This window comes from Numenius arquata, chromosome 2 (genome assembly GCF_964106895.1).
Source record: "Numenius arquata chromosome 2, bNumArq3.hap1.1, whole genome shotgun sequence".
Lineage (NCBI taxonomy): Eukaryota > Metazoa > Chordata > Aves > Charadriiformes > Scolopacidae > Numenius > Numenius arquata.
The window spans coordinates 43400061-43460890 of NC_133577.1; the positions used below are offsets into that span (position 1 = coordinate 43400061).

Here is a 60830-nt window from a genome sequence, read left to right on the forward strand (position 1 = left end):
ACTGTGATTTAGCTTCCTCTGCTATCGCAGATTCCCACAATACAGTCTTGGCAAAGGTACAAGGAATCATAGGACCTTTACTCAAATATGTCTACATGAGTTGTTTTATTCACAAGCAGAAACTTGCCCTGTCCACCCTCTGTTCCGAACCTATGAGAGCTCTGAACATCTGTTAATATTTCTGTCTACCAGCAAAAGACTGCATCAGCCATCCCTTTAAGTTAGCAGCCAACCTCTTTATCTGGTAAGCTGACCAAAGCATTCTCCTAAACAGACTGAATGTTCACAGCACTATGAAGAATGTAAATAGACACCAATCCTACCCAGTAGCTCTTAAAGTATGCCAACCAATTAAAAAAAAAAAAAAAAGAAAAAAAAAATTACGATAATTTCAGATGCCTGTTTTCCAGGACCTTTGAAATAAATTCCTATCACCCCCAAAGCTCATCAGGGTTCTTCCTCCTGAGGCAGGTCTGTTCACATTGAGCATTTCAGAAAGCTCTTAAAGGAGAAGTCAGATTTTCTCAGAAATCTCTTTTTTCTATATTTGGGCTAGGACTTTCATGGCCTGCTCTCACTGAAGGCATCAGAAGTTTTACTCCACCTCAGCACAAGGTGAATTAGGCCACTGGATATATCCCTTCTCCTCTCCCTCTACCCCGGTAAACAATAGGCACAAAGTTTTGTGCAGAAATTCCTTTACACATTGTCTTGCTTTTAAGGCACCTGAGATAAGCACTGTGTATCACATACTCAGAAACTGCAGAGTTTCCACTACCAACAGAATACAGTTTTACATTGAAAGAACAAATTAAAGTGCTGAAGGAAGGGGTTGAAATTGAAATGGCATGTAACAGTAGACATCAAAAAGGGGATCTGGCGTCTATTGGTTGAATCTCTGATTGGCAAAGTCCCCTGATTTTGCCCAGGCTTGTCCAAAAACCTACCTTAATTATCATCATCAATAAAAAGCTAAAGGCATTTTATCTACAAGGTAGTGAATGCCTCCTCTCAAAAGAGGGAGTTCCACGATAAGAGCTAATCTAAAAAACCTGAGGAATGCAAACTATTTTCTCAGTTGTAAAAACAAGAAAGAATTGCACAAACACAAGTTAAAACAACTACTGGAAACCTCACTCTTCTCCTACACATCCAGCTTCTCCTGCACAAAGGCCCTACCCAGTGTCCTTCAGGCAGCTATGCTTTGAATGAGCCTGATCTTCAAAGGACAGAGTCCCAAAAGAGGGCATTACTCTTACGCATCTTCACAAATGCAGGTCTTCCCATTAATCTTATTTTCTGAGTTCAGACAAGCAGTGCAAGGCTACCTTTCAAATAGCTTCAGCCTTTTCAACGGGGAAGTCAGAAAATCAGTCCACATTTTATTTTGTAGATGGCTGCCAGGCAGCCTCCAAGACAGCTCATTCTGGTTGGTCAGACAACCTACAAGTTACAAAAGACTTTGCTTTTTATAATTTGAGTTATTAGTATAGTTTTCTGAAACTTCTACAGAAAACGCTTAACTGTGTTATACCCTACATACACTAACCTGTTAACATGAGGTGTTGATTATCAGATCAGTCACGGTGCCTGCTACTAAATCAATTTTTTTTCTCCCACTTTCTCTTCTGCAACAGATTAAGATTTACAGTCTATAGAAGTGCCAGAATTCCATGGTGTTGGTACACTATTGGTCTGACAATATTTTTTTGACGGACCCTCTAAGTTACAGAAGATCTAGTTACCTCCAGAAACTGGTTCACTAATTTGTCAGTCAGACACACAACTATCATTCTGATACAGAATTCAAAAATATTTGTATTAACTAAAAAAATCACAAAATATTCATTGTCCATTAAAACACATACTCGAAATCATTGATCATGGTAACCAAATCAATTACTAATAGGTACCGATGCTAACTGCCTTTTAAATGAAGCCAAACCGTCATTTCTGTCCTTCTCTATGCCAGCCCAGGCCACAGCAAAGCATGCCTCAATAAATTAAAACATAAAAATTCATTGTTTTAAAGAGTTAAAGTCAACATATACTTTCTGTGAAGACTGAACATACATAAAGAAGAAATCTTTCAGTTCCACCTACATTAATATTTAATTAAAGCCACCATCATTCACAGTACAATACAAAAATTAAATTCCTATAGGGGGTTAAATCATCAGCCTGATATCCTGTTTCTGACAGCGGCTTACCCTATGTCCTCCAGAAGAAAACATACGAAATATCATAGCAGACACTAATAGCACGATCTGTCCTAAGGTAGATTTCTTAATCCCCGTCAGATACTGTTGATTTATGCCCTAGAGCATCACAGTTAACGTCCCTTCGGCTGTAGCTGTGATCGTTCCTCCTGTCCCTGTTGTCCCAAAGCATCATCCCTATGAATAGTTCACTTTTCCATCCTGCTTGGCTTTTGGTTTATATGCTTTCCTTTGGCAGTATTACAATTACTTACCTTTTTTTAAAATGGTGATTTAGCGGTATTATATACATTGTCTTTCAAACTACACCCTATAACTGGTCATTGTATCAAAGGGTAATGGAATTATTACTTACTAATGGTCAAACATTATTTTGCACCTATATATCCTACCTCCTCTAATTGACCTCCATGAAACAAAGCTACACTAATATTTTCAGTTCGGCTTCATATGAATATCTTCCAATCTCTCTTCTTTTATCAAAGATCACAAATTGTTTACTCCAGGTGAATTTGAGCACCAGTTTAATAATGTCCTTTGTGTTACTGACACAGCATTGCACAATGACTGGCATTTTTTTTCTACCCAATGCTAAGCATTAAGGAGGTGTGCAAATTCAAATAAAACATTGGTGAAATCTTCCTCCCTACCTTAATAGATATAGTTAATTTACAATCCAGTAACATGAACGAGTAATTTGATTATTCCCTCTAACGTGCGTATTCTTGAATTTATCAACATCATCTGCTATGCTTCCCTTTTACCCAGCTTTCTTGGATTCCCTTTACAATTTCTCAGTCTTCTTCAGTCTTGCCTAATCCAAATACTTTTGCATCATTAGCAAGTTTTGGCACACCATCATTCATCTAGTTTATTAGATCACCAACATACACGTTCACCACCCTCTTTTCAGAGTTGTTTCTACATCACATGGTAATTTAAGGTTTACATTGTTACTGACAAAAAAAAAAAAAGTATTCTTAGTCATAAGAAAAAGCATACTCTTTGAGAACTGGAAAGGAGAGTTGCAGTTTTCAAAAGACTTGCTCAGTTTTAAGCAAAGCTCGGTTTCTAAACTCTTTACGTGAGCAGAACACAAGACTGTCACAACATCTACAGGACATCTGAGCAGGGCTGTGGGTCAGCGTTCTCTTCTTCCCAGGACATCACCCATCCAACACGTCGCACACCTGACTCCCTGCAGAAAAATCCTTTGGTTAGAAATCCTTCTTAATGTTACCTAAATTTATGCTTAATTAGTGCTAAGTTTATAGTCCCTTAGGTATTTTCAGAAGTTGCTCATGTATAGCTGACTATAATACATACAACTACTTATTTGGACAGCAATGATAGGGGGTAAATATATTTTAAAGCAAATATGCACATTCCTTCTATGCGCTTTGTGCCGTATCACAGTCTTGTGTCCTTAATTCCAGATGGCACTTTGAGCATTGATTTGCTGACCTTGAGGAACACTTTACAGAGCAATCTCAAAGCCTGCTTTACTCTCCTCTGCATCTAAAGCCAAAAAATACCAATCAACAGCATTCAGAAGACAGGAAGGCATTGCATTTGCATACTTACATTACCTTTATTTGACCACAATCTAATCTTGCCAACTCACTAAAACTGGGCCAAATTTCATTATATTCTGCATGGACATTGAAAGTCGAAGACAATGATTAACGAAAACGTTCCTAATCCTTCAAACCTTCACGTAAAGTCATTCTCGAATTCAGTAAGTGTGCTTTAAAAATGTATTCCATTATATGTTAACAAGTAAAAACCAGACTTAGCTAGTGAAATCATTCTCATTAACTCAAAAGAAAAATAGCTCAACTGTGCTATCTTAACGGAATCGGGAAAACCCATACTAAGATTTCTTGCCTACCAAAGCATCAACTGTGAATAAACAGATTAAAATTACCTAAAGGTTTATTTAAACAGAAGAGGTGCAAGCAAAAGAAAAGGATAGTATGTAGTACGCATTTAGCAAGGAAAGCCCAATCTAATTTTCATCTGAAAAATAATAATGTCAATAACAATTTTGATTCCTCATATATTTAAGATAAGCTGTACCTTGATATATTTTTTCTCTTAAAAATTTTCAGCAAGCTCCAATTTCATCTTCTGATTGTTTACCACTACAAAACTAGCCAGGCATTTCAATCATAAGCTCCATTTTGTCAGGCAGTTTTAAAGTAAAAAAAAAAAAACAACCAACCAACCAAACTATCCCCAAAGCCCAGACAGTCAAGCCAAATATTCAAATACTATCAAAATATAAGAAAAAAGAAAATAACCATCCCAAAAATGCACACAACCCAAATATACAGATGTAATGTTACTGCCTCAGAATCACACTATTTCACAAAAGATATGCAGACCAAGTCAACAAAACCCCCATAACCTGATAAAGCACCCGAATGTCAGCTTTTGGACACATGGACATTAAATTCATTGATCCTTTCACACTCCAGAATTCTCCTCACTCCCTCCTACAGCCCAGAGGAAAAGGGAGGACTCACGGACTGCAGTTCCTGCTCCTGGGGCTATTTCCACATTTTTGAGGAACCCTATTTCTCCAGAGCACGTGAGATGTTTCCTCCTAGACCACCTCTTCAGTTCCAAGTGCACCGCAAACCAGAAGGCCTTAAGCAGAAGATGGGCATCCCACAGGACCGGCTACACTCACTTTGGACATGGACTGGATCCAGCACAACCAGAGGAATTTACAAGTCCCCACTGAGTTCTGAGGTCTCCTGCACTTGGTGCAGGAGGATGGGGTTACACAGTGGAACCAAAATCATACTTTTATCACCATCTTGGATGTCAGCTCAGGTCTACCCCAGCTCCTTTAGGATCTAGTCTATAATTTTTATTTTTTAATATATTTCTTAAAACAATCTAATAGGTGGAGGCAGAAGCTTTCATAGAGTCTCTGAATAGAAAACTAGTAGGTTTAAAAAGCGGAACCCAACATTTTCACATAAAATCGGAGAGAATCTTGTGCACAGGCATACTCCTCACAGGAGGAACATCTACAGGGTAATGATTTGTTTTCAAAGATCAGGAGCTGTTCCAGTGGAACTCCACAAAATATAATAGGCCAAGGCATGCTGCACTTCGTGGTGGACTTAGACATAAAAAAGACTTTCATGGCATCTGCTCAGAATAAAAATTAAGGCTTTATTGAAATCTTCTTGTAATTGAGCTGGATACACATGCACAAATATATTGCATACTAAGTATTATAGCCTGGCTCCTGCAAAGACTTGTATACGTGTTTATTATTATGCATATAAAAGAAATTCCGTGGTTTCAAAATAACTCTTCATGAACGTGAATTTAAGCACATGGGTGGGCCTTTGCAAGACTAGGACCCATAGGTTACTGAGCAGCACTGCCTGCTGAAAACTTTACCTTTTGTATACCACCAGCCATTTATAAAAACCCCCTCAGCTGCCTAACCCTTGCAACAGAGAAGGACTTGCTTCCAGCTGAGGAGCTGAAGTTCAAGTACACTTTTCACACTGCATATATCTATGTTAAACTTAAATCCAGATTAAAATGAGCTACTTAAGTAACATTTAATCAAACACAGCCTTACTGAATACGGAGAGAAACAGAATGAAGAGCAGCCCTTTTGGCTGTACTGGTGCCAAACAGAAAAAGGAAGCCATTGAGTTACCATAAGTATGTAGACAACTTTTTTTTTTTTAATATTAAATACTTTCTCCAAGATTGGAGGAGCCATGGGCGGCCAAGACAATTTGTTAAGTGCACAAAAGCAGATACATTTCATAGAAAGCCATTCCATACCTAAGTTACAATAACTGACTCATGGGCTTCTGCTGGACAAGAATGACCAGGAGAAAAGTCAGTCATTAGTACTAACATTGGTTGCTAATTAACCCTCATGAACAACACTGCACCAAAGCTACTTCTGCTACTATTACAGAAACATTTAAAAGACATGTTTAAAACTGAAAGTATAATGTACATACAAAAACTCAATTTGCTCAGCACAGAGATCAATCCTGCAGTCCTCGCTCTGGCCTTGATCTGCACCCCTAGATCCTGTGAGGTTGCATCCAGCCAGTCGTGCTTTCAGGCTTCTCGCACATAAATGAGGTGACGGAATCGATGGCCGCAAACTCTGCCACAGATTTTGGGGACCACCTTTTAGCTGATGGGCTGTACTTCAAACCATAAGTTTACAAAGCTCCCCAACTTTTGTATTGTGACCCATTAGATACACACAAGTGCCCTCTGCCTGTAAGCAACTCTGGCACAGCCTCCTAAAGAAACCAAAAAAAAGTTCAATAAAGTACTGCCAACAACAGAACGGCCTAAAGCTTATTTGCATTACTATAATATCAACACACGCTTTATTTTACACCATGTAACAAGTACTAGATGTCAGCTACAGACCCCCCAGAGGGCAAGAGCAAAAGCTGTATAATCTGTATTTTGTCACTCATATTTGACAGGACATTCTCAGCTGGATAACTGGAGAGCAGTCCCTGCTGGGACTGCCTCCCCTCACATCTCTCCCCCAAAAGACCTGACTACCTTCTCACATAATATGGAGGGCGGCAGGTGGTGACTTGTGATTTGGGGGGAGCCATTTTATACGTATATTTTTCCAAACTCTAAAGAACTTCAGCATGCAACAGTGCTTTCAGAATAACCAAACCCAGTAGTGATTATCTGCACAGAGTTTAAAGCAACAAGAACTGGCTTCTGGTAAAAGTATTTCTTTCAGCTATGGTTTCAGGCTACATGCCAAAAATCCCAGAAAACTTCTTGAGCAGCAACATACTGAATCCGAGCCTTTACCGGTCAGTTTGTTCCCACCTTGTTAAAGTCACAAACAGCCGAAGAGATACTTATAATGGAAACATATGATTATTTTATGCAAATCGGAGATAAAACGTTCTCGATAGGAAAGCTCCAGCACACATTATATCCACATACCACACATACATTATGTAACGCTTGTCCCAAATACACTCCAGTAAAGAGAGCTAGTCTGAGATCTTAAAAATTCATTGACTTCGCCACATCAGAAATGAGAGCAGATGTCATTCTTCCCTGCCTCGCTGCGACCTTTTCTGCACAACTCGGCGCTACATATTTGCCGAAGACAAACGGCCAGTTTAGGCTTGACTGTAACTAACAAAGAAGGTGGTAAACCCCTGGGCGGGGGGGGGGAAGACAAACACAGGCACGCCGCGGTGTAAATACGAGCAGCCCGGCCGAGAGCCCTGCCCGTCCCTAGCTATTTACAAATACCTCTTGATTATACAAATGCCATGTTATCTGGGTGCCTACTAGCAGATTAAATTCACAGGCTGGACGGACTGTCCGAGGCTTGTTTATCGCAGGGTCACTGACCGGCATTTGTAACCCAAACTCAGCTATTTTCGTAATTTACAAACAGCAGCGTATAGCTGCAATTGCACATCGCGGAGCATAACGAGCCTTACGCGAACGCTGCCTATCGCGCACACGGAGTAAAAGGCGTAACTGGGATTGTTTCAAAGTCAGCGCGGGCGGCTGAGAGCCGCGGGGACGCGCCCGAGCACAAACTCCAGCAAACTCGGCGGCGGCTCCTTACCTGCTCGGCGGCCGCCCGGGCAGCGCGGCGGCTCCGGCTTTGTGCGCCCCCGCTGGAGGCGGCTGTCCCGGCCCGGAGGGCGGCGGCTGCCGGCGGGACCCGCAGTCGAGCGGGGAGAGCGACGGGCCGCTTCCCGGGGGCGGTGGGGAGGGGAGACCCGCTCCCGCCGCCCCGGCCCGGCCACCGCGGAGAACTTCGGCGGGGCGGCCGGGAGCTGGAGCCGCCGGTGGCGGTGCGGCGGGGCGGGGGGGGGGGTGGGGGTGGGAAATGGGGGCCGGGGCGCCCTGGGTTCCTGCTGCCGCCCGCGGGGTGCGGGAAGGAGGGAGGCAGAGCGGGAGGGAGGGGACTGGTGTCCCGCGGGGGCGAGCGGGGCCGGCGGGCGGGCGAGCTGGAGGCGGCGGGGCCGGGGCCGGGCTGGGGCGGCGCGGGGAGTCACGGCCCAGGAATGCCAGGAATGTGGGGCGGCCGCTGCGGCCGCGGGGCCTGGAGACGTCGGGGACGCGACTTGGGATTTTCTTTTCTCTTTCTATTTCTTCTTCTTTTTTTCTTTTCTTTTTTTTTTTTTTTTTTTCCAAAACTATTTCTCCCCTCCCCGAGGAAGGAGGAGGGCTGAAACCCACCCCGCGGAGGAGGGAAAAGGAGGGAGGAAGAGGAGGGCACAGGCTCCTGCCAATCCGGGCGGGTGCCGGCTGCGGCTCTCCCGAGGAGGGCAGAGCTGCCAGGCGCGGGGCGCCTTCCCCCACCGCCCCGTCCCGTCCTCTGCCGCCGGGGGGAACCGGCCCCTTCCCCGCCCCTCACGCCACGCGTGTCGGCGTGGGGCTCCGCACGCGTGTCGGCCCGGGCGGGCGGGAGGTGCTGGGGCAGCCCGAGGCGGGGGGGAGCACCCGCAGACGGACGCGGGGTGGGAAGGAGCGGCGCCGCAGCAGGCTTGGCACGCCTGGGCCTTGGGGCTCCGGCGCTCCCCCTTCCAGCCCTGCTCTACCTAGGCAGGCTGCCACCCTGCGTCCCTGTTGCCCCTCTTCTGCCCGGCCATAACCCCCTGTTTATCACCCTCAGTCTTGCATTGCAACATCGTTTCTTCTCCTGCCCTCCCTGTCTTCCTTCCTCCTGCTTTTCCCCTTTCAGCCCTTTTGGGTGTCCCGCTCGCTGTGGGACCCTCGCTTCCAGAAGGGTGGTTATCCCTGCTCCTCCAGCTGCGCAGAGGGCTGCTGCAGGAGGCACGATGGGAAAACATCTATGGTGCCACCGTCAAGCATGTTGCCTTGCTGGAGAGCAAGCAGGAGAAAACCTGGAGTTGGCTTGAAATGAGGCGGTTGGTAACTACCTGAAATGCCCAGGATGTGCCTGGTGCTTGGAAGATGTGGGAAAGCCCTTCTGATGTCTGCAGGAGGAGAGAGAGAAGGGGTAGGAAGCAAAAAGTACTGTCAGAAAGGTTGAGACTACCAAGAGACATTGAATGGATCGCACCAGACCAAGTAGGCTTAAGAATGGTGTGAGTATTAGAAATGATGTGTAGATGCTCTTGCGTGTCACAGCCGATGGACAATTTGCAAAATTATTTTTGTCTTAGCCTACATTTATTTTAAATTACCCACATTCCAAAAAGCGTATACAAATACTTCTGGTGCCAGAGGGCACCTGCAGAGATGTCAAAGGGAGCTATCCCTCTAAAACTGTGACACCAGACCTTAAGGACTCTTACAAACAGGGGAAATTTTGAAAAATAGTGATAAATGAGAACTGATGCTATTTTTCAGTTGCTGTTCTTTTTCGCTACTTGTACACCTTACTGAAGGAGTATGTGAGCAGATTCATTGGAGTCAGGATTACTGAGATTATTAATGGTAAGAGGATCAGGAGCTGAGAGAGGGAGAAATAGTACAGATTCTTGATTTTGATAGATAAGTAATTGTATTTAAATACTGTATGTGGAATCACAGGCCTATGCCTTACCTCTGGCATAATAATATTATAATTACATTTTGCAAGGAAAGTCCTTTTCATCTGAGACTCTCAAAACATTTTACAAACACCACACCTTAATGAAGTAAGTAATTATCCCCATTTTACATATGGCTACACTGAGGCACTAAGAAGTGACACCATTTAAGATTTTAACTTGAATTATACTTGACCACGTGCAGATACAGAGCTTTGAGCAACAATCTGGAAGAAACATCAGGTGTCAGAATGAGATGATAAGATGGATCACAGAGTTGCTGTGCTCTGAATTGATACAGTTCAGCTTTATGCCAGAAAACGTCTTTCACCCACTGAGTGGACAGGTGCATGAGAGGGTAGCATGCACCAAAACTAGGGTTTTACTTGTTTGGTTCCTGTCAGGTTCTCCCCACGCTAGGGCAGGTGTAAGGATGTTGGTTTTAAGACAATAAATATTGACTTTTGCATCTGTGCCTCAAAATGGTGTGCTGGCTACCGTGTGTCAGTCCGGGTCCTGGCGTGCAGCCGGTCACTGTCACTTTCGGACGTCTCTCTGCATTTGAAGTTAATTTATTTAATGACCTTAACTGCAAATGAAACAATGTTGCAAGAAGCATAAACATGCTGAAAGATGGGAAGATTTGGAGGGGAGATTTGATATATTGGTTACCCGCAGGATAGGGTCCCCTGGAAGAAATGAAACCAGCTAAAATAAAATCAGACTACTTGTCAGCAAGAGCTGTTACTAAAAGGTCAGCTCAACAGACTCTGCAAAATGAATTCAAATTTACCCAACCAAGAGAAGATTCTGAAATTGAGAATGGTGAAGACCATTACTTTTTCATGAGATTATTTAATGGAATGATTAATGTCTGCATTAGACTCTCAGAGACTGTAGCAGTAGGTGCTTTGGGAATACCAAGCTTCCCAGAGATTATAGTCAATTACTGCAAAGAGTCTTCCATAAGGAAATCTGTTGTGTTGGTGGTACTACCACTTTCTAGGACCACTGAAACCTGGAATCTTTACATACATATTTGTTCCTCAAGAGCTGCCAGGGATACATGACCCTAGGATTAAAACTGATAGTTCCTATCTGCTACCTGGGGAAAGGTTTCATAAAATACTAAAACTAGATCAGATATTCCTCACGCTGCTTCAAAAATGGGATGTTAAAATGATACAAGTCATTGATTTGGTTCCAAACGCCTGTGCTCATTCAAATTTGACGAGAAAACTTTGATGGTTAATCTGTCAATTGTATGTAGGGTGGATTATGTATTCTCTTTTTATGCTGCTAGGGAATCATGTTACAGCAACTTTTTTTTTTTTTTTTCTGAAAAGATGACAACTCTAAATTATATTTAAAGACTTTATTGACTGGCTGTAATGATTTATGGAATTTACCTCCAAAATATTCCCTCTGCTCTGGTATCAATTAATTTTTATACTGGTTCCTTCTACAATTTCATCAGGATTATTATATTAAGGTGGTCTACAAAAAAGTAGAGTAGATGGGAAATAACTTATTGACATAGGTCTGTACTTCAGTTACCTTAGCTACCGGTCTTCGGTCTGATCTTGGGCATGTTGCAGCACATTCCAGTGTCTTAGTTTTCTTCTCTGAAAATTGAGATAATGATAATGATCTTAAGAATACAGTGCTTTTTGATTTGCGGATGAAAGCACTGTATAGGAGAGAGATATTATTTAATTATTTTTTTTCCAAATTGTGGAATTGACAGGCCTGCATGTGGTCTCAAAACTCTTTTGAAAATAAAGCCCAACACCATTCAGCTTGACCAAATGGTGAACTATCAGCAGAAGAAAACCGATTTTATCTGGGTCAAAATACAGGAGATATTTATTATGTCAGTTTTATCTGCAGCTATGTGCAATGAATTTTGAAATGTCTTAGCACCTTGCTATCAAGACCCATATTAAACATATTTCGAATGTGTTTAAACCAAAGCTAAAGTAATTCTAGAGTCTTATTGTAACATCGAAAAATCTCAGTCCTTGTTGGTTGGTGAAACCATGTCATAACCTGTTTCGTATAAAACTATCTTTAAACTGTGCTTAAGCAACAGCTGGTGGTTTCTACTGTGAACAGTAGATGATGTTTAATTAGCCTTACAGTCATCTACATTACAATCAAATCAAAGAATGCAGTTGCAACACATTCCCAATTTGTATTGTAAATGTGACCCTAACTGTGTTCCTAAAATCTCTGTCATGTGCTACAGCTGGGTACACTGACCTGATTGTAACGTAAGCAGAAACTTAGTGCACTAGCACAAATTCCCATTCCTAAAATCATATTCATTCTTTATAAATTGATACTTTTAATGTTTGAAGTTTACCACAAGCAAAAAAAAAAAAAAGGTTTACTTCTCTAGTATTCTGTGCTGTCATTAATTATTCCATTTAATAGTGCTTCTCAAAATCATCTCTTAGAAAAGGAATTTGGATTACACAACCTTGGAAAACAAACCTGTTGCCACCAAGCATGAGCTAACACGTTATAGTACTCTATGGCTTATCACAAGTAAGCCAGCACCCTGTTTTGTAGACCAGAAAAAGTCTTGGTTGATTATCTGTGCAAATAAACTATGCTGTGTTGAATATTCTAGTTTGCTTAGAGTTGTATTCTGCCTGAGGACTTACTTAATATCTGTGCCTCTTTTCAGCTCTTCAGTAAGAGTTGTAAAATGAAAAACTTTTTAGCATTTTTGAATAAAGTAGTGGACTTCTGATTCCATGGCTGTAAATACCCCGAGTGGGATTTAGACAAGCAATATACCTTTCTATGCAGCTCTCACTGCTGCCCAAAGTAGAATAGTCTAATGACAGAGTTAATAACATTTTTTTCCAGTTTGTATGGATTAACAATTTGGATACGTTTAAATGTAGTATTTAGCATTGTCATTAGGTCTTCAGATTTCTGAAAACAGTGGTCTCCTGAGCAAAAAAAAAATCACTAGCTTTTTACAGAAGTTAATTTTGCTAATTTAGCAGCGTGCTTAGAAGTTGGCATACACCACCAATTTGCAGATATTTTAGCGGCTCCTCACTTCTGATAATCATAATCTTTATGTGTCTCAGCATGGATTTAGGTGTCTGACTGTGGGCACCCAGTTGAAAATATTTGGTTGCCATTTAGAGATAAATGGTTTATTCAGAAAGCAAAGAGCTAGTGTTACAATCTAAAATGTGGGTTTGGGACTGTCACAAACTTGTGTAACTTGAATTGAACCATTAATATTTGCTTATTTCTGTGAAATGGGTGTAAGACCACGCTTGGATATGAGAGTACTGTGAAACTTGAATTTTAAGACTTTCTGAAATTAACAGTGAAGGGCACCGTAAAAGAATAAAACCTCAGCTAGATGTACCTCAGCTTTTTGAAGTCTGTATGTTGTTTCTAACAGAGCCCTGATTCTCATTCTCACTTTTGGTCAAAATTAACTCAGAGCAAATTTACTGTTAGAGTAATTTGGGAATGCTGAGAAGTACATTTAAATATTGATTATTTTCTATGCTGACTATCATTTGCATGATACACTAGATACCCTGGAAAGATTTGAAACACACAGAAACATTTTCCTGGAAAGGATTAATACAAAAATGGTACGAGAAATACCAATAAAACTGTTGGAATTTAGACTTGGAAGAGGTGAGGAGATCAAGAGATAACCAAAGTCATTAAGATGTAGAATGTAGTTGTTTTCTCCTTGCATATTTATTTATTCCATTGGATCATTTCAGTTCATGGTTCATAAACTATGGCTGTTTGAGATGGGTTTCCCACTGCAAGTAGTTGGGTGCCTGAAAACTCACTCTAGAACTTGCCCGTAAAAACGGCAGAAGTAATGTTGAGGTGGTTACGATGTGTGTAAGATAAGGAGGCATAGTTCTGTCTTATCTATTCAACCTGTTAACAGAGAAACACCGGAAGATTTTAGAGACAGCATTAAGATAGGTAGAGGCTAGTAAGTTGTTTGATTAGTTCGCCATGAATGGTGTAGGTGATGTTCTTAATTAGTTCACTGACTGATAAAAGATTTGACCAGTAGATGAACACAGTAAGAAGCAATACCTACATAAAACTTACATATATATATAACTTTATATATAAAAAAATATGTTATATATATAGGCCATAGCTAAAGAGAAATGTGAGCTCAAGGCTTTAATTTAGGTAGCTTATAGGGATGGGATGTTCGAATGAAGATGAGGCATAGCAACGGCAGCCATGCTAAATGATCAAGAACTTAGAAGAATAGAGGTGTCAACACAGAAGCAAAACTTGGACTTTTGAAGGCAATCATGCAGATGACGGCCATATACCACTGTGAGAGTTGGCCTTTGAGGAAAAGAGAAATTAAAAAAAAAAGTTAAAGGTGATAGACGAAGGAAATTACTGAAGGTAATTCAATAAACAGATCTAGAGAGTCCTTACAAGAGACAGGGGTAACTTAACTCCCCAGTGGGCATTTTCTACATGCCCATTTAAAAAAAGTTGGTAGTAAAGATGGAAAGAGGCAGAGATGGCTATGAAAGGTGTATGTCTTGTAGTTCATTTTTTAAGCACTTTTCTATCTCGCTTGAGAAGAATGATACTCAGAGTAGATGTTCCTGTATGCAGGTTAATAATACAATCCTAACAAAAATGGAGGCCAAAGGAGATGCTGGCTATGGACCCTAGAAAGTAAGACAGGAGTGGGCCATAACGGAAATAGGTTCCCATCTTACCAAATGCCCTGTGAAACCTGATTAGTCCTCACCCATAAGATATAACAGTATTTGATAGTATCATGAATTTATTTTTTGGTATTAATATCTGTAGTGTGAAAGATTTGCTTGGTATTGCTATTTCTAGCTGGCAGCAGAACTGTGAAAAGAGGGAATTTACCATTAAGAAGAAAAAGAGTTCCAATATTACTTACAGCTCAGTAACTGGTAATTTGAAGCCCTAGATAATATAGACTTGATGTGTCATATCATAATGTAATTGCTGTAATTATTTATCATTTTCTTCACTGCACATTAGTTCTTTAAGCATTATGCTAATGGCTGTATTGACAGAGTTTAAAAAGAATGTTTTTAGAACAGGAAGGAAAGCTATAAATACCTTTTCACTACTGTAACCATTGCTAATAGCTGCAAACCATTCACAGTTCTTCAAGTCAAGACAGTATGTGTGCACTTAAACAACAAATATTTTTTATATGTTTGCTTTCTTCCTCTACCCTTCCAATATACTAACATGTGTTGAACAATTAACAACTCCTCCTTATTTAAAATTATTTATATTGTTAAATAATTTTACTATTATTTGTGGTAATGAATCACAATAATGCTACACTGCATGCAAAGGTCAGCGAATATTTTCCTGTGATGAAAATTATTCAGAATAATTGCACTTGATATATAAGAGACACTTAAAGCAGAAGCTCTAAGATAGTTTTAACTTTGTGAAACACACAAGTTCTAAAACACAAGAATGCATTTACTGTGGGAAGATTTCTTACTATCATTTATGACAGATAGGTGTTGGGGATGAGAGCATGGGGGCTTAGGGTCTTGCTACATAATATTTTAAATTATCTAAGCTGGTGTCGCTGTTCTCTTCTGCATAGCCCTGTTCCATTTGTTGAGCTGGGTCAGGTATTTATCTGACCCCACAGTTCACCAGTTTGGAGACCCAAGCTGTATACAAGATGATGTTACCAGAAAGGTCTTTGCCCAGTATAATACCCCTTGCCAATTTAACTATCTCTCTCACCTGGCAGTTCAGATCAGAACCGAAGTTGTCATAAGGGAGCAGTGGCAGTGTGCAGGTCGGGGACAGGAGGGAGGGTGGGAATGTGGCAACGTTGCCTCAAGGTGTTTTAAACTGCCACGGAGCCCTGCCCATGGGTTCCTGTCCAGCACCTGCATATAATTCACTGTGTCACCTTAGACAAGCCAGGTAACCTCAGTCACCTTCTCAGTACTAGGAAACCTACCCACTCGTGTTTAGGAGGCTATACTAGACAATGTGATCACCAAACAATAGAGCAGCTATAGGTATTTTATCCATTAATACCTTCACCAGTTGACCCTCGTCAATATGAGCACTTCAGTAGCAGTTTCCCGTAGGTGAGACGTACTATAATACTCACTAAAGAAACACCCCGTTTCCTTTGGGAATAAAGTTATAGTTTGTAATTTGCGATATGCTGTGTTCTCTGATTTTGTTAATGAACTGTAAAAAAAAACCATGCAGGTCACTTCGACCTTTTTAAGAGTGTAAGACTAGACAGATAAGAAATCTAAGGCGTAAGGCTCTCTAGGCATCCTAATGGCACCGTCCTTTATATTTTTTCTGTTCACTGAACAAGGTATGGGTTCCGTGGAGAAACAGTTGTATGAAGGATAGGAAAACTAAGAGTATATAGGCAAACGTATTTCACAACAGTGGCTCACTGGGCTTTTAGTGCAGACTTAACATTGCAACTCCAGCACTAACACCTAAACTGCCATTGTCTCAGTTACCCACCCACATTGGCAGAGATGGAGAATTTGTTTTCCAGAGGCAAGAGGCACCACTTAGTACAGGGTGGGGTTTGGGTGAGGCACAGGGAAATGATCCGGCTTTCTTCTCTTTCACCCCCAACCTGGCAGAGCGTCTGCCCCTCTAGTGCCTCAACAGGGAAGGTAGAACCACGTCAGACACAGAGCGCCTGGCCCACTTCTCTTTTTCTGTGGGTGAATGGGGTTGCTCCAGCTCCTCAGGTGCTCTTCGATGTGTGTGTAAATGTGTGTGTGTGTGTATGTATATATATCTATGAAACAGGCTTTACCTGCCAGATTCTGTGTCTGAAAAGGAAAAATATAGGGGAAAACCTCTGTCTGGTTTCTGCTTCTTGTAGTGTCCAACCAGCATGGGATTTTCACATCAGAAGCTCTTAACCTTTCCTTCCCTTCCGGTTTTGTTTCATCACATGCTCTGACATAAGCTGCAGTAATAGGAATCCAACCTTCACTGGTTTTTGTATTCTACTCAGTGTTCTGGCCCTTCATCAAAAATTATAGTACGCAATGCACGTGAGAAAACATAAATGGTGATTTTTAACATTTGATAAGAACTGAATGGAATTTCAAGGACAGAGAAAAGCCACTTCACAAGGCTGAGGTAGTTTTCTCTGCTCGAAATCATGGGGTGCTCCAAACCAGGGAATTTTGAGAGCCTCTTAGAAAGACCTCAAGAATTCTAGCTAGTAGAGAATAATAAAAATAATTGCAAGTGTTAGGCAAACTGATGGTTGCTATTAACACCCCTTATAACTTGTTATTATTTGTTCAGAGTATTTGACCTTATTCTTGTATCTTATACTTTAATCTTACATTTACTAGAATTTTTGTATCTTATATTTACCTCTGATAACTAATATATATAACACTTAATGAAGCAAAATAAGGTGGATATGGCAAAATAAAAAGAAAGTTTCTGTACTTTTTGTGAGTCTTTTTATCTTGCATGGTAGTTAGTTAATTGCTGTAATAGTCAAGTAAAGGATGCCAAATCTGAAAGAATTAATTTGTAAATCAGTATCAACCAGTACAAATCTGACCATTAGAAACAGGCTTCAGAACGAGTGTTCTCTCATATTTAGGTTTACAACAGCAGTCAGGTTCCTTTTTTTAGCTTCAGCTATCCAGGTATTCATCAGATTGCATCTTAAAAGCTCTGCACAAACCAGCTGATTTTCATTTTTCATGCCTTGTAAGAACTCTGGAGGCTGTCTCTACTAATTTTTCCCCTTCTGAAAAATATGCCACCAATCTTGGAAGTCAAAGCTGTTTCACTGAAGCCTTCCCTGAGGGATTCATCATGATACAGTAGTTTAAATGCTGTAGTGTTCCCTATCCATCAGTGGTCCCTCTATAATAGCATCTGCGGTAACTGAAAACTCTTTCAACTTCTACACTTGATTAAGTAACGTTTGTTACTGTCAAATGAGAAATGCTTACTGACTATAATATATAATGTTTATTTGTTTCTTACACAACATTTGCCCCTTGTCCACCAAGTGAGAGATCCCCTTGAGTTCACACTGGTCCTCAGCTTTCATGAATTATTTGCCAGTACTATGTTAGGGGTTTCCCACTCTTCCACTAGTTCCTGCTCCTCTGCTGTTCTGTGCTCTGCCCTCAGTAACACCTGCACAGTCATCTCTAACAGTGCATGAACTTCATCATGGAATTTTCTAGCTTGTTTTTTTTTTACTTGTCATTTGTTAAGAGGTATTTAATCGGTTCCATCAATTTGATGGCTTGTTGTTTTGTTCTGGGGCTAGTTTAGAAATTTTAAACAATGTACTAGTGAGTTTGTTGCACTATATTTATTTATAATTAGAGCTCTTGCGAGCTGATTGGTGAGCTGTTTAACTTACCAAGGAAGATTTGTTTACCTCAGTTTCCTAAATATGATTAAAAGAACAGTGCTTGGGTAAATATTCTCAGAATAATCACAAGAAACAAGATGTTTAACTAGGTAGAATAATCATCAGATCCGTAATTCCCAGACTCTGATGGAAAACACCGTTTTGTTTCAAACCTGACTGCTCCCTTAGGTCGAGGGGAGGGCACGGCGTGGGGAAGGACCTGAGGAAGCCTTTGGAAACCGATCACAGGCACCCAAGGAAGCTCACAGCAGCTTGAAAACCCTTAAGCCTTTGTTGCCACTTGCATTCAGTGATCAATTTTGGAAAACGCTTAGAAAATGTGTTCTTTTTTCACTTTGTGTTTCTATTTTAGGGTAGAAAATGTGCAATATTGGGCTGAATTGCCTTCCCTTCCACCCTCCCACCTCTCCCCCCCAAAAAAACCCAACCCAACCCCCAGGAACAGTTTGGGCAGAACTGAACAATAAACCACTCCGTGATCCTTCTGTAGATCTTTTGAAGTGAATGGGTTATCATCAGGACGGCACCGGGACACGTTTCCTTTCATTTTTCAAAACTCAACTTCTCTGTAGGATGGGGAAACTGATTTGGGGTAACAGGTCTGAGGCTGCCGTTACATCCCCATCCCACTCCCCCCAACCTGCTGCCCCTCCGGCCGCGCTTTCCTCTCAGCCCTCTCCTCCCCGCCGCCCCGGGCCGTACCGCGGGGCATTCCCGGTGGGCTGGCTCGGCGGGAGGGCGTCGATGGCACAGCGATACCCGCTGCGGCCTTTGGAGCTCCCTCAGGGCCGGCCGCCCCACCCAGCTGTGGGCAATAGCCAGTCACGAGCCACCTCTGGCCCGCCACCTCCAATGGAGTTTGAATGGTTCCGAATCAGCCAATCCTTCGGCCCGGCGACCCGGTTCTGCGCCCTCATTTGCTAAGGTGGCGAGGTCCGCGTGGCGAGCGGCGTCGCGGTGGGGCCAATCAGCCCGCTCGGGCGGTGCCTTGGCTTGGGCGTGCACAAACGGCCGCCGGGGCAGCGGCAGCTTTGAATTGCGGCGGGGAAGTGCGGCGGGAGCCGCCGCCGTCGCTGCTGCCGCTGGTGAGGGACTGCGAGAGCCGGAGCTGAGGGAAGGAGGTGACTGCCGCTGGAACCCGGTCGGCGTTTAACAGTGAGCGGTCTGGCTGTCGGTGGGGGGGCTCGGGGCCGCTGTCCGCCTCCGCACAGCCGGGAGCGGCGAGGGTGTCCCGCGACCCGAGTGGGCCAGCGCGCTGCCGTGCGCCTCGCTGTGAGGCGATGACGCCTTAACGGAGCGGGCAAGCGCTATTATCAGGGCACTGGTACCGGCTTTCCCCTGGAGCGGGGGTGCGTGCGGTGCCCGCGGTGTGTCACCGTCAGGGGCCGGTGTGCTGCCGTCCGGTGGGCGGCAACGCCGGGGAGCGCTCCCCGGGCTGAGGGCCTGGTGAGGTGCAGGACACCTTGAGCCCCCCGTAGCCCTGGGTGGGCGCTGTCCGTCTGTCGTTGACCTCTAATTTTAGCTATTCTGCGGTAATTTCTCTCACAATCAATCTCTGAGCTGTGCTAGTGTTTCTGTAAAGTAAGCCCGTGCTAGATCCTCTAAAGGAGGAGTCATTACAGCAATAAAAAAATAAAATTGTATCACTGTGTCAAACTTGTATTTAAGAACTATGTGTCATCCAGCTGTTTCTGCCAGTAGATACATGAGCTCAGCAGTATTAATTTGAAAAACTTCTGTAAAAAAAGAACTATAGCTGCTACCTAAAACAAAGCTGTGGGTTTTCACAAGGCTTTCAGGTTAAACACCACTGAAGTACAAAGCGCTCATAAGTGCTTATGTAATTCTGCAATGGGGACGTAAAAATAAGATGTGGAGAGAAACTTTCTGAAGTACAACAGTCAAACATCGTTAAGAATATAAACCCTGTTATTGTTAGGAGATTGATTAACATGAGGTTTTAAAATCTCATTTTAATTGGACAGAAGTGTGTCAAAATAGGACCTAATATTAAAAACTGCTGCTTGCTGTTTAGATCAGGAAGCCTGCCACTCAAGATTGTGAAATCCTGTATTGTAATCACTGCTAAGCTTAAACATGGAATTTATTCAAAAGAGCAACTTTTTAACCTCTTTCAAGATTTAATTATAGTTGGTTTTGTGTTTCAGGCATAGTACTATCCATAAGAATCCCATCAATATGAGCTGGGCTGTGGAGGAATGGAAAGAAGGCCTGTCTCCCAGAGTCCTTCAGAAGATTCATGAGCTGGAAAGTCAAGTAGATAAGCTTAAAAAGGAGCATCAGCAAAGACAATTCCAGTTAGAGTATTTGGAGGTAGCTTTGCAAAAACAGAAACAGAAGGTAATGTAGGTCCTGCGGTCATGTCCCTAAAATGCCATTCTTCAAGACAAACGCAATTAAAGATTTATTACCTGGTGGTTGTTAGGGGGTGGGTTAGTATTTTGTTTCTTCCGCTGACTGACCGGAAAGGTAGCACGGAAATATAAATGGCTATATTTTCATCTTACTCCATACTCATCGTATTCTCCATTCTGTTTAGTTCTCATTGACTGTTAATAGAATTCCTGCCTCCTATCTGTATTTGGCGTGATTGTCCATCTCCAGTTGTTTAGGTTTACTTTGAGGCCTGTCTACATCCCTTTATAATTAGGAAAAGAAATTACTTTATTGTTATGCCTCAGATCAGAAGTGACCTGTTTGGTTGAATTTTGTTTTGTAATGTTTGACTACAGCTCAGAGGCAATTTACAAAGGTTGCCTTTTATTCTCTGTAGGCTGCTACAACTTCCTAGCAAAACTTAAGCCTAGTAGTTTTCTTTCGAGTTTTTTCCTGTGTTTCCAGGTACTTATTTCAGCCATCCAGAGGAACTACTGTGCTCCCCAAACTAAAAGAAGGGGTGTGCTTTAAAACTCTTAGAAGCAGCAGCTAATACTCTCTACTTCTCAGTCAAAAGAATAACATTGTGCAAAGATGTAGCCTGACTGTAGCCTACCCCTCAGAAGCTGGAAGGGGGGAGGAGGATGTCTACTGCTAGTCTCTATTTCTAATTTTGAAGCTGTGACTCTTGATAATCATTGTACGTGACATGTTTAGTGAGTCAAGGTATTCTGGTTGCTTAAGTTGGTAGGCTGAAAAGGGAAGCAAGGTGATCAGTGAAGAATGTGGACTAGTGTGGATTCTTAGTTTTAAAGGATTGATGAATTTTTTTTATGAGCTTGTGTCTAATCAGTAAGTAAAAATTGTTAATGTCACTGAGTTGAATTTTAGGTAATGTTGTTTTGTTCACACCCAAGAATGTTTAAACAATGTATATATCTGAGGTTTTCAGTGCTGTCAGGATTTTGAAAGGCTAGGAAGAAAATAATGGTATGTAAACTTTTTATTAAAATACTGTTTGCACAGGAGTGTAGATAGGACTTGAGACATTTTTTTGAAGTGGTCTATATTCCAACTAGGTTGAAAATGAAAAAAATGAAGCTGCAACACTAAAAAGAGAGAACCAGAGCTTGATGGAATTGTGTGATAGTCTTGAGAAAGCAAAGCAGAAAATCTCAAATGATCTTCAAGTAAAAGAATCTCAAGTCAACATTCAGTCAGGGCAACTGAATTCCAGCAAGAAAAACATCAAAAAGCTAGAACAAGAACTGAAAAGGTGAGGACTTGTGGTATGTCTCTAACCTATGTACAATGGTTATTTTCCTCATATTTAATGCATCCTTCATGGTGTTTTAGTTTCTCTTCATCTCAGCATTCATTCAGATTTTGTGACCAAAATCTCAAAACATCGGCCTGTTTTTACATACACACAGGCATATATGGACTTCTACATAAATCTGTGTGTGCCACTTGAAGTAGTTAGTGCCTATAGTTCCAGTTTAATCTGTGGGAATTCTGCAGTGTCATGTGAAAAGGGAGCCATTCCTTCTGTGACTTTAAACAAAACCAAATAAAGCTAGCACAACTGAGTCACTTAGCAAAAGTGAGTTGCAAGGAAAGTACATGGACAATTCAGTCTGTAATATCAAGTCTACAAATAAAATAGGACTGCTGGAATAAGGAGGCGTGAACATCGATTAAAGTGGAAGTTGCCAAAAGCAATGGTGCTGTGACTGAATCACTAAATTCAGTTACTTTGGTAAAGAAGTGCCTAATTCATAATACCTCAACTTGTAAACACTATTATTACTGAGGCAGTATTTGTATACTGTCTGTAGAGGTGGAATGCAATTCATACAATAAAGTATTCTGTAATGTAGGCACACCTAAAATCCTTCGTCTGAGGGTGCAACACAAGTGGAACAGTTGCCCCCAGTGAAGTGAATGTTGTCATCTGTTAAACTTGCTCTCATACTAGAGCCACTATCTGTTCTTGAATAAAAGTATTCCTGAAACTTTGTGCGCATTGATGAGGCTGAGTATTATGCCTATGCAATAAATTGTTGTGCTAGTAATGTAGAATTACTGTCACAGAGAGGGGTGAGTCTGTGATAGCAGCTTTTGTAATGGTTTGGGTGTTGGTGTTTTTTTTTTTTTTAATGTCCCCATGGCCTGAAGTATGTCTGTTTCCTTCAACTTTTAAGATGTGTCCTGAAAGAAGCAAATAAAGAGGAAGCTGCATTGGTCTTCCTGGTTTTTCCCTTGCGCATGTGCATATACACACAAACACCCCCAGCTGGGAAAACTAAAGCTCATTGATGTATTTGACTGCTGTGAGAAGATTAAAAATGTCAACAAAACAATGTATGTCATGTAGAAACACCAGCTTTGTTTGAAGAGTTGCTGAGATCCATCAAAGAGTCGTCCAGGGAAATTCAACAGGGCTGATAGAACCACACTCAGGTTTTCTGTATCTGCTGCCAAACGTCGGGCCAGAGAGAATGCAGGCTAAGGATATGTGTTCCATTTATTTATTTCCAAAATTAAGTCTCCTTCCCATTGTATCACTTTGCATAGCTGTCCACTACAAAAGATCATCAGTTACTACGTGTAGCTTGATCTTGGCAATCGATTTTGGTTTTATATTTGGTTCTGTTTTGTTTTATGCTGATAACTGATTAATTACTGCTCCCTAGCAACTGGTAGTCCACCAGAAGAGGAGTTCTTAGTGTTTTGCTGTAAAAGGGAGGAGGATGTGGAAAGGCAAGTTGTGGAGTGATGGGCTGTAGCTTGGAACCATCTTATCATCCTGTGCTCACTGGGCAGGACAAAAGTTGCTGTATAACCTCCAAACTAATTATCTGGTTTCATTGGATGAGCTTGTGATTCTTCATGCTTACAAAAGTCACTGGAATGGGTAGTCTGCTGTGGTGTTTTGGGTAGCAATGTAAATGGTACACATGAAAAATACACTGTTGGGTGAAGAATGTTCCCTTCCATTTTCATGAGATATGCGTAGGTTTCTCAAAGTGTGCAGTATCGGAACATAGAATAAAAGTAGTATGTTTCCTGACGTAAAGATGCTTACTGAAGAGTGAGAGTTCTGTATTGTTGGTTTACAGTGATTTATGTGCATTTAGCTGGACTACAGATTCATGCAGTGAGATCTTAAGCAGTTCTAACTGATTTTCATCTACTTTTGGTTTTGTTTTTTAGCTTTCACTCCTATATAATTAATTAAATATGTAGATACTCTAAATAAAATATATTCTTCATATTTCTGTGTTATAATAACTAAAAATTTTCAGTGGATGTATCTTGATTTGATCTTTCAACTAAGCTCTTAGAATCATATAACTTATTTGTGTATTTTAGGCTCTTAAAGATAGATCTTTAAAGATAGATCTTTTGAGTTTCCATTACTAATTTCTGCTGCTGCTTGTTTCCTAAACAGATACAAGTGTGAGCTTGAGAGAAGTCAGCAAACATCGATTGCAGGAGACTCATCATTCAGTGGCACTCCACAGAAAAGTTTTACAGCTCCTTTAACAGCAATTCAAAGTCATAATGGTAAATGATTTTTTTTCTTCACCTAACACAGACAGTTAAGTGACAGTTTCATGGAAGGTGGAGAAGTATTTTGAACATTACATTTGTACTGAGTTAACTAGTCCCTATTACAAAGCTTATGAGAGTGTCTGATGAGAGCTTATGAGAGTCTCTAATTTATAGCACCATAGGTTCCAAGTTTAAAAATGATTAGTGCAGATCGAACACTTTTGCAAGTATTTACATCTTTTAAGTACTACATTGATGGACATGGAATAGTAATAGGAATATCCAACAACAGACTGCAGCAATTTTTTTTAATGCCTGTTCCTGGTGTAAGCTCTTCCCTTCATGGAGTGAAGAGCAAATTTCTTTCTTCATGTATCACAGGTACTTTAAGTGAAGTTCAGTCAACAATCATATGTGTTATTTCTTTAGAAAATTATTTTTTATTTAGACTATTATTGTGCATGATAATTTGCACAATTTATCCACTGTATTCATTTAAAAGCATCACTTCTATCTTCAAATTAGTGTCATCAAATAGATCTAAAATATTTGATTGAACAGGAAAAGTGAAAGGAAGTTTCCTTAACTGGAGAACTGTTCTGTAGCCAGAAACCCTTATGCTCTCTATGCTGAAAACCTTTGAGTTCAATATTATGCATGCTGTTTACCTCTTTCTTTGCTGTGAACAAACATTCTGTGACCTTGGCATCTCAGTCTTAGTTTCCAATAGTTAATTTGAGATACTTTCTTGCACTCTTGTTCTTTTTAATTTCTTTATACGTATCTGAAAAGGTGTACAGTAGTGGTAACGTCAAGTGTTCCACTGAGCATGGCACTCCTGAGATGGGGATTAGATTGAAATGATTTAAATAACTGTCTTGAAAATGGTATCGCTGGGGAGTCTTTTTCCTTTGAATGCTGGCCTTAAATTCTTTAAGATCATAGTATCATAAAATATCTCAAGTTGAAAGAGACCCATAAGGATTATTGAGACCAATTCCTAGCTCCTTGCAGGACTACCTAAAACTAAGCTATTTGACTAAGAAGGTTGTCCATACACTCCTTCAAGTCTGACAGGCTTGGTGCCATGACCACTTGCCTGGGGACCCTGTTCCAGTGAAGAACTGTTGACTAATGTCCAGTCTGAACTTCCCCTGATGCAGCTTCATCCCTTTTCCTCGTGTCCTATCACTGGTGACCAAAGAGGAGATCAGCACCTCCTCCTCTGCTGCCCCTCTTGAAAGGAAGTTGTAACCTGTGATGAGCCTTCTCCTCTCAAAGTTGAACAAACCAAGTGACCTCAGCTGCTCCTCAGACCTTACCCTCAAGACCTTTCACCATCTTGATTGCCCTCCTCTGGACACACTCAATAGATTTATGTCCTTTTTACATTTAGGTGCTGAAAACTCAGTACTCAAGGTGGGGCTGCACCAGTGCAGCGTAGAGTGGGACAATGGCCTGCCTCAACTGCTCCCTAGAATGCTACAACACATTCCAGTTCTAGAATTTTCCTGAGAGTTGTAGAATTACAAACAAATTCAAGAAAAGGGAAGCAAGACTTTTGTTTTGGACTAATATGCTCCTCTTACAATTTCAGCAGAAGAATCCTAAATTCCTAAATAAATTTTGTCCAATTCCTACTACATTTGAAAGGAACTAGAGGAAAAGCAAACCTCCAGCTCCTCAAGGAGTTAGTCAATAGGATCCCCTGGGAAACAGTCCTCAGGCACAAGGGGGCAGACCAGAGCTGGCAGATCTTTAAGGGTGCTTTCCATAGAGCACAAGTGCTCTTGATCTTGATGCTCTTCATGAGGTGTAAGAAATCAAGTAAAGGGAAGAGACCAGCATGGCCGAGTCGGGGTCTGCTGGTCAAACTAAAAGGCAAGAAGGAGCTGCACAGGCAGTCCAAGCAGGGTCAGGTATCCTAGGAAGAGTAGAGGGACACTGCCCAGTTATGTAGGGATGAAGTCAGAAAGGCCAAGGCACAGCTGGAGCTGAACCTAGCAAGGGATGCTAAGAATAACAAGAAGGACTTCTACAGGTATATCAGCCAGAAAAGGAAAGTTAAAGAAAGCATACCCTCCTGATGAACAAGAATGGCAAACTGGTAACAGCAAACAAGGAGAAGGCTGAGGTTCTCAACAACTTTTTTGCCTTAGTCTTCACTGCCAACCTCTCTCCTCACACCTCCCAAATTGAAGGACCAGCCAAAACCAGGGGCTATGAGAATGAAGAACTGCCCACTGTAGGAGAAGACCAGGTTTGACACCATCTAAGGAACCTGAAGGTACATAGGTCCATGGGACCTGATGAAATCCATCCATGGGTCCTGAGGGAGCTGGCAGATGAAGTTGCTAGGCCCCCTTTCCATTATATTTGAAAAGTTGTGGCAGTCTGGTGAAGTTTCCACTGACTGGAAAAGGGGAAACATAACCCGATTTTCAAAAAGAGAAAAAAGGAAGACCCGGGGAACTACAGGCTGGTCAGTCTCGCCTCTGTGCCCAGCAAGATTCTCCTCGAATCTCTGCTAAGACATGGAAAATAAGGAGGTGATTGGTGACAGCCAACATGGCTTCACCAAGGGCAAGTCATGCCTGACAAATTTGGTTTGATGTCCAAGTGGAAACCAGTGACGAGTGGCATTCCTCAGGGGTCAATACTGGGACCAGTGCTGTTTAACATCTTTGTCAGAGACATGGATAGTGGGATTGAGTGCACCCTCAGCAAGTTTGCCAGTGACACCAAGCTGTGTGGCACTGTTGACACGCTGGAGGGAAGGGATGCCATCCAGAGGGGACTGGACAGGCATGAGAGGTGGACACGCGCAAACCTCATGAAGTTCAAGCCAAGTGCAAGGTACTGCACCTGGGTCATGGCAATCCCAGGCACAAATACAGGTTGGGCGGAGAATGGATTGAGAACAGCCCTGAGGAGAAGGACTTGGGGGTGTTGGTGGATGAGAAGCTTAACGTGAGCCGGCAATGTGTGCTTGCAGCCCAGAAAGCCAACAGCATCCTGGGCTGCATCAAAAAAAGCATGCCCAGTAGGTTGAGGGAGGTGATTCTGCCCTTCTATTTTGCTCCGGTGAGACCCCACCTGGATTACTGTGTCCAGCTCTGGAGTTCTCAGCACAGGAAGGACATGGACCTGTTGGAACAGGTCCAGCGGAGGGCCACGAAGATGATCAGAGGGCTGGAGCACCTCTCCTATGAAGACAGACTGAGAGAGTTGGGGTTGTTCAGCCTGGAGAAGAAAAGGCTTTGGGGAGACCTTATAGCAGCCTTCTAGTACCTACAGGAGAGATGGGGAGGGACTTTTTATCAGAAAGTGTAGTGATAGGATGAGGGGTAATGGTTTTAAACTGAAAGAGGGGAGATTTAGATTAGACATCAGGAAGAAATTCTTCAGTGTGAGGGTGGTGAGACACTGGAACAGGTTGCCCAGAGAAGCTGTGGATGCCCCATCCATGGAAGTGTTCAAGACCAGGCTGGATGGGGCTTTGAGCAACCTGGTCTAGTGGAGATGTCCCTGCCCATGGCAGGGGGGTTGGAACTCAATGATCTTTAAGGTCCATTCCAACCCAAACCATTCTATGAAAAGATCCAGCATTATTTTCTAGTCGTTTCTTAGTAATATTAATGCTATTGGGTTGCTGGCAGGAAAACTTTTTTTTCGAAAAACTTATATAATCTGTATGTGTATTTATATATAATGTAACACATCTGTTATTTATTTTTTAAACCTGTATATATATGTTTTATATATATATATACACACACATATTTTTTTAGAGAAAGGGTGAGGTTAAAAAAATAAAGTTCTGGCATTGGATCCTTACTTTGAACAGTTGTGTTTTCATTCTTATGTCAAGTTCCAGATATCCAGATATCAATGTACTTTTGAGGGCCTAAATTACCGAACTTATTGTATATACAGTTGTTTCTTCCTTGTGATCTGACACTTCTGATAGCTGTTCATTTGTATCATTCCTGTGATAGCAATAAGCTAGAAAAGATTACCTATGTACTAAGTTAGATTATGAAGTATTCATCATGTCTTTATAGATGCTAAGTTTGAAGAACTAGAAGAAAAATACAAGAAAGAAGTACAAGAAAGAAAAAAGCTAGAATTAGAACTGAGAACCATCCAGGTTAAGGTATGTATCTCTTGAGAATGGTATGTGTGATATCTAGGAAAGTAACTACTGAGTGTACTTGGAAAATGGAGTGGAAAACTGGTGAAATATATTCTACATCACTTAAAGTATAATTTAAAAGGGAAAAAAAAAGGAAAAGAAAACTAATCTGTGTGTATTGCCATTCAGAAGTGATCTTAGAGAATCCAGAAAAGCAGCATAATTAAATAGCACAGGAAAGAAGAACATTAAAAATGACAATACATCCTTTAAAAACTGGAAGTCCTGTGCAAGCAAGGACAGGAAACAACAGGGTCAGTTTCACCAAGTTAAATATGACAGGATAATAAAAGAGCCTTGAAAAGATTGAGAAATAACTTGCCTAGCAAATAAAAACTAGTAAATATTTCAAATGCATAAATAGTAGGAATAGTATTGGGGAATCTTTTGAGGCCAATAGATGACCAAGATCTGAAAGCCCTCAAGGAAGAAGGAGCCATTGTGGAAAAGCTGAAATAATTTTTTATTTGCTATTTAGAATCATAGTCATCTAGGTTGGAAGGGACCTTGAAGATCACGGAGTCCAACCATTAACCTAAGACTGCTGAAGCCACCACTAAACCATGTCCCTAAGCACCATGTCTACCTGTCTTTTAAATACCACCGGGGTGGTGATTCAGCCACTTCCCCTTCCCTGGGCAGCCTGTTCCAATGCTTGATAACCCTTTCAGTGAAGAAGTTTTTCCTAATATCCAATCTAAACCTCCCCTAGTGCAACTTGAGGCCATTTCCTCTTGTCTTACCACTTGTTACTTGGGAGAAGAGACCAGCCCCCACCTCACTACACCCTCCTTTCAGGTAGTTGTCAAGAGCGATAAGGTCTCCCATCAGCCTCCTTTTCTCCAGGCTAAAAAACCCCAGTTCTCTCAGCTGCTCCTCATAAGACTTATGCTCTAGACACCTCACCAGCTACTTAAATTTACTATCTAAAGGCTTAAAAAGTTTTCTGTATCAGAGCCTTTCTTTACTGGGGTTGAACCTGTGGCACAGCCTCAAATTGAAAAGTCAGAAGTAGTCTTAAAATAGATAGATAAAATGGACAGTAATAAAACCAATCACCAGATAGAGATAATATTTACCTGTAAATCTATAGGGCGCTGCAGTGTAGGACTGCTGGATCACTGTGACATGCAACTTATTTCATTCTTCTCTTGACACCGGAAGATGACAAGGATGATGCCTTTTTTTAAAAAAAGTTGACAGTGCTGATTCCTAGAAATGTAGTTTAGTCAGGCCAACTTTTTGTCTCGGGCAAATTTTTAGAAACTTAAAGCAATATGTTTATTGATGCATACGAAGGTATGGTGCATGGACAAAAGATTAACCTTTTATTTGTAAAGGGAAATCATGCCTTGCATGTTTTCAGAGTTTTTGTTTTCTTAAGAATGAATCGGAGAATGTGTGAGTTAAGTGTGGCAGTATAATGTTGTTGGATATCCACAAGACACTGAAAAAATGAAAGTTTTAATAAGGGGGAGGAGTTCTTGCGAATATAAAGATTGAGGGCAGTGGCAATAAATGGTCAGTTTTTACAACTTGGAGAGTGATCAACAGTGGAGCCTGAAAAGGATTGGTAAAGAGAACTGTGTATTTATTAGTGATCTGAAAAATAGTTCAATAATATGATTGAAGACCACAAAATATTTTGTAATATTAAATAATTGCAATAATGGTAAGTAAAACTCAGCCAAAAAAAAAAGCGATGTAATGCATCTGGAAAACATAATCTGAACAATTTATACTGGGTACCTTCAGGTTCCAAATTTAATGAAATGTGGCCAGGAAGCAATTCGGTAATAATTGTGGCTAGTTCTCTGAAAAGTTCAATATAGTGTTCAGCAATGATGAAAAAGGATTTTTTTTTTTAATTTTTTTTTTTTTTAGGAAAAGAACAACTAATGAGAAAATATTCTTTGCCCATATATAGCCCAATGGCTCTCGCATCTTGAATATTCCTTGCAAATTCTGTTCATCTCCAAATAGACGTGGTAGAAGGGGATGGTACAAAGATGAGTGAGGATCAAGAGAGGAAACAGAGAATGGTCGTTTTCCTACTTTTCATAAGGCATAATTACAGCACCAGCTCTCCAGCCTCAGAACAAAAACTATTTTATTACACTGTAGTGTGTTAAATGGCAGAACTCTGCTTTGTCACAGAGTATTTGCCAAAACACAAAGAGGTACAAAAGAGAAAGTACAAGTATTACAGTAAAAATGATTTATTCCCCTTAATTTCCTGGATTCAAACTTTTGTCTCAGAAAATCTGTAAATTTAAATAGCATATAAGGGGAATGATTACTATATGCATGGTTAGGTTTTTATGCTCTTTATCTATAAAGAAGTTACTTTACAGGATTGGACACAGCATTCTGGACTAAATAGATTTCTGGTCTTAGCACAGCTATTGCTACATAACAGCGTATTCCCTGGTTGGGTTGAGAAGTCACACGGGCTATTACCTGGTTTAGGGCTTTAGTGTAAAAGAAAAAAAAAATCAAATGAGAGGCATTTGAAAATCCAGGTAAAATGCAATCGGGGCTTTACTGTTTGAATTTTTTTTCACTTAAGAAGGAGAAAGAAATGTCTGGTATTTTGGCTCTGTTTAGTTTTTCTGTAGGAAGACGTTCCAAGCTAGTACTTGGTATATTTTATTACTGCAATTTTGGGATATACTGTGTGCATAAGTTTAAATTAATTTACCTGTGTTTATCCAGAAGAACTAAATGTAGGTCAGATATCAGATACGTTAGTCTAAACTTCCATATTTCCTGCAGTTTACTTGTGTCAGCTGCAAGACTTGTGCCTGTAAAAATGTAGGCTTCAATTCTGAAAAACGGTATCTCTCTTGAAAAAACAAAGAACTGTCTGTGTTACTTATAAAGATACACAAATTGAACTACTTTTTTGATATCCTGGTTAGTGTTTATGATTATCAGCTATTCTTAGATATTTGGGTTAAAGTTATTTATTTTATGTAGTATAAAAAAATAATTATGTGAATCAGTAGTTTGCACTGGTGGATGATGCGATATTATAAAAATGTGAAATGACCACGACCTATTATCTACTTATTAATAAATTAACTATTTTGTTATATGTTAGATATGGAGCTGTGTAAAGGTAGATCTTTTTTTTTTCTTGGACACAGGAAATAAATCAGCCTCACCCTCAAAGTTCTTTGAGTCACAGGGAGGTTGCTCAGCATCAGGCTTCCTCATCTCTGTTTTTATGGCAACAAGAAAAGACACCATCAAAAAATCAAGAAACACCTGCAAGGGGAAGTTATACAACATCCTCTTTTCCATGGGACAAAGAAACAAATTTTAGGTTAATATCAGAGAAAAACAAGTTCAACAACAGCTTTGCTGAGAATTGTAATTCTTCACTCATGATCCAGCTAAGGGCACAGAATCAAGGTATCCGATACATTTCTTTAAAACCCAGAGGGAGTCTCCTATATGGTTTCATGAAAGCTGGTGTGTGGATAGAAGAGACGTATTGAAATCAGTGCTTTAGGGAGGAAAAGAGAAAGATACCTGTTGTTGCCTTTGGCAGCTAGCCTAGTTGGCTGCTGATCTGTGTATTTGATCAGCCGATGCAATGATCAGCTGGTACGTAGAGATTACCCACAAGCCGTGGTATCTTTTACGTAAAGGGGTGTGAGAGTTATAGGGAGGATTTTGTATTTTTGGGGTAAGAGGGAGACGTTATGTAAATGGAAAATGGCCTTCTCCAATAATTCCATTGCTCATGGAATAATTCTCTTAAAACAGAGTTAAAACACTCTTCAGGATTTCATTACATCTGACTGATAAATTAAATTATATTGCTTCCTTAATTTTATATGTCTCTTGAGATTTATGGCTGAGCAATACCTGTATTAAAAATTCATTGATTGACCATGCTTAATGCCTAACTGAGTTGGTCCATAACGGGTGGTCCTGGAAGCATGGAATGAAGTATGATGCAAAAAGTACAATGAAAAAGTAAGGTCTGATCTTGTATTGTGCATATTGACATGAAGAAATACTCATTCCTGATATTTTATAGTCGGAAGAGAGCAAATAGTTCGTTTGTTGTGGATTTGGTGAACATAAGCCTACTTAAGCCTACTATTTGGACCAGCTTTTCCACTAAGTGTTTCTTGGAGGACTACTTTTCAAATTCATATACTAAACTGTTTATTCAAATACCTACATGTAAAACATCAATCTAGGTGGCATTTTCAACTTGGAAGCCATATAAATCAGGAAGACAGGGTTGGTGGTTTTGTTTCGTTTTTAACAAAAAGAATTACGAAAAATAATGTTTTCTACTGTAAAATTATGTTGTGATTTTTGGAAGGTAAACTCCTACTGATGTATATTGTGACAAGATCACTAGGTTTCACTTTATATATATGCTGCTTTGGGAGAGGAAAAAGATTAAGATATAAAATACTGTATTAACAGATACCCAATAGCTGAGAAACCTCTTGGAAGCAGAGGCTCACAGTTGCCCCAAACAAATGTTTGTAGTGGATATCTTTCCTTTAAAAAAACTAAAATAGATATGTCAAGTGACATGGTTCTGTGTGTTTAAAAATAACAACAAAAACAAACCAGCAGAAGAAAAGATTGTCTTTGCCTTTGCAGCATTTGTGCCTGGCTTCTCATTTTGCTGTGTTCTCTTTATTACGAAGTGGAAATTATTGGTTTAGAGTTAACTATCTTTCAGTCTTGATAGTTTTAGTCATTGATGTAGTAGTAGAAGAGAGTTGAAACTTTTGTTTTAGCTTGCTGAACGTTTTACAGGGTGTTCTGTGTGTGTCAGGAACTTGAGTTGTTATCAAACATACTAAATATTTTAGAATGTGTAGACACTTGGAAATTTGAGTACCTGGAAGACCTTTCAAAGAAGAAAGTATCCTTAATCTTTACTGTTTTTAAAATCCAGAGTTAAGTTCCGCTGTTAAAGAACTAGAACAACAACTGCAAGCTCAAGAAAAAGTGAAGAAATCCCATATGAATAAACATCAAGAGACTGAACTGCAGCTGGACAGAATGAAGTTGGAGTTAACAAAAAAGGATAAAGTTCTCAGCAAAACCAGAGAAAAACTGACTCACATGGGAACAGAACTTGATCAAGCTACCACACAGGTAAAATGTTGCCTCACGCATCTTCTGACTGTCCCTAGAATTCATTCCCAGTATTAACGTTTGTCGGTTTTCAGCCGTTTTAGTAAGAAACAAGGTTCTCAGATAAGCCTCAGCAAATGCTCAAGAAACTTAAGTTTTGAGATGTATATATTAGTTTGATATGTATTACCTGTAAAAATGTAAATACTCATAAGCAGTCGCCCATTTTCTGGAAGGTTCTTATACCACCTGAAGAAATATTTTTCACCCTGAGGCAAGAGTGACTGGAGTTCTGAAAAATATTTTCTGATCAAGTTCCATAGAGCAACAATGACATCTTGTGGCAAGTTTTGACCTTAAATAGACTCTGTCATGCAACTGTGGCTGAAAATCGGTATCTGTTGCTTATACTACAGGATGTTGTGGGGGCATAGTCTTTGGATTGTAAATTACTTGTGTAAAATAAAATCTAGGTAAAAATACCATGCAAGATTGAGAATATATGTAGTTTCTAAATGGGACTTCACAACCTAATCCTAAGGAGTTTGGATTCATAGTAAAAAAAACCCAATGGGATACTACTATTTGCTTGGTCAAGAATTTACAGAGTGTATTTAAATATATACATATAAAACCGTAAAATGGTTGATCTTACAGGAGCTCACAATCCCTGCTGTTTGTGCCTAATAACCAGACATCCCAATAGTACTATCTGCTTATTTTCTTATGAGGCAGAAATTGTTTCATTAAACAGCCCTTGTTGCTGGAAAAGAGTCCTGTTCGCACTTTGCCATTTTTTTTAACTTCATGGGGGGTGAGGGTGGGGAAGGTACATATTTTGCATTAACAGATGCTTTGGGAATAAAAATGTGTTTTTCTGTTCATGGAGTTAGGTGCACATTGCTTCACTCTCTTAGCTAATGTAATATTAACATAATAAACTGAATTAGATAACAAGCTAACGTACTCTTAATGTGGAGGTTAACCTAGAACATAGACTACTGATTTATTTATTTTTTTTAATTAAATTTCAAATTGTGAAAAGCGTTCTTCTGTTTGTTGTTAAAGTAGACTAAGATAGTTGCCTCTTTTTCCCTATCCAATTCAACGTGCTGAATCGCTCTGAAATTCAGTGGAATATCCAGTTATTTTCAGTCTAAATGTGTAATTGTTTTGCAGTTAGTGGTCATTCTTTAGGTCACAGAAACCTGAGGTATTGAAATATAATCTATATTTAGTGTCGGATACAGTACATTTCTGTAGACTGTCAAAGACACTGATTTTCTGAAGATGTTTTTATTATTTTGTGTGAATACACATGTGTATATATATACACACCTAACTATATATATATATAAAAGTATATATATTCTCTCTCTATGTATTATCACTAACATAAGCAAGTATGAGTTTAGTACTTTGGCTTCCGAAGAGTTAATATGGTACCAACTAATGTTATGCTGTAGGTTATATGAATGCTAGAACAATTGTAGTAGAAAAAATCAGTCTTATATGAATGCATATAAATTTAAATAAAACATCACTTGCGTTTTTAACACTTGTTATTGATAACTAAATTATTATAGGCCCAAATGATGGAGCAAAAGGTGAAAAGATTGTCAGAAGAACTGAATCACCAAAGACAAAATGCTGAGAGTGCTTGTCAGTCTTTGGAACAGAAAATAAAGGAAAAGGACAAGGAATACCAACAGGTAAGGTAAGAGAAGAACTTTTAAATTTTGACTTCCTGAGGAAAAGAAATTGCATGGCTTCTTTTGTTTATCTACTTTTCAGTTAATTGCAATCGCATTTGATAGAGAGGTAATTGCAAAGGTAACTGGAAAACTGAAAAACATCCCAATAGAGAGGAGAGGCTTGTTGGAGAGACACAGAGTTATGTTAGTATTCACTAGACGGTAGAGAATATGTGAAGACCTAATTGAGATACAAATCTGTGAGAAACTAGCCTTCATTGTTCACAGAATTATGAATATGTGAGTTCTGACTTAATAACTGACTCAGTTATTTCTGTGGAATCTGAGTTAATTTTTCATGCATCTCACACATGAGAAAATAATTTCTTTAGGATTATATCTCTATTATTCTTATTTTGGTTTCTGCTCAGAAGAGGTAGAATGCAATAGTAACATAAGTGGTTTTCGTTTCCTTTATGCCAACTCTTGCAGAGAGACAAAGTGTAACAGTATCCCAGGAACTTTTCTGGAGTGAAGTTATGTTTAGCTTTAACACTGGTTTGAATTAGGTCTAAACTCTTTGTACTTTCCTTTTAAGCTTGATAACAGCACCAGTCTTAGGAAATCCAAGACACAGATTTGAAAGTGATAGTGCCATTTCAGGTGGGCATTTTAAGTTTGCTTTAGGGATTGGGTAAGGGCATTCCCCTGAAGAAGGCTGTTGTGTCAAATGTTTAAACTGACACCTTTTCCCCAAGGTATATCCAGAAAGATAACATAATTGGTGGAGGAATTCTGCTGGAGTGGCCAATATGAACAGTGCTACTACCGCGGCTTTTGAGTGAAAAAGTAGTTTCACAAAGTCTGTTAGTCTAGATGGTAACACAGGATCTCTGAGATACTGAACCTTGTCTAGAAGTGGTACATAAGAAGAACTGATCTTTGTATTTGAATAGTTGTAGCATGAAAAAAACGCTGTTGAAAGATTCAAATATAGCAGTCATTGTATTCATCAAAAGATGGGTTGAAGGCCCATGAACGTTATGCTGTGGTTTCTCCTTAAAAACCTAGTCCTTATTGGCTCTGCTATGCCTGACGCATGCCCATTGGGCACTGGCACTCTGTTCACTGCTATCATTTAAGAATATGGTATTTCTGCGACTGACTTCCAGAGACGCAGCACAACATCCTCCACATGGGTTGTTTGTTGCTACAGCTTTTCTCAATAGCTCTTATCTTGGATGTCAGGCAGTTAGATGCTGTGCACAGGAACTGTTCTTGTGAAGCAAAATTTATTTTTAGTTAGAAACAAAAACAACTTCATAAGACTAATATGTAAATCTACATAGTGTCATTCTAGGTTGGTCAGCAAGGCCATTAACTTTGAAGAACTATCTTTGTAACGTTTGTGGTCTGTGAGGCTTTTATGAAGTTTGTTTAATGTTCATTTATTTATAATATTTGGCTGTCAAGTCCAGTTTGAAGGCTCTGTTTTACACATTCTGGCATCCAAATTTGTGTAATATTGTGGAAATTGTGATCTGTGCGTTTTCCTAGGGAGCGAGTCTTCTCTTCTGTCAAACCTAGATGCTGGTGCTGGTCCTACTGAATTCCATCCTGTAAAGCCTTGCTGGTGTGTTCCTTACTACATTTCTGTTTCTAGGAGGCAGTTGAGATCCAGGAATGCATTTCACAAACTTTCAGAAAGGCCTGAAAAGCTCCGTGCCTTGTTCCGAGATGGTAGCACAGGCTAGTTTTAGAGTTACACTTGTATGAGGGCATAGTTTTCGATGTTTTCTCTCAAATTTTATTGAAATGTTTTCACCCAAGCTTCAAATTGAAAAGGTGAGATTCATATCACCTCAGCTAGATTTCAGATGTCTGAAGTATCAGCCTAAGTAACAAGCTTAGACTTCTACTTTACTCTGCAGAGACAGAGGCACCTGCGGAAGGCAGGTTATTCCAGACACCTTAGATGTGGGTCTTCACTCTGAAGGTGGGTGTTTGCCTGCTGGCAATGGAAGGAGCCTCCACTTTTAGCTTAGATGTGGATAACTAATTTTTTGACATCTAAAACTTGAGGAAGCACTTATTGTTTTTTAAGCATTCATTTAAAGAAAGAAAGGATTTCTGCAGTTTCATGCTGTAACATGCAGGGCTTAGAAAGCACAGTCTTTTCAGTCCATCAGCTCTAGAAATAATTACTGGAATGCTTTGGGACATAAAGAAATTGAATTCGTTATTTCGTTAATAAGGAGCACACTAGGGTCCTTCTTGCATGAGCTCAGGAAATGCTCCTGACCAGAGGTTTGCAGAAGAGCTCTTTGGAGCTAATATGTACTTTACTCAGCATTAGTTAATAGTGTCAGCTACTGTGACACCCAGCTGGTGTCACATCTTTCCTTTCTAAATTTTATAGTACTTCTGTCACCTTCTTGTATGGAAATGCAATTGCAAAGTTATCTATATTGGGTTCTATGTAGAAAAATGCTAAATTTTTTATATATACACACATATATTTTAAAAATGATCTTTCAGGGTCTTTTGTTTATGATGGTTCCACACCCTTCCTACCTTTCCTGACAAACAAGAGCTGTTTGTTTACTGGATATTTTACTGGTGGAGGAAGTGCTTGGGCCTCTTGTGTTGCCTTTGCTCTCGAGCAGAATGTAAGGGGTGCTGGGATCATTTCATAGATACGACTGACTAAAATGCACTGACTTGTGTGCAGGGGGTTCATGCACCTGGAGCTAGAGCCCCCTTGCAGAAAATGTCAGCTCTAGTTCCTTCACTCTGAACTTTCCTTTTAGTGTTTTTTTGTTTGTTGTTGTTTTGGTTTGGTTTTTTTGTTTTTGTTTGACCGGTGACAGTATGGTACTGTGTCTTTTTATGAAGCAGCTTGCTTGTATGAAGTAGCTACGCCTATACTCTAAAACTAATAAGGGAAGCACAAGAGCTTTATTGCCTTTTGCCCTTCACAAGGATCTTGGAATTTTTTAGAGCATATTGCAACTTTTGCATAGCAATTATTGCTGATAAATATCTTGGTTTTTTCCTTCACTACTTTTTATTATGCTCACGCCTCTTATTGTTTTACATCCTAATAAACTCTGAAATCTGTGCAGAATCATAATTATAAGGTCCAAAGGCACCTGTTTATAGAACAGGCCTCATGAGAATCAACAAGTACAGCTGTTCATCCTAAGGGATGCTTACTTGGCATGTTGTAAGATCCACACAAACTATATTGTCCCTCTACGGATTTCAGAAAGTCTGTTGTGGGAACACTATTTTTTTTGTGCAGTTTTCATCACTGCCCTTGTAAGATTATCTTGTTGCTCAGTCTCATGCTTTGTATTAAGACTTTTTTTTTTCCTAGAAAAAAAAAATAACCCTATAGTATGATAAGTAAATAATAGCAGAGATGAATTTGTCCACTTGTAGTGTAATGTAATTATTATATTAAAATCATCTTTAAGATGAAGAATTTTCATAGCATTACTTTCACTAGTTTTAGAATATCCCCCTTCCCTCCCCTCCCACCCCCTGCGCCCCTTTCTGTGATAGGACTGTTGCTGTAATGGAGTTTCTAAGCAGATGACATGAATCGGGCTAGGGCCATTCTTGCTCACATGACATTTGCAGCATGCATCAAAGTTGGTTTAGAACTGTTGTTCGCTGCGTAGCATAAGTGTCTCTGAGCAGGCAGTATCTGCTAAGGAAACGCAGTTGTTACTGCTCCAGTAACCAAAACAGAGACTTGTTGCAGTTATGTGTTTATTTGCTAGTATACCACTGTTTTCTAGGAACTCTCTTGTCAGCAACATTCCTTGCAAACACTGAATCAGCAGTGCAACCAGGTAAGAAACAAACAGAATCAGGAGCTAGAGCAAGTCAAAAATGACTTCAACGCTCTGCAGGCAGAATTTCACAAAGTAGGCTTTTTTATGTTGACATCTTCTACTAGAGCTGGTATTTAGTTGTATCAGCAGTAGTGCCTTAATTTCACTATACATGAAGCAAAAAATTAATGTTTTGTACTGTTTCTAGTAGCTGTTTTGTATTTACCATTTCTGACTGAAAAGCTAGGTATTTAAATGTGAATTACAGCCTTTTAAATTTTGGGGCTAGTCCATTTTCCACAGGGGAGGAGATAGGAATGCAGAACAATGCAGCTAAAATAAATCTCTTTGAGAGAGGAGCAGCTAAGGCTGATCACAAGAGACACCTCAGATAGAAAACTTGAGAGGTGCAGTTTGATGATAGAGCTAAACTGATCAATGGGTAGTTGCCCTTTTGAACAACAACCCCATTTCATACACCCTGGCCATCCAGCCCTGGTAATTCTTTTTCAGCAGTGCTACCCCTCACGTGACCCTGCACAGGGCTGGTAAGGGTGCTAAAAGTGTGACCAGCAGGTCGAGGGAGGTTATCCTGCCCCTCTACTCTGCCCTGGTGAGGCCCCATCTGGAGTACTGTGCCCAGTTCTGGGCTCCCCAGTTTAAGAAGGACGGGGAACTGCTGGAGAGGGTATAGCAGAGGACCATAAAGATGATTAGGGGCCTGGAGCATCTCTCTTATGAGGAAAAGCTGAGGGACTTGGGTCTTTTAGTCTGGAGAAGAGAAGGCTGAGGGGGGGATCTGATCAACGCCTATAAATACTTAAAGGGTGGGTGTCAAGAGGATGGGGCCAGTCTTTTTTTCAGTGGTGCCCAGTGACAGGACAAGAGGAAATGGGCACAAACTTGTACATAAGAAGCTCCATCTAAACATGAGGAGGAACTTCTTCACTTTGAGTGTGGCAGAGCTCTGGAACAGGCTGCCTGGAGGGGTGGTGGAGTCTCCATCTCTGGAGATGTTCAAAACCCACCTGGACACATTCCTGTGCAACCTGCTCTAGGCGGAGCTGCTCTGGCAGGGGGATTGGACTAGATGATCTCCAGAGGTCCCTTCCAACCCCATATCATTCTGTGATTCTGTGTTTCTGTAAAAGAGCAAAGAAAAAAATTATATCTTAATGAGCATCTGTGTACACAGGCACAAGTGTTTGCTATCGGTTTAATTCCCTGAACTGGTTCTCCACAAAGCCAGTTGAGTGTCAGGGCTTATGTAAGGAGGAACATCAGTATGAAGGATGTCTTCCACAGCTTTCACAGCAACTGCTATTGAAATGTTAGTTGTCACAAAAACACAATTTTAGGAATTTAGAAAGCAGCACAACCCTGAAAAGTGAAGAGACCAGAAAAGAGAAATGTTTAAAAGCCTCAAAAGACTCTTGAGAGCAGCTATAAAGCAGCAGAGATAACTGAATTTCTAAAAAGGGCCACAAGTTTTTGAAAGATATATTGAGAAGCCAGCCTGAACTGAAACAGCATTTCTAAAACTGACAATTGCTTTCTTGCAGGCTTGTTTTATTTTAGAAATATAGCCATGGGAGTACATTTGGTCAAATGTTTCCAGTGGAGGTTTCTTTATATGCTCGTTCTTTTGTATATGCTTACTGAATAAATTGATTTCATAGAAAATAGGTTTCTTTTAGTTCTTTCTCTAAGAAAGCTAATTTATTACCTAATGACCTCAGAATAATTTTCTTTTCTTTTTGACTTGATAATGGCGTTTCCTTCCTTTTTAATCTGCATGTTTATATGACTATTTTGAAAGAACTAAATCCTGTTCAGTTTTTATATCTCTGTCAATGGAGCAATAAGTGCAGTTATGATCCTAACTTTCTGATTCTCATAGCTTAGCAAAAAGGCTATTTCATTCTCAATCTCATTTGTATCCTACAGATATCGTTGTGGTGATGTATCTGCAAGTTGAATGTATTAATTCAATTTCAGACAGTCTAGAAATATACGTATTTTAGAGACATACCATCTTTCTGGTCACAGGCAAAGAAGTGGAAAGGCAATAAAGAGCTATTTTCTAAACGACAGTAAAGGAACCGTAGATTCATGGTGGCATAAAATAATGTCATTTTATTTTGTAATAGAATGTTGGAGTTCAAGAATGGGAATTTAAAAAAAAAAGTTACATATGCCTGTGAATACAAAGTAAATTTTCAACGTTCTTACAGGTAATGGCAGTGAAACAACGCTTGGAACGCGATACCAGTGATCTCACCCAGAAGCTGTGCAGAGCAGAGCAAGCTTTATTAGCAGCCCGGGCAAAGGAAACTGATTTGACAAGAAGCTTTGAGGTAACCAATGCAGAGGAGCAGTTGATAGAATTAATGGCATAAGTTGGTAATCTGTAAATACTGTCGAGTGTTTACTTACATAGTGTATTTTCCCATAAGCGATCTTTAAACACTTTTATGGATTATTTTAATAACATATCTTAGTTGTAACACAAAATGAGGTTTTCACTAGTGTCATGTAGATTAATGCAATTTGTGGAACTGGCTGCATGGGTAGGATTCATAGCTGCTGGTATGGTTCTAGTTCATGTTGGACTTAACTTTTATCAAATACAGGTTTTTGTTTCCAGACATTATTGCTTTTGGTCCTGAAGTAAAAATATATCAATGCATGTCTGATTTTAAAAGTAAATTCTAGAATCATTGGCTATTGTTTTGATGCACACTGCCAAACTCAGAGATTTTGTACAAAGACTTACTATATCCTCTTTAAAAAAAAAAAAATTAAGATGCATTTTTCTTAGAAGAAACACAGTCCAACAAATGTACACTGCTGTAAAAACTTTCCTCCAAATTAAGATAAATTTAGAGAAGTCTTTGGATGCTGCCATACTACCTCATATGCAGACATGCAGAAGTGTATTAACTTTAATGTCTCCTTTGTCTTCTCAGTTACAATGTTTTGCTTTGATGACAGCAGCTATACTCGAAGTTGTTAGTTGTGCCACTAGAGATCTTTCAATACAAATTTTATCCTTTATTTGGAGAATCAAAAGGAAAAAGAAAGGGAGCTCAATACCCGTGTAATCCATGTCACAGTTTGTTTTACTTAAACACTTTTATTTTGCTTGTTGCCTGTTGTCATGAGCAGATACAAAATATTCTGGCATAATTTTTGCCAAAAATTTACCTGTTAAACTCTATGAACAAATTTAAAATAAAATAGTGGGTTTTGTTCAGATCAGCACAAACGTTGGTACAGCTTTAGTATATTGTGAAACTTTAGGTAGATTACAATGTCTGGGAACATTCCCAGCTATTGGAATGTGACCATGAATACTGTTAATTGTTAGAACAGCACTTCTCATGGCTTTGGCCCAGATGACTAGCACTCTTTCATACAATTCCCAGGCACAGTCTGGGAGTTCACATGAGCCTGGGACCATTCCCAGCAAGTGGTTTGGTTAGAGCCACCTGTTTTGGAAGATAGAAGACTTTAGTAGTACAGATATGGGCTGTTCCATGCCACTTGGCCTCGATGCCAGATAGTGGTCGGTCCTTGAAACCTATTCACGAATTAAATGTACCTGATGTCTTCCAGTGGTAAGACTAATCAAGACAATTTTTGTTCTTCCAATGTATCCCAGAGGAGGAAAGCCTCCATCAAGATTCTGCACATTCTTAGTGTAATCTTTCATATCTTTAGGAAAAAAAAAAGATGATTTAAAAAAAGCTTTATATTAGATACTGTGGGCTCATGCCATTTCTGGCTTTGAAATTATGGATCGACCCAGTTAGATTTGACCCAGTTTTTTAGGTCCCATTGTCAGAGAGCATCTAATTTGTGGAAATATCTTTTTTGTTGCAAATTCTTGGGAGTGCTTACTTTTATCTACCAGTCTTGTATCCATTTTACTAGGCTGTAACTGTTGTCAGATCTTTTCTTCGTATTTGTTTCTCAGTCAGACAACTGAACAGCTGGGGATGGTGATGTTGTATTAGAACATGACCAATATATTTGTAAAGAAGCTTAATCTGGGGGAGATTGTAATATTTGAAGAGATCAGTAACACTACAGTTTCCGATCTGAAGACTCGCACGTGAGAAAGCGTGGTGTATGTCAGCAGAACTTAGGGTATGCCTTGTCTTTCCTCATTTTCATAAACAAGTATAATGCAAAAAATTACACTGAATTGTTTTGAAGTGTTGGAGACTTTGTTGACAATAGATTTTGTTTATAGCAAAAGAAAACAAGAGTGAGATTGGCATTTCTTTCCTTTATTAAAGGAAAATTTTTGCAGTCTTAGGCTAATGGTCTAACTACTTAGCGGAGAATACAGTTGTTTTCTGCTGGTGTTTAGTCCTTACTGTATAATAAGACTGGTGTTCCAAAAAAGTTGCAAAGTAGATACACTTGTGAGACATACAGCATATGCTTAGTCTAGGGACTACTCAGCTTTGCAAGGTGATATCTCAACAGTTTAGCGGTTCTGGCATCTTAGCATATGGTTTACAATTTGATGGTGCAAGCAAGCCCATAACTATTCTTGGAAAAATTGGTCAGTCAGTCCCTAAACTTCTCATAAGCCTGCCCCGTGAAGAGTTTCTCAAGAATAATAGTACTACCTGTATGTAGGTTTGGCGGTTTGCTTTGGTTTCGTTTTTGCTTTTCAAGGAACAATTGCAGAATGGCTAACTTGAGTAATACATCGTACAAGTAGAATCGATAACTGGATTGAAAGCAAATTGATTCTTTTGCTTATAGCTTTGGAAAGCGTAAATGGCTAGTTACTATCAGACACTTAGTCCATTAAATTATGGATTTCTGAGGTTTGCTGAGTGCTATTTCTTGGGCTATGTTTGGACCAAACCAAAATAATTGGACCTTTCAACCATTTTAATTGCTTAAACTTGTTTGTTTTTCTTTCCATAGATCACCCTAGATTTTCTAATAAACAGGTTTGTTTAGTTCGTGTACTTGTATTGCATCTGCATGTGGTGCTTTTAATGCAAGAAGTTTGGACACTTGTACTTTTTTGAAAAATTATTGTTAAGATTACTAGAAAACTTTCTTCATTGAAACTTACATGTGACTGGATTTTTTTTTTTAAGCAGTGGGTAGAGAAGCCTATGTGTAGAAAGGATAGTAACTGTTAGTGACAGTGACAATTTTAATCATGTTCTGAGGGTGATTTATTTATGTTGTTGCAAAAAAACCAAGCCTGCCATGCCAGCAAGCTTTTAATTTTTTTCATCCAGACCTTTCTATTTCTTGAGCTTGGCTTTTGTAAGTGCTGCCCATCTGCTAGTAGTAAACGCATGAATAATTGACAGCCTGTTTCCAGTTGGGCCATGCCAGTTCCATGCCATCTGTTGTTCAGCAGCACAGGAGTTTGGAGAAAAAGGATTAGTTTCCTTAAAAGAACTTCTGTTTGGCTTCCTAGATGCAATGTAGTTACATAGTTTTGTTTGTGTTTTGTTTTGCTTGTTTTTTTAAAAAATTCAATTTATTTGGAAGAAAATATTCTTAATGGCAAAACAACTCTCTGAAAGAGTAAGCACTTCTAAAGAAAATATAACCAGTGTTGCCATAATGATAATGTTCAGTGGAAAAAGAACTTGCCTCTACATGAGATGTCTCTACATGAGATAGGTGAAATCTGATCTATACATTTCACGTTAATTTTGATGCCATTGCAGAGATTTGTTTCCTTTATTGCTTTGGGAAAGTAGCCTAACTTCATCAACTCAGATTTTGTAGGCTATATCCTGTCCTGTGTGGATCTGTTTGGGGCAGGACATGTGGAGCTGTTTGCTCTACACAAACAAGGGCTATGCTAACTACATCGACTGGCAGCATCTCTCAGATGCTGTCAACTAGTTCAGCTTATGTTCCCAAGTAGTGCTTAGGAACCCAGAGACAGCTGCCCAAAGACTTAATAGCGCCTAATGGAGTATCTTTCTTTTTATTTAAATGAACTGAATTCTTTGATCTTCTTGGCAATTCACATGAAATATGGTCTTATTGGTTTTGTTTTAGGAAGTGAAGCAGGAGAAAAACCTTATTGACTGTCAACTTGAAAAAAAATTGCAAGAGATCCACCAACTTGAAGAAGAATTAAATACCATCAGGCAGTCTCTAAAGCAGAGCCCGAATTTTGCAGAAAGGATGAAAAGTGAGTTACGTATTTAAATTTGCAGAACTTCTGTTACATGTTTAATGAGGTATGTTTCCTGAAATCCTGTAAGCTTCATTGTAACTTAAGTGAAAGGTTTCCACTGTGGGATATGATTAGTATTTTTAACCAACGTTGAGTTTGTCCTAAATGGAAATGAATTTTTGTCTGTGAACATACACAGTTTCTGAAGATACACAATTTTGAAATTAACTAAGTGTACTGAATTTAGCAGTAAACTGAATTTCATAGAATCTATTTAAACTAGAAAACTTCTGTTTTGTAATTCTTTTATGTTTCACCGAGTTAAAAAAAAAAAAAGTAGGAAAATGTTACATAACCACCGATAGCTGAGTCTTGCTTGCAGTGTTTTTTTCTAATTGAGAACACAGTTTTTCAGGAATTGAGTTGAAATATACCAGTTCTACTGGATCTGACTAGAAAAGGGGGATAGGTTCCCACTTGTTTCTGTGCATCAATCAAACTTCACGTAAGATTTCAAAATGAAACTTTTAAATTTGATTTTACTCTCCTTAAAATTAATGCCCAAACTTTTCATTGTTTTTGAACTGATGATTTGGTTTTGATTGTATAGAAAATTTGCAGCCCTTACCAGCTAGCTATAGTGGAACATAATGCCTCCCCTCATCCCCCCCAGCCCCATACTTATCTTTGGTTCTTAGCCTGTTCCTATCAAGGGAGAGAAACAATTATGACAATTTGGAAAATGACTGTGTAGAATTAGACATTCTTTGGCAGAAACAGAGTATAAGACTGACCTAGAAGAAGGTCACATACTGTAATAAGACCTGTCCTGTTTAAAAAAAAAAAAAAAAAGCAGTGCTACTTTATATAAACATTTGGTGAAAGTGAGACACAGACACAACAGGTAGTTACACCTGAGAAGTAAGGACTGACCATTGTGAAGTGTAGGCTTGTATCAGACTGCAGAGTGGGAAGTTCACAATGTCTGTAAGTACATAGTGTGCGACAGCCTAAGGTGATATAAACAATCCTTTAACCAGTGATATAAATTGAGAGTAATGCTTTGCACTGGAATGAAAATTGAAAATACGCAAAGTAAATAGTAATGTTTCATCTAGAAAATTATCAGTAGAGTTCCTGGTATTGACTGCTGAAAATTTGATGGTGCTTTCTTTTACAGATAAGAATACTTTTCAGGAAGCAGAGCTGAAGTTACTGGGAGAGAAATTTGAAAAGCAAGAGAGCTCCCTTTCACTGGAGAAGCTGAAAATAGCTTTAGCTGACATGGAAAAGCAACAAGATTCTACCCAAGACCTGCTCAAGGAAAAAGATAATCATATTAAAGAACAAAACTGTAAAATAAGTAAAATGGAAGAAGAATCAGAAGCTTTGCAGAGACTCCTTGGATTCAAGCAGAGAGAATGTGAAGAACTGCGAAAAGAGGCTACTGCTTTTTCTCAATGGAAAAATGAAAAGGATCATCTTATAAATAAACTTAAGTCTGAAAAGCAAAGTATGCTGAGTCATATTAATGACTTGGAGAGTTCCCTTCAAAGTCAGCAAATAAAAAATCATGAGCATAGTGAGAAACTCAGAATGGTGGAAACTGAAAGTGACAGGAAAAGCACAGAGATTAGAGAACTTAAAGACATACTGGAACGTAAAAGTGCAGAATTAGAAGAACAAAAAAAAGCTTTTGGTGAACTTCAGTGGAAAGCAGAATGTTCTGATAAAAAGTACTGTAAAGAGATAGAAAATATGTCCTGTAAAATATTCCAGCTTACCAACCAAGTTGGTGAACTAGAAGAAAAGTTACAGCTAGCAGCAAGAAAAGGACTGCAAAGGGAGCAATGTTATCAGAACCTGCTTGGTGAATATGAAAAAGTGTCTTGCCTTGTAAAAGCAAAAGATACTTCAGACACAACAGAAGATGGAGAAGTTCATTTACAAAGTGGTCAGGATAAAACTGTTTTACATAATACGCAACTTGCTGCAAATAACTCCATTGCTGAAGATCATGGATGTGCAAGAGCTCTTCTAGAAGTAGGACAAACTGGGGATCTGGCCATTTTACAAGATCAGATCTTTTCTCTTGAGATTTCCTTAGTGGCTCAAAAGCAGCTGAATTCAAAACATCAGCAGCAGCAGTATGAAGACTTACTGCAAATAAAGGTTGAAACAGAAGAAAGATTATTCAATGTAGAACAGATGCATGAAGGCTTCGTGACAGAAACTAAACAGCACATTAGTAACTTGCAAGCAGATATTTCAGCATGTCAGAAATTAGTTGAAAAAACTTCAGCTGTTCTCGAGGAAAAGGACATGCAACTGCAAACTCTGAGTGAAAGACTAGAAAACCGACAAGCTGAGCTTCAGGATTTAAAGATCAATAATAAATCACTTGAGGAATTAGTAAGGCGGCCGAAGCTCATGTCTGGAACATGGGATTCAGAGAAGAAAGATGTGTCTTCAGTGATTTGCTCATATAGCAAAAAACCTGAGGAACTTACTGAAGAAAACGGAACCCTTAAGGATTTAAGCAGAGCTTTAGAGCAAGAACAAATAACTTTAGTGGAAGCAAATAAAAATATTTCTGACAGTTTAAAGGAAAGAGAAGAAATAATTTCTGAAATGTCTGGAAAATACAAGGAGGAGAGACAACATATGGAATCAAGAACAGAAGAAATCAAAACAGAGCTTAAAGTTTTGCAAGCAAAGTATAAATCAGTGGAAAAAGAAAATGCAAATATGATGAGCATTCTGAGAGAGCAGACAATTGAATTTGAGAACGTAAAGGCTGAGCTGGAGATATATGAAGTTAGATTATCTAAGGCAGCAGACACATTGGATGATGTAGAAATAACCAAGAGCGATAGTCATGAACAACTTCTTCCAGCTGAAAAGGAACAGAGGAGTCCAAAATCTGAGCAAGTTAATATTGAGAACCATGCCTTGTTCATAGAGCGCGATGTTGAAATGCTTCAGGCAAAATGTCAGCAATTAGAAAAGGAGAGGGAAGTTAACCTGAAAATTATTTCTAGCTTTCAAGAACACCTTGTTTCAGTCACAGCTGAGAGAAACCATATTGGCAAAGAACTGAGTATTTTGTCTGAAAATAAAAAAGAACTGGAACAGAAGTATCAGAAGCTACAAGAGAAATTTAAAGAACTAGAGTCAACTAAGATGGATTCTACTGAATTAATTAGAAGGTTAGAGGATGAAGTGAGGACACAAACAAATCTGCTTGAGACTGCAAAATCTGATGTATATAAATTATCAAATGAAAAAGACCATCTTCTGCAGAAGCTGCAAAGTTTAGGAAATGATGCTGTGTCTATCACTTTAGAAAAAGTCCAAAACGAAGCAGCAGATTTGAAGAAGGAGAAGGAGCTGATTGTAAGAGAGCTGGAAATGATGCAGAGTAAATTAAGTTCATCAGAAATGGAAAATTCAAAGCTTTCCAGATCTTTGGAAGGCTTGTTAATGGAAAAAGGTGAACTTGCTGCTAGACTCAGCTCAGCACAGAAAGAAGTAGAGGAAATGCGATATGGAATTGAAAAGCTGAAAGTAAAAATTGAATCAGATGAGAAGAAAAACCGCCACGTTGTTGAAAAGCTGAAAGAGAACGAACGGAATGTTGACTCTCTTCTGGATAAAATAGAGAGGCTTGACAGAGAATTGGAGATGTCAGAAAAAAATCTAGAAGATGCAATTATTCAGTCAGAGACTGCTAAAGCAGAGACAGAAACATTAACAATGGAGAGGGAAGAGATGACTGAAAAGCTGAAATGTTTTAACTTACAAATTGATGTCCTCACCTCACAAAAAGAGTGTTTGGCTAAAGATTTAAAAGAAAAGCAAGAAAGAATCCTTGAACTAGAGTTTTCGAATTTGACTACAGCAAAACTGTTAGAAGAAAAGGAGGAAGAAAAGATGCAAATCAAGAATGAGTTTGAAAATACTGTGGTATTGCTGAAATCTGAGCTCAAAGATATAAGTGAGAAATTAGAGTTTTCTTGCAAGGAGGAAGCAGATGCTAGAGCAAAAGAGCAAGTCTTGATTAATCGGGTGGCTTGTCTTGAGCAAGATAAAACAATGCTATTACAGGAATGTCAGGAAATAAAAAATGAAAATATCAAATTGTGTCAAACGAGGGAAGTACTTGTTCAAGAATTGATGGATTTTAAACAAAAACTCGATGAAAAGGTGCAGGAAAATGGAGCTCTTCAAAAGCCGGTGAAAGAAACAGAGGAGCTATCACACATGCAACAACAGCATAAGTGTTGGCACCAGGAAAAAAAAAGGCTGAAGAATTTGATTGCTGAGTTGAAGCTGAAGGAGCAACATTCTTCTGATAATGAAACCTTTCCGGATATCCTGAATGTTCTAAAAGTGTCTTATAAAGACCTTGAGAAGGAACTGGAATCTACACTTTGTGAAAAGAACACTTTATGTAAAAAGGTAATACCATTTCTGTTAGGATAGAGTTCCCTTTTTAGGGAGTGAGGATAAAGTGTCCTCTGGCTTCCCACTTCCTTAATAAATTATACCTTAAAATAACCTTAGCCTCAGGCTTTTACAGTAAGCATCCTATTTTTAAAATTAAGTTTTCAATACAGTTACAGAGCTGGAAACACGACATTGTTTTGTGTAGGATGAATGGGAAGGTTGCTTGTAAGTAGGTATAGAAGTTTAAGTAATCAAATAGTGCAGGATAGTTTCCTCTTTCCTGTAGAACAAAAAGACGAAAGACAAATTAGTATTTGGTGAATGAGTTTTTACATCAAGAATAAGTACATGGGAGCTCAAAAGAAAGTGAAACAACAATTGGACACTTGCCATGTGGAAACAGCATTAGCCTCGTTGTGACTCTTGCTTGGAGTTGGACCAGCTACGGGACTAAAATAACCCATCTTAAAAACTGCTTATTGCATATAAGGAAATTCTTTGGAGGTCATGACACATGCAATAAAAATAATTATAGAAAACTTAATTTCAGGTAAATGAACTGACTGAAAGTCATATTGAGCTGCAAGTCAAGCTAAATGATACCGAACAGAAGATTTCCAAATTACAGGAAGAATTTACCACAGAAAGGAACAAGCTTGCTGAAGAAATACAACTTCATCAAGAACATTCAGAAAAGAATGAAGTTAGTTACTACACGCGTAGTATTTCTGTGTTCAAGGCCAGATACTCAAGTACAGTAAATGTGTGGAGGTTGCTGAAGGGAACTGTTCTAATGTACAGTATCAGAAGTTCTTGCTCCAAATTTCCAAAAATTTAATGTTCTGTGCTGAGATAGAATGATGATTTGTTAGTAGTTTTTCCCACTTCCTTCTATCAAAACTATGTTTTCTTGACATAAAGACCTCACATGGATATCCAGGAATTGCTCAGTGCCAAGAAATTCTATTACAGGCAGTTGGATGAAAAAGTGTAACACTTCTCAAGTTTGTTTTAAAACTAAACTACTTTCAGTGTTTCAGTGGTATAACTACTTTCAGGTCAAAGTCAAATAAACAGTTTTAGAGTATTTATTTTAATTTGACATATTTAATTCTCAGAGGCTGTTTTACCATCAAGATAGCTTAAAGTCTCATTTGTGAACAATATTATCTCTTTAAACCAGCTTAAGTGGTCTTCTGACCTAGTAACATTATTTACAAAATTTTATAACTAGGGGCTTGTTTCTGTTGTGGTGTTGAAGATTTTGAGGGCAGGGGGATGAGATTTCTGTAACTTTCAGAAAGTCTGTATGGAAATACAGGCCAGCTGTCCAAAAAGTACAGTTATAAAAGTGAGTAAAAATGAAAATGCTTAGAAAGTTTTATTATCTTAGCGAGAGTAAGGAAAGTGACCCTCACCCTCTCCAGTCCTCTTAGAGGGAACAATGTTTAGAGAGATCAAGCAGTGATTTTGGCAGTGCTGCTTGATTTAACAGTGTTGGCAAACTTGCATTCAATATCCCCCTCAGATCATAATTTTCCTTTTTAGAAGACCCTCCTTTGCCTCCTTTCCTGCCTTTTGTGTCCAGATATTCCATTCTTTGACTATAATGTGTTTAGCCACTGTTAAATACTTTTTTTCTTACCAAGTTGTTTCTGGAAATTCAAAGACATTTCAGCTGTAAAGTTAAATAGTTCAATAGGTAACTGTTTCCCCATTGAGAAAATTCTAAATACCAAAGAATGTGTATTACTGTTTACAGATTCAGCTGAATCAAACTATGTCAGAAAAAAATGAACTGACTAAGAGTTTGGAGATGGTCCAGAAAGAACTAGAAGAAAAAGAAAGTGAAATGAAAAGAGAAATATCAGAATACAAAGACAAACTTCAAGCAGAGAAAGAGCATCAGGATGCTCTGACAGAGGCAAACCAAAAGGTAAATCAGAAAATGGGAAGAAAGATGCTGTTAATTTTTAATTAAATTCTATGGATTTTACAAAATGTTGCTGATCCTATTGGAAAGGAAATTGTCTTTGCTAACAGTGTTTCTGAACTCTATATATACTTACCTTGGAACTCATAAAGTGTTAAATTAACTTTTTTCCATATAGCAAGCAGTGAAAGCTGGATTTACCTGAACTCAGTAAGTGTTAAGTGTATTTATAATTTATCAGGGACTATACATTTGAAAAAAAGGAAAGCAACAGTATGTTTTAGTCAGGAAATGGTTGTTTTGGTACAAATGGGGAAGAAAGATTAACCACTTTAGGATACAAAGGCAAATTTCTTGGAAATGCATATGTCAGCCACCATTGTATACAAAGAGCCATCGTCTTTTCTGCAGAAGTATCTGCCTGTGAGTGTGTACTTGAAGCCAGTAGGACACAAGCAAACAATTTACTATAATTGCTCCTTAATAATTTTCATTCTTGTGAATATAAAGTAAATTTAAGAACAAGTTATAGTAAAAGATAAGGGCTTTCTAATGGCAGACTTCTTAGATACAAGATTCTGGCATTCAAAATGTACACTTGAGACAAATTGCTCTTTGAGTTTAAACTCCTTAAAACACACCAAGCAAATTTGCTGTGGAGTTCCTGTGGGCTGTGATGTATTCTTAAATACATCTTTAAAATGCAACTCAATGTCCTTTTTAGTATCATAGTAATTAGGCGCATTTTCTTTCTCTAGAATGAAGTAGAAATTGAGGCCTGTCAAGATAAGATGAATTCACTGGAGCACTTTATCATCTCACAAAAATTGGAAATTGAGCATTTGAAGTCAAATAAAGAAGAACTAAGTAATTCCCTCAAAGAAGCTAATCAAACCCTAGGAGAACTCCTAAAAACTAAAGTAAATAAAAAAAAAAGTTAACATTGCCAATTACACGAGACCCAAGGCACTGTGTAGTAAAATAAACATCAGATTGGGAACCAGTGCTCCACAGCTCTGGCTCAACTTTGATACAGCCTTTGTTTCACTAATGAGAACATAGAGCACGGAGGAAACATTGTTACTATTGATCTACATCAGAGAAATTCTGTTACTCATGTCGGGACTGAGATCACCTAGAATTGGTTTATGTGATGCTAAACACAGCTGTCGTCTGCACTGAACATTGCAACTGGATTATAACGTGGTTAGAATACACTCCAAGGGACTCTGCAGTGCCTCTGTTTTCTGTTTGTAAATTACTTTGATGATAAAAGATACCATGTTCTGTCTTAAGCATTAGTCTTGATACATTGCTCTTAATTCTTGAGAATTTGTCAATTCCATTTTATATAGAATTCTCATTACAATTATTAACTAGTGTAATTCTCTAAATTATAGACCTATTCTAAGTGATGATAGAATAGGAGCTCCACATACTGTGAACAACTGATAGCTGGGAATGGTTCTAGATGTACTTGGTTTGCTTTCTAGCAGCGCAGGTGAAGTTTAACTATTTATATAACTGAATTTCTGTATTAATTTCCCCTGCGTTTTTCTCATCTACTCTTTTTTTTTTTTTTTTTTTTTTTTTTTGTCCTGCTTCTGTCTGTAATTGATTGCTGGCTCAAACTCTGTCTTCCCACTTCAGGAATGAGTATCTCTATAAATGGACTCTTGAAGAAACATAATTCAATTTATTTGCAAGTAAAGACTGAATTTTAATAGGTTCCTCTTGCTCAGCAGTTCTTTACTCCATAGGCCCCTCCAATGTGGTGTTAATCTGTTTAATACCAGCATCCAATGATATAGTACTATTGGATATGTGCCAGTGACAGAAAACAGTACCTATAGTAGTGTAGCTGTAGCATATAGGGCTTCCAGCTGTGCCCGCTGTGTGGTATTTGCACATAGGTTGGTACCAGGCCAGATGAGCAGGGAGCAGCCCAGGAGAGTGGAACCAGGTGGAAAGGAATGATCTGCTTCTGCTCAGGATAGTATTTTTGAGCTGGAATTCAGAGCGCAGAGCAGGCCTGGGTTATCTTGCCTTTGTGGTAATAAGATGTGTTAGGGATGAAAAGAAGAATAAAGGACACTCAGACTAGGAGAGAGCACTTTAGTGTTGGTTTGAAACTTGTTACCTGGAAAGCAGCACTTTCTTATGCCGTGTCAATGAAGCAGTGACAAGTGGAAAAAGGACTGTTGTCTCAGAGTTCATACAGCTTTCTCTTAGGTAGGATGCTAGTCTTGATATCAGTAATCTGAACATTCATAATTTCTTGGTATATCTCAAGAGACTAAGTCTCCCATATTGGAATTTGAATTCTTGTTTTTTCTGCTGAGTTCATCACTTGTATGTACCCATATAGTAAGAGGACTCTCACGTTTCCTGCAGTAAAGGAGCTGCTATAATGAGGTTGTAAGGAAACAAGAAAACAAGTATAGATTACAACCATGCTCTACAGCTAGTATTGTGTAACAGTTGAGCTTCCATTTGACGTTTTAATGTTTAAGTGGAAGAATTATGTTTCTGGTGTAATAACTACATTTCATATCTTGTAGGCTGATAATATTAACACTGTAGTTCAACTGAAGAAGGAAAATGAATTTGCCCACAGTAGAGCAGAGCTGTGGATGAAATCATGTAAGAAGATGGAACAGGAAAAGGAAATGTTGCAGAAACAACTAGCTGAACGTGATGAACTATTAAAAAAGAAAAATCTAACTATGTTAAAGTATAAGAAAGAAGGTAACCAAATCTAGATGCAATCCTAATGTTTTCTTAGCAGTGCATTAGTTCATAAAACTTTCTTTTTCCCTAAAAAAGATTTATGGATTGTGAATACATTTTTTAAAATATTACATTTTTGTGTTTAAAAATTACTTAAGGTAGAAGGGGAGTGTTTATTTTAATAACTAAAGTTTATGTACAAATTCTTTTATTGTTTTCCAGCAAGCTTTCCCCTCTGATTCTCAGGCTTTGTTCTTTACATTTTGGCTCAATTCATGAGATGCACTGTATTGTAAATGATACTTAAAGTTGACAGGGAAAATGTTTTCCCATGCACTGTTCAAGGATTCTTTTCAAATTTTGCATGTTTGTTCTCTATTTAGCAAATACATTATTATGTCTAACTTATTACTGATTTTGTGATACTGTCACTTATTTTTTTATAGTTGTGCAGTTATAGAACATATACAATTAATTAAACAATGTGTGACCATTGCATTATAAATTCTTAAATATGCATATTTTTTGGTCAGCTATATGAATAATGATATTTTGTTTTGAAAGGTGCTGATGAGAATGCCATTACAGAAGAAATGAAGTTAAAACTGGAAGAATTACAGGAACCTAAAGAAGTGAAAACCAGAGAAGCAAATGAGAACTTGGAGAAATACTGCTCTCTAATTGTTAAATATTATAAACTAGAGGAAGCAAATGAGATGCTAAAAACACAAGACAGTTTGTGTGCTCAGCTGAAACAGCTAACAAGTGATGCTGTTAGCACTCCTTTGCTGAATTCAGATAACTCATTAACAGTGAGCAATCAGTTTGTCAAAGAGATGAGGTCAGATGAAGATACTATTAAGCTTTCAAGTAAAAGGCAGAGATATGAAGACAACAGGGAAGATAATGGAGAACCAAGATCCCCTGTGCCAGAGACTTCATCCAAAAAAAAAAGGAAGAATGATATCTGTCAGAATCTGCTGGGTCAGGAGAACACAGACAATGAGCTAGATGGGCTTCCAGAAGTAGTGAAAAAAGGTATTTATAGTTATTTATAAAGGCAAGCATTTTCTGAGCATAGTAGGTGTTGATTTTTTTTTTCTTGTTGCCAAATTTGTTGAACTCTGGGTAAGTAGGTGACTATGCCAACATTTTTGGTGACAATGTTAGAAGGTGTACTTTCACCTTGGGGATCAATGGGAGATGTGCCAGTTAGTGCTAAGGGTAGTGTTCGTACAGCTGTGGTGTTAGATCAGCATAATACGTGTATGTTGGATTAAAAACTACTATTCTGCTAAGAGTTAAGTGATCCTGGCAGTTACAACTTTGCAGTTCCTCATGATGCATGTGTTACAGGCTAAACGTGATATGTAACAGCAACAAAGTTTTGCTGACAGAAGAATTGCCCTAGTCATTTAAAAGCATTAGTTGAACCATTCACTGGAACTTACAGGAGAATAGATGTGGAGTGAATCTGATCTTAAAGGCCACAAGACTGGAGCACTAGAGTACTGTGCCATGCTGGAGTCATGTTTGCTCTATCCATAGCCCCACGGTTCCTTCAGTATTACTCCTTATGAGGTCAAAGAGGCAGTTAATAGCTATGTGCGGTCTGACTGGCAAGTGGTTGGTGGTGAGGACTGCAGGGGGCTCTGAGGAAGGAGGTCAGGGCTGCCCCGTGCTAGACATGGTTGGGCCCAGCTGGCTCCAAAAGGACAAAACTGCGCGCTGGAACCAGTCAGAAGTGTTTGTCACATATCTCTGAAAACATGAGTAAGAAAGGGCTGTAAATGTTGAGATGAAAGAAAAACAATGCTGGGGCTGGAGGCACAGGAGTAGTGCTGAAACAAACTATTATATTGAGCAGGACATGGGGCTGAGGAGGGTGGTGGTGGCCTGAGCAGGGGCAGAAGCTGGGGGCTAGCCTAAGTGGAGCTGAGAAGAGACTGAGGAGGAGGTACAACCCCAGAGGGACTACAGCCAGTGGGTTCCTCAATACCCGAGCAACTGAGTTAAAAACAAGGAGCAGGATCTGACCCTCATCTCCTGCGCTTCCATCACATCACTGAAGTTGTAATGTGCAGTGAGGCGATTGGATGCCAGAAACGGGGAGAGGAGAGGTGTCTTTCCCAATTATTTGCTTATTTGCGTGTTTTTATTTCTTTCAGTACCAGAATCAGTAATTAAGTGTGTTAATTTGCAATAACTTAAATCGATTAAAATTCCCTGAGTCAAAACTGTCTTGCCTGCAGCAGTAATATATTACCATCTTCCTGAGAGTTCAGCTTTGTTCTACTACGAATGCAATGAAATTAGGTAGCCTGATGTTCCATAAAAGGGTTCACTGTAGCAGAAAGTAACCAAGAAGATTGCACAAATCAGGGCTTGAAAAATATATTGTACATTCAACTATCTATTAAGTACCCCTTTATAATAAATGCAATTGCAATCATTAAAGGGCAATCCATAGAGATACTGAATCACCTCAACTTCAGTGATCACTCCCAGAAGTCAGGATTTCTAAGTCTGGATGTTATTTGCATTTCATTATCTTACCAGCATTATTATTTTTCTGGAAATACACCTGTTCTGAGGACATATGTGCCGGTTAATGTTTGACTTCTAGGCTAGAGACATAAAGTAATGCTATTATAGAGACAACCTATAAGGCTTTAGTTCTACGCAGAGAAAAATAAGAAAGATCAGGAATATCATGTCACAGTATTGTGTTCTGATTGAATTCTAGTAAAACCAGTACGTTTTCAGACTGAAATTATTCTCCAGATAATGTACCTGTAAAGAAAAAGATCAAACACTTCTTTGAAAAACTTTGCTATAGAATTACTGTTGTACCTTGTCTACGGTTTCTAGGGCTTGCATGTGAATTTTGGAATACACAAGATCTGTTCAGTGATCCTTTTGATCCGTTTTCTGCAGTAGAAAAAAATATTTATTTTAATCAGCTATTTTTATCCCCAGTGTAAAAAAAGAGATCTGTTTGAGAAAGTGTAACTTATTTAGCTCTGTTTAATAGAAGCTGTTTATTTTTCAGGGTTTGCCGATATCCCCACTGGAAAGGTTAGCCCTCACATTTTACGTAGAACAACCCTAAATCAAAGAACCAGTCTCCATGTAACTTCCCCAAGTGAGAAATTGCCTTTGCCCACGCAAGATGTACAGAAATGTGGACCAAATAATCTTAGTGAGCGCTCCTGTTCGACACCTGGTGGCAGCAAACCACAAAAGGTAACTTTAAAAAAAATTATCTGGGTATGAAAGCCATGGGGAAAACTAATATATTCATTAAATGCATCCATCTTGCCAAGTAAGTTTGAGGACATACCATCATTCTTTACATTTCTCAGCAATACAGTGAAGGTAAGATCATAAATACTGAATCACTTAAAACATGACAGAGATCTTGACCATGCTAGCAATCTGCACGTTGTTCCTGTGATGTAATTTGTGACCTCATAAGGAAACCCATTCAGAAATGTAAATTACATACAGGTATATTTTCAATTTCTTATAATGAATATTAAAGAGCAGATATTCCTTACATTGTGGTTTCTTAGGTTTCAGAAAAAGTAAACAGCAAAAGATTTAACCTCTGGGAGTCTGAGTTGAGGCTTTATGTTTTCTGCTAACAACTTTTCTACAGATATTTGAAAGACTGTTAAACATGTAAATAGGGAACATTTAGATGGTAAAGAAGCTAGATTTTAATGTTAGTGCCTACCAGATTTTAAGGTTATTGAAACAAATAAATACTACAGAGGAAGTAGGGTTTGAAAGCTGATTTTTGTTTTGAAAAGTATAGTGACTGAAGTTTACATTTTCAGTAATATGACACGTGGCTGAACATTTCACAGTACATCAGAATAAGGCGTTATTTCTAAGCTGATGCAAATGCTTTGCAGATTATAGAAAAATGTTTCAGCTTTATGACAGAAATAAACCTTTTGTTGTCTGAAATCTCCAAAGTTTTTAACCACGCTATCTCAACCTGAGCAGTAAGAGAATACTTATTATATATCAATACTTCTTTACATGAGGACTAAATAGAAATATGTCAGTAGATAGAAAATTCTTCCAGTTTGCCAGGTTACACAAAAGCATTCTTTTGGCAATCAGTGTAGTTTGCCGCACAGCCCATAAAGTACATTGGCAAGATACCAAAAGTAAGCAAAGGCGAGAGCCACATAGTTTAGTTTAGGGTTTGGTTTTTTTTAGCTATAACAATAGGAAACTGTATTTTGAAGTGAGAGTGAATCTGCTGAATCCATATATGTTGTTTCAAAGGTTAATTGCCCTACTTGCCAAAACTTTCTGCTTCTTACAGACATTGCCTGGAGGTCTGTGTCTTATTACTGTTTCATTAAGTGATTCCAATATATTTTATTTACACTCATTTGTGTATGTTTTCCTGTAACTTTAGAAACAAATGGAGAGTGTTGCTTATAAAAAAAACTCAGGAGTGCAAAAAAGAAAGGAAGCCTTTGCAGCAGAAAGTTGTGTAGTGATCACCTGCCAGTATGGGTGTAAGCTTGTGGTAGGCTCTCGCTGACCATAATCAAGGTTAAAGCAAATAACAAGTAATCAGTAATTGTTTTTCTAACTGGGGAGGGATTTCCCAAACAGTCTCTTTTCCTAAGCTTGTATTGTCTAGATCTGAGGACAGGCTACTCCTTACCCTCAACTATATAAGAGAAATTAAGATTTCAGGGTTGTTTTTTCCCCCAAGTGTAAATATGCAGAAGTCATCAGTTCCAGGAATTTGTGCCCCTTCTCTCTTGGAGATTGCTGGATATGTGTATGTTTTATTTCAAGATGATGTACATCTGGGATTTTCTAGAGGAATTGTTCATGACGTTATTTCATTGTTTATTGAAACCATCAAAATGTGTTGTTTCATACTTTATGTTAATCCAGTAAATGGTGTGTCTTATTTTCAAAGTGAAATAAGCCTTGTTTCCTTCTCTTTGACAGGTACTTATATGCACTTCATTTCAGACACCCAGTTTCAAACTGTTGCAAATTTCTCAGGGTGTTTAAAATGTGCCCTGTCGTTTTCATACGCAAATTTATTCACTTTCCTATGTGAATTTAATGTAGAATTAAAATTGAGTGTTTTGACTGCATATCAGTTAAAATGTGAAAGCAGTGGTTTCTGTCCAGATGTCAGCAAAAAAAGTGACAACTAGGTTTTATGTTTGCAGAATATATACAAGAAAAATGAAATACAGATCTCAGTACACAATGCCTGGTACCTTAGTAAACAGATTAAGAGTACTGTCTGTTCCTGGTTTAGCTTTTTTCTGCTGCTAGCAAATAGCTTGCCAGCTGTGTCACAGATATTCCATCTTACACCATACCAAAGAGATAGATATCAAGGCTCACTGTGTTGTATATTCAAAGTGATAAATGTCCTCAAAATATTTTTTTCTGTTTTCAGTATGTAAATTTCCAATATTTAATCTTTTGCAGTGAATCTTTTGACCTACAACAGAAGCTAATTTGGCTTTCTGTTACCAGTAAAACAAAACATTTTTGTTTGTGTTACAGGTAAATGATGAACAGCAGTCCCAAGCAATAACAGCTTTTCCACCAAAGAAATCTGCTTCAAGGTCACCACTTTGCCCTTATAAGCAATCCCCAAACACTGTCTCTGATAATAGCAGGGAAAGTCGTGTGATGCACAAAGCCAAAAATTCTCTAAATGATCAAGGACTACCTGAACAAGTTGAGCCCCCAAAAAATTGTACGGTGCAGTAAATCTGTGTGGACTTAATCACAACTCGGAATAAATGACTATCAAAAACCAGTTTGTGAAATAAATATCAACTATATGGAGGACACCATTTTCTCTTATCCGATGATTAATGATATATGGGTTCTCTTTAATATTTACTAATACCAATAGTCACTCAAACTTGTGGAATGATAAGATCAATTATATCTGTTCCTTCATTCTCTAGAATTTTCTGTAAATAATTCTTCATAAATATGTTAAAAATTTAAACCATGGAAAAATTGGACTACATGTTGCCATGTAGTTCATTGTTGCATTTTTTTTTGTGTACTGAAGGTTGGTTTACAAACGGAAACTAACCTTACCTAACTATCTCTAAAAATACTAGGTTCCAGGAAAAAAAGAGGGAAATGCTATTGGATGGTTCATAATGAAGCAGTGACTTCATTTGTATGTGCAAAACCAAATATAAAACCAGATATAAGGTGCATCCAGTCCACAGGTCCGTGCACTGTCTTGGTATCCCTTCTTCCTGATGGAATAACAACGGCAGATGAGACCTGGTCTGAACAAACCCAGAGAGGACGCTGTTTTCCTTGAAACTAGACATCTGCTGATCCATCTGTTTGTACTTAACAGTATGCACTGGTTTGACCATAGCTGAAGTCTTGCAACGTCAATGTTCACCTCTGCCTAATGGCCCTTGGCCAGCCAGTAATCCTCAGTAAACCAGGGGTGGGCACTACAT

General features: G+C 38.9%; 1 protein-coding gene across 1 annotated transcript; it reads left to right on the forward strand.

Annotated features, from left to right (window-relative positions):
* Positions 1–19252: 19252 nt before the first annotated feature.
* Positions 19253–60146, forward strand: CENPF (centromere protein F). The gene is made up of 18 exons (XM_074164706.1): positions 19253–19391; positions 20405–20597; positions 21713–21909; positions 24088–24203; positions 28256–28347; positions 31536–31803; positions 33323–33525; positions 35091–35216; positions 41275–41397; positions 45098–45233; positions 46399–49679; positions 50218–50370; positions 51430–51603; positions 52359–52520; positions 54162–54348; positions 54895–55368; positions 57383–57576; positions 59896–60146. The coding sequence occupies exons 2-18, from the start codon at positions 20436–20438 to the stop codon at positions 60103–60105; spliced, it is 6258 nt and encodes a 2085-aa protein (XP_074020807.1). The 5' UTR covers positions 19253–19391; positions 20405–20435; the 3' UTR covers positions 60106–60146.
* The last annotated feature ends 684 nt before the right edge of the window (positions 60147–60830 follow it).

Bases quoted from the DNA above. Each gene is read 5' to 3' on its own strand.
- CENPF (XM_074164706.1), top strand. From the start codon at position 20,436: ATGAGCTGGGCTGTGGAGGAATGGAAAGAAGGCCTGTCTCCCAGAGTC. The intron at 50,371-51,429 runs GTTAGTTACTAC...TACTGTTTACAG, and splicing joins AACATTCAGAAAAGAATGAA to ATTCAGCTGAATCAAACTAT. The intron at 57,577-59,895 runs GTAACTTTAAAA...TTTGTGTTACAG, and splicing joins GTGGCAGCAAACCACAAAAG to GTAAATGATGAACAGCAGTC.